Raw genomic sequence first — 67,907 nt, 5'->3', positions numbered from 1 at the left:
TTTCCCCTGGTACAGCTCTTGTTCCAGCTCAGGTGATAGCTAGGGGATTCTTCATGATGGCTTCTCTCCTCACTCTGTTCTCTTCCACCCCTTTATATATCTTTTGCATAAGGCGGGAACCCTTTGTCCCTCTGGGTTTCCACCCCCCCCCTCACTGGAAAAGCACCAGGTTAAAGATGGATTCCAGTTCAGGTGACATGATCACATGTCACTGCAAGACTTCATTGCCCACTTGCCAGCACACACTCATACAGGAAGACTAACGGGTAAACACAACCATCTGCAGACAATGGTCCTGGTTAATGGGAGTCATCAAGATTCCAAACCATCATTAATGGCCCACACTTTACATAATTACAATAGGCCCTCAGAGTTATGTTTTATATTTCTAGTTTTAGATACAAGAGTGGTACATTTCTACAAATAGGATGATCATACTCAGTAGATTATAAGCTTTGTAATGATACCTTACAAGAGACCTTTTGCATGAAGCATATCCCAGTTACGTTACATTCACTTATTACCGTATTTTCTCTAAAAATATCCCAGTTACATTATATTGACTTATTATCAAGTTTTTATAAAACCATATAGACTGCACAACGTCACAGGTGGCATAGATAAAAACGAGCTGTGTGTGTTGTTGTTTACTATGTGCATTACAGTAGATGCCTTGCCTGAGATTGGAGCCCCATTACAGTGTGTGCTTTATTAGTAGCATTATGGTAGCACTTCAAGGCTCCAATTGAGATTGGAAGGTCCCCATTGGGCTGGACACTGCACAACCTCCTCCCCAACCGAGATTGGCAGGGCCCTGTCATGCGGGGGGCCCCGTTGGGCATGTGCTGCACAGACACCCCGTGATCAAGATTGGGGGGGTCGCATTGGGCTGGGCGCTGGAGAGAGAGAGAGAGCCAGAGATGGACCCTGCTCACAAGAGCTTGGATTCAGAGATGTTTGCCTGACCTTTCAGGACCCATTGGTTCAAAGGAGGAGCAGGACTTGTTGAGGCACTGTCTCCAAAATCTTGTTTGTGACTCTTTCCCAGTCACTGCTGTCCTTGAGAAGAGCCTGGCCTGGAATCCAACAGCTTTCGGGCTAGCCGGAGGTCAGGGTTTGGCTTCTCCAGACATCTGTGGATCCCAGCATGATGTCTGGGTCTTTCACTGGCCTTAACCATTGAGGCACTAGCTGGTCTAGGAGAGACTTGATCTGGGCAGAACCAGTTCCTCCTGCTAGCAAGATTTCAGGTTAGAGGGTTCCAGTTGGTTCCCAGATGATCCCTCACGGATCCTCTCCCTTCTGTCCCCAAGGGAAGAACAAGGGAGCAGCAGCATGTGCTGTTAATAAACAAAACCGTCCCAAAACAATCCACTCCACTACATGTGCAATTCTCCCTGCCCCCAGGGAGAGAACAAACCACATGTGACACATGTCAGTCACGTGAGGCTTAATTCACAGATACTAGAGTGAGAAGGGCAGGGTAAGAACCTGTACAAAATAGAATGGAGGGGGGAGGAAAAAGCAGCTGAGGATGGAGCCGGTGGGGGAGAAGGGACCATCCCATGCATGGGACCCCCTCTTGCTAACCATCACCTCCACACTGCCCCAATCTCCTGGTGAGATCCTGAACTGGACTAGCTGCTGATCAAAGCTCCCTTTTCTAAATGGTGGAGCTAACAAGCAACCTTGTGATCAAAGCATGGGGAGGCTGGGTGCTCATGCCTTGGGGCGAGCCATTTCCCCTCTCTCTCTGCCTCTGTTGTTGAAAGAGGCTCATTCCATCCAAGGAAGGGGGGTTGGCATGGATGCCTACAAAGTGCTTTGATGGTGAAGAGCCAAGGAAAGTGGAAAGTTTTATCCAGAGGCATAGATTGGGTGTTAGTCGCTCATGGACTAGAGTCCCGGACTCCCCTCTTCCTTTCTCCAAGACTTTTGCCCCTCAGATCTCTTTCCATTCCAGTCCTAACCTATGGATAATCACCTGAACACAAGCTTCCAGTGCAATGCTGTGGCCAAAAAGGCTAATGAGAATTTGGATATGTAAACAGGGGAATCTCGTATAGGTGTAGGGAGGTTCTGTCTGTATTTGGCACTGGTGCGACCGCTGTTGGAATGCTGTGTCCAATTCTGGTGCCCACAATTCAAGAAGGTTGTTGATAAAATTGGTTCAGAGAAGAGCCACCAGAAAGATTAAAAGATCAGAAAAACATGGTTATAGTGGTAGACTCAAGGACCTCAATCTGTTTAGTTTAAAGAGAAGGTTAAGGGGTGACTTAATCACAGTCTAAAAGTACCTGCATGGGAAACTGTTGTTGTAGCCGTGTTGGTCCCAGGATATTAGAGAGATAAAGTGGGGAGATAATTTCTTTTATTAGACCAATTTGTAGCTCTCTGTAGCTCGAAAGCTTCTCTCTCTCACCAATGGAAGCTGGTCCAATAAAAGAGATTACCTCACCCACCTTATCTCTCTTCATGGGCAACCGAACTTTGATTGTGGGCTCTTTAATCCAACAGACAAAGGTCTAAAAAGACCCACTGGCTGGAGGTTGAAATTGGGATTAGAAATAAGGTGCAAATTGACTAGTGAGGGAACTTGACCATTGGAACAACTTCCCAAGGGCTGTGGTGGATTCTCCATCGCTGGGAATGTTTAAATCAAGGCTGGATGTGTTTCTAACAGTTTTGCTGTAGTTCAAACAGGAATTAATTCAAGGCCGGCCTATGTTATATAGGAGGTCAGGCTAGATGATCACTGTGGGCCCTTCTGGCCTTAGAATCTAGGACTGCACCTGGCCCCATTTGCTGCCCAAACCCTCCCCACACGGTGAGGCAGAGGGTCAGACCCTTGGCTGGCCCCAGTCAGAGGGCGAGTGGGCTGTGCTCATTTACCGCAGCTGAGGAACCAGCCCAAGGCAGCTCTCTCATGGCAGCATTCTGCTTTCTGGCATATTTATCAAATCACGCTAATTTCATTCAACTGGAAGTTCTTTGGGCCAGGGGTTGTCTCTTAGTTCAGTGTTTTGGACAGCGCCTGACCCTGCGGGGTCCTGGTCCATGTCAAGCTTGTGCCGTCCAAAATAATACTTTGTGTAACTGCGGCACATTAGCGAGGTTCTCGTCAGCATCGTGGTAAAATCCCTCTCTGTGGAATTTGCTGCACGAGGCTGTGCTAAGATAACTGCCTCTGTGTGGCCCTAGCTCAGGGAGACTCTTAAGACCAACAAAGAGCCACTGTGGTACAAAGCAGCTGCCTAAAAACACCACTCTTCCCCCCCGCCCCAACAGTCATTCATTATTATGCCCATTTTGCAGGTGGGGAATTGGAGGTGCAGAGGGAGGAAGTGACCTGCCCCAGGTCACATGGGGAGTCAGCCACAGAGGCAGGAATAGAACCCAGATCTCCCGAGCCACCAGGGCCTTACCCTGAGCCTGGGTTAGAGCTGGGTTAGAAGTTATCTGTTCACTGCCATTGGCCTGGATGATCTGCACGCACGTTGGCCTAGCCCAGGCGTGAGCAGCCACACTGCAGCACCATATCTGTGTTACTCTGTCCTCACTCGTGCTGCACTTTCCTGTGTGTGTGACTAGGACTTCTGAGGGCGTATTCCATAGTTCTTTGTGCTGCAGTATGATAAACTGCTCTGTGATTCTTTCCCAGTGAATTGTGGGAGAACTTGTCTGTCCTGGGGATACAGGGAATTGTGGGAAGGCATGGGAGGGCTATCAGCCCTCCAGTGATTTTTCCAGCATCCTCACTGCAAAGTGGGCCAGTTACCAGCCTGAGTGAAAGCAGAATCTGGGCTGTAATCCACCCCCCAGCTGGGCTACTAAATTTGGGGGAGAGGGTTTTGTATGTGGATGGGAGTGGGTTGGGATAACACCCAGGTAAAAAGCCTGGCAGTGAAGACATACTCTGAGGACAGAGTACAACCCTAGCAAGAGAGCACCAACTTCCACCTGCTTGAGCCAATTACTCTGGCAGAAAGTCTCCCAGACTGGCACATGTTCCTTGGGCTGTAGGATGGGTATTCACGGCTCTGACTGGTGGCCAGGCCACTCCCTGAATTAATCCTGCCCCTGCAGCCCCAATGGGTTCAGGGGTGTGACTGGCAACAGGGTGCCGCTTGGTACAGGCTGCAGCAAATATAACCCGGCCCCACCCTGCTCTCCAAATATTTCTGGTTCCAAGGCTTCCCTGTCCTGAGAAAGGAGCAGATCCAAGCTCACTCTCACCAGCTGGGACTGCCTTGGACATCCCTCCCTTGGCTGTGTCCTGCCCCTTTGTGTTGTGGGTTGCCCTGAAGATTGGGAGGGGGAGAGGGGAGGGGTTGTCATCTCTGGTGCAGTGTTGACATGGAGTATTGTAACCTCAGCCCTCATGAGCTCCTGGCATGTGTGTGTGTGGGGGGGGGGGGGGGGAGGGGGGGACACAGCCAGGCTTGAAATGGGAGCTCTGGCCCTGGGGGCTTCATATGGCATCCCTGGTGCACTAGATGCTGCTGAGCTTGGGTTTTATCATCCAAGCTGCTGAGCGCCCCCCAGGCAGCAGGGTTGGGACTCAGGTTGCATGTAGCCAGGTAGTTCAGCTTTCCCTGGTCAGCTTGATGTGGAAGGTACAGGCCCCAGTTTAGGAGAGGGGGGCCCTGTAGCCACACAAGTGCATCTCTTCAGACGCTCCCAGGCCTTGGGAACGGGAGAGATTCACAATCCCTTCCGTCGCGAGGGTGGAACTAAGCCCTCCAGGTCTGCGTTCGGGAAAGGAAAACAAGAAGCTTTACACCCTAACCCCACCCTTGGTGCTTGGGGGATTTCTGGTGTGTAGGTCAGCCCAGGGCTGTGGTCCCCTGCTGTACAGAGCGGAATATAGGAATAGTCATATTGGATCAGGCCCATGGGCCCGTCTAGCCTGTTATTCCATCTCTAATCAGCATGAAATGCTTCAGAGAAAAGTGCAAAAAAACCTCAAAGCAGCCGGATGTGGGATAATCTAAACCCTTGCTTGGAAGATTGTTCCCAAGCCCCACCTCCCCTAGGGCATTTCCTAAGAAGCCCCCCAAGCAATGTATTTGTGCCCACAGGTGGGGACGCCATGGGGCGAGGGAAGCCTGGGCCAGTGCAGATCGTCTTGGTGCACAAAGAAGCCCACTCCTTTGAGCTGGACGAGAAGGCGCTGAGCCGGGTGCTGCTGCAGGAATCTATCCGGGACATGGACGTGGTGGTGGTGTCGGTAGCTGGGGCCTTCCGGAAAGGGAAATCTTTCCTGCTGGACTTCATGCTGCGTTACATGTACACTCAGGTAAGCTCTGTTCCCAGGATGCCCTGCTGCTGCATTACATGTACACTTGGATGAGCACTGCCCCTTCCCACAGTGCTTTGCCTCCAGCCGACCCAGCCTTGCTCTCAGCTGAGAATCCACCCCTCTTGCTTGTTCTGCAGAAGGAAGGTGGCACGTCCAGCTGGCTGGGGCAAGAGGACGAGCCCCTGCTGGGGTTTTCATGGCGTGGGGGCTCAGACCCCGAGACCACTGGGATCCAGATCTGGAGTGAGGTGTTCACCGTGGAAAAGCGAGATGGGAAAAAGGTAAGGGTGGGGGGATGGGGGTGGGGGTGGGGAGTGTGTCTGGTCGGGTGGAGGCATGGGGTGGGGGGAGCGTGCGTAGGGGGATGTGGCACCTTTGTGAGTATGATGCACAGATGTGGCTGCACCCCCAGCTTTGCAGCATTATGGAAGAGAGTGCACAGATCGTGGCAGTCAGCCAGCCTCTGATCTGCAGCCAGACCTCTCCTCTGCCTGCTTTGCTTTGGCCCCCTGCCGTTTGCTGCAGGCCGGTGCAGCTACCCACAGAATCTGCAGGAGGGTGCAACCTGGGCCAGGATGGCATTGGGTCATCGAGCGGATCAATGTGCCATGCTAGGGGGAGGGCTAGCGTTACCGGCTGCTGGTGCGCCGGAGGTGTGGGGGTGTCAGTCTGGGTGATGCCCTCTTGATGCTAAGCCTGTGGAAGGGGCAGGCCATACCGATGGTACCCCACATGCCCTTGGATGCCGTCTCCCCACTCGGGAGGGGAGCATTATCCCCACATAATGAGCCGGAGCTGGGCACTCCCTGGGTTCCAGCATGGGCATGTCAGTGCGCTTTCTCTGGTCTCATCTGGCCCACACCCTTCCATCCCAATCTGTGCCCCTCTCCCCCAGGTGGCAGTGGTTCTGATGGACACCCAGGGTGCCTTCGACAGCCAGTCGACCGTCAAGGACTGCGCCACCATCTTTGCGCTCAGCACCATGACCAGCTCCATCCAGGTGGGCCCTGCAGAGGGGAATGCCCTGGGGTTAGACAAGGGGAACCATTCCTAGGCTGGAGGTGCCTGGCGTGTGGCCCTGCTGGCAGGGACTGTGTCTTGGTGTCATCAGGGCATGGGGCTGTGCACAAGGGCTGCCGTCTCCAAGCCCTTAGGGGAACTGCGCAGATGGTCACCTCATGGCTTGGGACCTTAAGCAGTGCAGTGGGGGTTCTGAGCATGGCGTGTGGCTGGGAGATCTCTGCTCCCACTGTGAATAGAGTGGGTGGCGTCCCACCTTGCTCCGGGTTGGTGAGCCCCAATGGGAACTTGCTGAGATTTCAGGGTGAGAGTTTGGGAGCCAGGAGCTTTAACCAGACACAATGCGCTTGGCTGGGTGATGCGGGAATAGCCTTAGGGGCGGGGGCTCGCTTACAAGAAGAGGCCAAAGAAAGTGACATGGAGATGGCTGGGAAGGGGAGAGATGTGGACACAATGCCAGGATACCAGCACCATGACTGGGGACTCAGTGGCACCATTCCCATCTGATTGTCTGGCAGGGATGGCAGGGGAGGTTTGAATCTCAGCTCTGCGGCTTCCCTGGTGGGTGCTTGACATTAACAGCATCTTCTTTCCTTGCAGATCTATAACCTGTCCCAGAACATCCAGGAGGACGACCTGCAGCAGCTGCAGGTAATGGGGGAAGGGCCTTGTAACATGAGGATGTGACAGGGAGGTTAAACCCAGAACTGAGGGCCAGGGGAGCTTCCCCAGACAGCTGGGGTGACCCAGAAACAGTTCTTTGAGCTGCAGCACCTGACTGGCTTTGGTAGGCCTGGCTGGGGTGTAGGCGAGGCAGGAGTTGCTAGGTACCTGGCCTGGAGTTGCTAGGTACATGGTGCCTGGCACTGGCTGCATCTCCATCTGGCGCGTCAAGAGGGTAATGCCAGTTCCAAGCTGGCTGGCTGGGTCAGCAGGGTAAGATCTTTCTCTGCAGCTACGGGATGCTGTGTCCAAAATGGCCACTTCAATTCATGATGTATAAACAGGGGAGCAGTGAGTCGGAGCAGGGAGGGGATATTTTACCTCTGAATACGTCATTGTTGAGACCAATACTGGAGTAGTGCGCAGTTCTGGAGTGCACTTTTTAAAAAAGCACGTTGAAAAATTGGAGAGGTTGCAGAAAAGAGCCAGAGAAATGATCAGAGGGCTGGAGAAATGCCTGACAGTGAGAGACCTAAGAAGCTCAATCTGTTTAGGTTCTCAAAAAGAAAATCAAGAGGTGACTTGATCACGGTGTACAAGTAACTTCACGGGGAGAAAATCCCAGGTACTAAATGGCTCTTTAACCTAGTGGGGAAAGGCGGAACAAGAACCGATGGCTGGAAGTTAAAGCCAGGCACATTCACATTAGAAATAAGGCACCAGTGTTTCACTGTGGGGGCGATTTTCCCAAGAACAATCTCCCAAGAAAAGTGGTGATGTCTCCAAATCCAGACTGGAGGCCTTTCAGGAAGATGCTTTAGCCCAGTGGTCACCAGCCGGTCAATCGTGATCTCCAGTGGTGTAGCGGGGCTGCCGCTAAGGCCCAGGGCGGGGCTGGGGGCAGGGGTCTTGGCGCAATGCTCCCGCCTGCAGGCACCACCCCCGCAGTGTCCACGGGGAACTGTGGCCAATGGGGGGGCGCTGTCTGCAGAGAGGGGCAGTGCGTGGAGCCACGTGCCCCTTATCCCCCTCCCAGGGGCCTCAGGGGTTCATTGGCCCCTTCCGTGAGCGGCGTGGGCCACGGGGCCAGGGCAGGCAGGAAGCCTGCTTTAACCCACCCGCAGTAAGTGCCACCCGGTGGGAGGCCGCACCCCCAACCCCCAGCCCTGAGCCCCCTCCCAGAGCCAGCACCCCAAACCCCCTCCTGCACCCCAAGCCCCTGCCCCAGCCCTGAGCCCCCTCCCAGAGCCAGCACCCCAAATCCCCTCCTGCACCCCAACACTCTGCCCCAGCCCAGAACCCCCTCCCGCACCCCAACCCCCTGCCCCAGGCTCAGCCCGGAGCCCCTTTCCATCCTGCGAACCCCTCGGCCCCAGCCCAGAGCCCGCACCGCCTCCCGAACCCCAACCCCCTGCCCCAGCCCAGTGAAAGTGAGTGAGGATGGGGGAGAGCTAGCGACTGGAGAGAGGAGGGGATGGAGTGAGCAGGACGGGGCCTCGGGGAAGGGGCAGGTTAGATCCTGGGTTGCCCTTAAATTCAAAAAGTGATCTTGGGGGTAAAAAGGTTGGAGACCACTGCTTTAGCCAAATCCAAGTTTCTGGGCTCAGTACTGGGGGGAATGGTGACATTATCTGGCCTGTGTTATACAGAAAGGCAGACTAGAAGATGATCTAATGGTTTCTTCTGACCTTAAAATCTATGACTCTGTGTTGGCCCATGGTGGCTGTTATGGGATGATGACCCATGATATGTGTGTGTGCATGCGGCTTTGTATGTCTGATGGGTCCCCAGTGATCACCCTCCCTACCCACTCCAGCTGTGACAGCCTTGTCTTGTCCTTTAACCACTGGTCTCTCTGCTTCCTCAGCTCTTCACAGAGTACGGGCGCCTAGCCATGGACGAGATCTTCCTCAAACCATTCCAGGTACGCCCTGCAGCCCACCCTGTCCCCATGTCCCGGCTCAGCATGCCCTAAGGGGTGAATGAGCACACAGGCCAGGTGGGGGAGCTCCTTGCTACGCAGGCCTGTGGGGGGAACTGGGTTAGGCCAGGGCTCCAGGTATTCAGACGTACCTGGAGTGCAGGTATCCAGGGGTTTCGCTCCTTGGGCAGAGGTTTTTGATTGTTACCCACAATCCAGCAGGGCACTGGATTGGAGCGTGACTGCTTTAGCCTTCTTGTTGTGATATGGAGCTGTTGGTAGTCCGGATACGAACACTTGACCTCTGGATTTAAGCATGAGTCTCTGCTCCCTGAATAGGTGCAGCTGCAGACTGGACACTAGAGGGCCCAGTTACTCCTGTCTGAGGCTCTCTTGTCTGTAGTTCTCCATGGTCTCTTCTCCCCAGGGAGTGTCACATCCCTCCTCTCCCAGGCTGTGGAAATTCACTTGAGTTCCTGCTTCTGGTGAGGAGCCTTCTTCATCCCAGTCTCAGGCTGAGCAGCTGGAGAAAATACAAGGCCGGGCCTACCTTCCCTCTGCTCTAGCTTCTGGCTGTGCCCCCTTTCCCGCAGCTGTCTGTCTTTATCAGCTATATCTGATTAGCGAACAGGGCTGGCTGGCTCTAGGGCCTGGGCCTGTTACAGAGGGGTTGGTGGCGCTAACCAGCCTCAAAGCCCCAGTGGCTCCAGTCCCCTCTAGCAGGTGTCTGTGGAATGAATTTGAGGGGTCTCAGCCCACTTCCCGTCACAAAAAGCTGATGGAGCATGGAGATTCAATTCCCATCTCCCCCTAGGGGGACACTACTGGGACAGGGGTGGGGAAGCTGTATCTGTGACTTAGGCTTCCCAGCAAATAAGCACATACATGAATCCCATTCTCCCCAGCTCTGTGGCCTCCCCCTCCCCACCCCTCTTTGGAGCAAAGCCCCGTGGGCTTTCTAGGTGTCCATCCCTGCTGTGAATCAGTTCTGCCCCCTATAGAGGGACCAGGAGGTGGTGCCTCCTGCTGTCACCCTCTTCTATCACTGTTGGCCAGTACAGTCCCAGGCCGGTGGCACAGAGCAAGCGTGTCCCCTAAGCCCATGGCTGACCCCCCATGCCCTCCTTCCCATCTCTCTCAGACCCTGATGTTCCTGGTCCGGGACTGGAGCTTCCCTTATGAGTACCCCTATGGCCTGGAGGGGGGAAGGAACTTCCTGGAGAAGCGGCTGGAGGTAAGGACTGGCCGGGACAGCCACATCAGCTGCAAATCCTTAAAGGGGGTTGCTGTTTGGCCTGAGTGGGTGAGCACGCTTGGGGCATCACTCAGTTGAGGGCCATTTGCAGCCCAGAGCTTTGAGCATGTGATGTAACTCATCTGCCCTCCAGCAGGTGGGGCCTGGCCTCCTGCCCTGAGACCAGCTTGTCCCATGAGTCTGTCTCAAACCATGCCCCCCTGGGGTCCTTGACTCTGTTGATTCCATCCCTTCAAATGTTGCTCCTGCTTTATCCCTTGGCTTTTGGGCCTTGGCATCATGCTTGTGGGCCCTGCAGGATGGCTGAGAGCTGAAGTCAGCAGGGTTGCATGGGGGGGAGGGGCAGGGTGGGATGAATCTGTGTCAAGTTTAGCCCTTTATTCCTGTGGACTGATCCCCCGCCCCCCAGGCTTCCATCTTCACAGCAGAGTGATTCAGCAGCACCCCCTTGGGAAGCTATTAGTGGCTGCATCAGAGGGGATGTTCTCCGGCACACCTCAGCCTTGGCATTGATCCAAACTGTCCAGCAAGGCGGGGCAGGATCTTTTAGTCTAGTTCATAATCCCCCGGGCAGCCCTTGCTGGCAACAGGGTGGGAGGACTCCTTCTCCTAGCACACGGGTGTGGCTAGCTGGGATGACTGATGGCATGTGGGAGATGTCGGTCTGCCGGTAGGTGAAGACCCATCAGCATGAGGAGATCCAGAACGTCCGCAGGCACATCCACTCCTGTTTCACCAACGTCAACTGCTTCCTCCTACCACACCCAGGCCTCAAGGTGGCCACTAGCCCCGGCTTTGATGGGCGACTAAAAGGTAGGCCGTGCGCTGAATTGACTCTGCTCCCCTTCCACTGCAATCCAGAATGGATAACGCAGCTCCCCTTGCATGGACCCAGTGTGGCCTGTTCCTAACTGGGGCACTGCGGGATTGACAGGCCACTGAGAGCTGGAGCCCCGCCTCCAGGATCTGCAGGCTCAGCGCTGGGGAATCTGCATTTAGTTAATTATGATCCCTTGGAGACTGGTTTATAAAGGGGCCTCATCATCTCAAAATTCCCCTATCTGCCTGCAAAAAATGTGCTCTGCTCAGGTTACAAGTTGAGCTGGGTAAATAATGGATTTTCCATTGGCTGTTCTGAAAAAACGGGGAAAAAAAACACAAAACTTTCTGAAAGATCAAAAAGTAAAAAAAAAAAATTCATTTGGGGTCGATCATTTTGATTTTTGTGCTCACCCCCCTTCTTAAAATTTTAAAATATCAAACGAAAAGTCATTTTGAAGTGAAAATTGTTTTTTTGTTTTTTGTTTTTTTTTTGTCTTAAACAATTTGCCACAATGGACACAAATTCATCAGCTGTTTCTATCGCCTCAGATCTGCCTTTTTTGCTGAAAGAAGTTGGGTCAGAAAATGTTGCCCACCTCTAGTTAAAAATAGCGATTATATTGAATTGTGATCGCGCCTAGAAGCCGCTAGGACCCGTGGTGCCAGGCGCTGTGCAAACAGAACAAAAACCTGGTCCCTGCCCTAAACAGCTTACAGTCTAAGGATGAGACAACAGCTGGATACAGCCAGATGGGGGAGCACAAGGAAACCATTAGACAGCCCCCGGCAGCATGATGGGCAGTGATCTTAGTGCAGTAGTGACCTAACTGTTGTCAAGGTTTTTGTAGGCCTCGCATCAGAGGAGAGTTTTGAGGAGGCATTTGAAGGTGGAAAATGAGGTAACTTTGAGGGTGTTTATGGGGAGTCTCTCACTAGTGTGACGGTCAGCATGGGAGAAAGCACAAGCGGACTTTTCTGAAAATGTAACAAGTGGGCGATGCAGGCTGAGCTCAAGCCCCTGCGCAGGCTCCCTGTAAGTCACTTAGCTGCTCTGTGCCTCAGTTTCCCCATCTGCACAATGGGAATAATAGCGCTGCCCTGTTTCACAGCACTGTTGTGAGGATAAATCATCACAGATTGGGAGATTAGCTCAGATATTAGTGATGCGGGCCAGATAATTACCTAAGAGATCTGAGCTCAGACTAGGTTTCATCTCACCGAATTTCCTTTAATTGATGGGGTGTTTTAACTTCTGTCCTGTTTGTTAGGGGCTGAGCATGGTTCAGCACTCTGCTGGAGTTAGCCACCAGCCTGGGAGACTGGGGTTCGAGTCCCAGCTCTTCCATAGACTCTGTGTGATCTCGGGGTGAGTCACATCCCCTCTCTGCACCGTCTGGGCAGTGAGGCTATTTCACAGGGGGCTTTGTAGGAGAAATTCAGGCATTCTGGTGCTCTGATGCAAGTGTATATATGCTAGTTTCTTGACATGTCTCATTCCTTCCTGCCCGAGCCAGACATTGCTACCGAGTTCAAGGAGCAACTCCAGCAGCTCATCCCAATTGTTCTGGACCCTCACCAGCTGTTGGAGAAGGAGATCAATGGTTCCAAGGTCACCTGCCGAGGCCTGCTGGAGTATTTCAAGGTAGGCAGAATCCAGGATGAATGTGAAAATGTAGCTGTTCTGATACATTGCCTTTCCCGAGCCAGCAGGTGGCAGCAACACTAAAGCCACTGGCTGGCAGCCTTTGCAAACAGCTGGTTGGGAGCCAGGATTTCCAGTCTGCAGGGAATTCCAACATATGGGCATTTTTTATTTTTTTCTGCAAATTGGAACAAAAAGCCAAAATTTGCAGCGAACTGAAAATTCTGACACATTTTAATTGGAGACCCTGGAAGTGTTTGAGAAGGTAAAACATTTCCTTTTTACTTGATCATTTGGATTCTTTTCATTTAGACTTTTACAATTAATATTTTAATATAATATCATCTCATGTTTATTGTAATTAGCATTGTATATTATTTATAATATATATTTTACATTATATTAACATACATAACTATCCATTACATATACACTTCTACCCCGATATAACGCGACCCGATATAACACAAATTCAGATATAACGCGGTAAAGCAGCGCTCGGGGGGGGGGCGGGTCTGTGCACTCTGGTGGATCAAAGCAAGTTCGATATAACGCGGTAAGATTTTTTGGCGCCTGAGGACAGCGTTATATCGGGGTAGAGGTGTATTAAATATTTCAACATAATAATTATATATAACATATATTAAATATAATATACATGTTACATTCAATTAAAACATATGTAATATCCAGTATGGAATGTATACAAATACACTATTCAAATGTGTGCCTTAATATAAAAGTCCAAACAAAATGCTCAAGTAAAAATGAAACGTGTTTATTCTATTGCATCGAAACGAGCAGTGACATAATTAGTTTTGACAACTTCCCGTCAAACTCTAGTGAAATCACCGCCCTCCTGTGAAATGTTTTTGATTTTGACAAAACTGCTTTTTTCGATGGAAGACTGTTTTGTTGCAAAATCGGTGACCAGCTCTGGTTATAAACCTTTCCTGCTTCGAGTAGCGAGGGGAGTTGGGGGAAACTTCCCCCTGGGAACAGGTTACCCTGTCACTGCAGGGATCCTGGCAAGCTTCTGGTGCTGTCCCTATCAGAGACAGGATCCCAGCGTGGATGGGCCAGTGGTCTGATCTGGGCTGACTCTGTTCCTGTGATGAAGGTTCCCGGGGAAGTGACTAAGAGATGAACGTGGGCGGTTTCCTGTTGTGAGGTATGTGAGGTTGGAGCACTTACCTAGGATTGGGGAGACCTGCATTCAAGACCCTGCTCCACCACAAATGTTCCAGGCGACCTTGAGCAAGTCACTTAGCCTCTCTGTGCCTTGTGTTCCCCACGTGTAAAATGAGAACAGCACTGCCCTGCCTTACAGGGGTGTAGTGGGAATAAATACATTAAAGATTGTGATGGGAGCCAAAGAAGTGCCTAGCCTAGATCTCCTAGCTCTATACCTTGCTTTCATTGCTGTCGCTCTCTCCCCTCCCAGGCTTATATCAAGATCTACCAAGGAGAGGACCTGCCTCACCCCAAATCCATGCTCCAGGTGAGTTTGGTTGGTTAGGGCTAGCCAGAGCCGGGGGAGGGGGCCAGTGGGTGGACCCCGAAGCCTCTTCTGACTCTGGCCATTGGGTAGGAAGGGCAGTGAGTGCTTCCCTGCAACGAGCTGAGCAGCATGCCCTGAAGGTCAGCTGCCTTCCCCTGTCTCTGAAGGCTCCAGGGCCTGCGTCCCTCTGGAGAGCTGGAAGTGACTCCCATACAGAATGTGAGCACTCCTAGCCCCTGCTGGCCCAGAGGCATCTTTCCCAGGGCAGGCAGCATAAATCCAGCCCTGCTTGCCCCTGGTGTCAGTTCTCGGCTGGAAGATGGATCCTGCTTATCAGCCCATGCTGTGGGTCAAAACTACCTGCTGGGTGCCAGAGGGTGCTGTTGATGGAGACCAAAGGGGGAAAGGGTTAAGCCTGGCTGCTAATGCAATCCAATTCCCTAGTGATAGCGGATGGAATTGCACCCTGCAGGTCTGTACCAGCCCCAGTGCCTCCCAGAGGCAGCAGGCAGTACTGCACCCAGCATGGCTGCAGCAGCTCCAGCACCCCATAGGCAGCAGGCGGTACTGCACCATGCACCGCAGTAGTGATGCTCATGGCAGTGCTGATCAGTGGCTTGCTTTTGCCCTCTCTCTGCAGGCCACCGCGGAAGCCAATAACTTAGCAGCTGTGGCCTCTGCCAAGGACATGTATTACAACAAGATGGAGCAGGTGCGTGAGTCATGGGGACTGGCGTCCATTGGGCAGCCAAGATTGGTGTCCACATGGTCAAACCGTGTATTCCGCTTCCCCCACATGCTGGATGTCGGGTCCCGCCTGAGCCCCCGGCGGGCCTGCTTATTATCAGCAGGACTTGTAAAGATATTGTTAGAGGCTGGAAAGAGAACCCCGGAGTCCTGACTCCCCGGCCCTCTGCTCTAATGCACAAGACCCCACTCCCGTCGTAGAGCTGGGGATAGAACCCAGTTGTCCTGACTCCATCCCCCTGGTCCTTGCAGTTGCAGGTGAGCTTGAGGGAGGGTGGGGGCGGGGGGCATACTGCAGTCGGGGTATTCTGAACTCTCATAGATTCCATTTGGGCACAGAGATGCAACCTCCCATATGATGCTCCCTTCCCCCCCAGATGTGTGGGGGCGATAAACCCTACATCTCCCCGGAGATCCTGGAGGAGAAGCACCAGCAGCACCGTGCGTCGGCCCTGGAGCACTTCCAGAAGATCAAGAAGATGGGGGGGAAGGAGTTCAGCCAGCGCTACGAGGCGGAGCTGGAGAAGGAGATGGGCGAGCTCTTTGAGCACTTCGCCAAGCACAACAAGAGCAAGAACATCTTCAGCACCTTCCGCACGCCGGCCGTCATCTTCAGCGCCATCGTGGCCCTCTACTTGGGCTCAGGCCTCACTGGCTTCATGGGGCTGGATGTGGCTGCCCAGCTCTGCAACTGTGTGGTAGGGCTGCTGCTAATCGCCCTGCTGGCCTGGGGCTACATCCGTTACTCAGGCCAGTACCGGGACCTGGGCGTGGTCATCGACACTACCGCCGACTTCGTGTTGGAGCAGGTGGGCAGCACTGGGGATGGGGGGGCACTGGGTAGGCATGGCAGGGGGACACAAGAAATGGGGGATGCCTGGGATGAGGCAGACTAGGCCTGGTTGGTATGGGTGGTGTGGGAGGGGGGTAGTAGCTGTTTAAAGGGAAGGTGGAATTGGCGAGCCAGGGAACAGGCTGGTCCTTAGGGACTCATAAGGCTCAGCCCCACTGATAACATGGAGACAATGCAGTGTGGCTGAGGTACTGCAGGGTGCAGTACTGCCTGCTGCCCTGGCGGGGCTGGGCTGGGCCGGAGTTGGAGATCCCTGCGGAGACCTTTCCAGCACTGGGAACGTGGCCCCTTTGACCTCCCCCAGAGCAGGTGAACTAGGAATTTGGCTCATACACGCAGCAGCCGTTTCACCCATTAGCCAAGGCGCTTTGGTGCGTATTGGGACTTTCCAACCACCCCCACCAACCAATCTCTTTCCTGCACCTTTTCTCCAGGCCACTTCCCGCATGGGCAACACCACCCGGGCCGCTGTAGCTGACACGTCTGGTGCAAGGGCTCCGCCTGACAAGAAAACCCAGTGAAGCTTTCATGCCAAGGCAGAGTTGGGGCTTTGCAAAGTCCTGTGCTCCTGCTGCAGCTGCTGCTGGCTGGGAGCGACTCCAGGCCCACAGATCTCGACTCCTCTCTTCTTTCATTCCTGTTCCTTTCCCCCTTCATCTTTCCTTCGCTTCCCCCGTTCTTTTTATTTTTTTTGCACTTTAAAAAAAAAAAAAGACCAACTGCAGCTTTAACCTCCGACCTGTGCCAGCCAGTGCCTTGTCACCGGGATGGGGCATCCTCCCCACCGGACTCACGTTCCTGCTCCTGGGAGCGGACCCCGGACTGGAGACCACGTCTGGATCCCGGCTCCTTAATGGTTATTTCTCATCGCATGGGATTGGCTCCCCTTCAGCAGGGGGCATGGGCAGGTGCTGTTGTACAATCCCAGGCTCCCCCCTCACTTCCTGCTCCGACCCAGGAGGTGCAGATGCTTTGGTGTCTTCCCTCCAGCCCAGCGGAAGGGATGGGTCCTCAAGGCCTGAGCAGAGTAACCGTCGCTGTTCCTCATTTTCCCTCCCTGCCCCTTGTGCCTTGGTAGAACTGAACCGTGTCGTTGGGTCTCATGGAGAAGAGGGGAACCTCCCTCGACCAGCTGCTGCCTTAGGGTGTGGTGGGAATGGTACCAAAAAATACAGAGACACCTCCACCCTTCCCCGTGCCAGAGAGAGCCTTCAGCCCACAGCATGCTGCCCAGCCCTAGCTAACATTGGCCAAGGGCCAGCGAGCCCCATGGCATGATTCTTGCGCTGTGCCGCCAGCCAGCCTGGGCTCCTTAGGCAGGGCCAACACTGCTTCTAGAAGTGCGACCCACCTGTGGGCCCCTGCCTGCATTGAGAGAGACTCCTAGCCTGTGTCTCTGGGGTGGACCAACGTGGTCCATTTAATCTCCAGCCACACTTTCCCCCATCCAGTGTTAACACCCCTCACCACCACCCCTGCTTTCGGCTTTGGGGCAAAACGGGTCTCTCCGCTCATGGGAGATATGCCCAGGGGCTCCTTTGTGCCGACAAATCCAGTCCTAACCGGCAGCTGTGTGCTGTGGCTCGGTCCTGTGTGGGGTACCAGTTAAAATGCAGTCCTGCCCATGTGGGGGTGGATGTCCTACTTAGCGCCACGCGGGAGCCCCCTTTGCTAACGTCTCTTGCTGAGTGACCAATCGTCTTAGCCCTTTTGAGTAGGGAACTTTTGCCATTGGGGCATCACGCTGCAAAATCCTTAGCCTCTTATTGGATTGTCTGGTTTCCCCTCGCCGGGGCCTCCGACACCATTCGTCAGCCAAGCAGGTCGTGGCCTCCCCTCTCCACTGGTATCTGGCTGGGGTCAGTTGGGCAGTGCCAGGATCTGTGATTCGAACCAGGGGACCAGATGCCACCCATTCCCTGCCCAGTCTGACCCCAGCCCCTCCACCCATCCCAACCCTGAAGCACTCACACATTCCCGCTCATGTAAAGCACAAGAATAAAGCTCATTCCATTTCGTGATCACAGTGCCTCATTTCGGGGGGGGGGGAAGAGGGAGAGAGGTACAACCTTTCCCTGGGAGGCTGAACCCTGGCTAACCCCCCCTTGCCTCCCAAGCCTTGTTCTGCTGGAGATTTCCTTGGCTCACCAAAATCCTCACCAGTGTCCTGCCTCCTTCGGTGGGCCTGGATTGGTGTTGCAGGCATCTGTTTGCGGGGGATGTAGAACTGCCCTAGTTCCCTTTGAAATCCCCCAGCCCAGGAGCCATATATGTTTCAGGTCACGTTAATGTTGCCCATTTCAAGCCTACTATCTTCCACCTTCTCCCTCTCCAGCCATTCCCTGGTGCCTCAGGCTGGTTCCAACCGGGCGTCCCCCTGAAGATGCCCTTCTAACTGGCCCCCTGTGAAAACCATTGGGTGCCTGGATTTCAAGGCTCAAGAGAAGGGGCGAGTACATGGTAGGAGTCTGTGAAATCTGCAAAGGCTCTGAAGAAGGTTGGAGTGAAACTTAGCTAAGAGGGACGAACTGGCCTCAAGATTCTTTTGGCGTGGATGGATGATTATGTGGTCAGATTTCCCCCCTTTGTGCTAGCTTTGGGAAATTCCTCTCCCAATGTAAGAATTACCTGTGGCTTTCAAACTGGTCGCATGAAAAGCTTGGGGTGGGGTGGGGGGGGAGAAGAGCCTTCTCCAGATGTTAAAAGAAAAGCCACTGTTCTCTGAGAGTGCCCCAATAAAGCCAGGCCCCTTCAATTCTCGGCTCTGCAATGTCATCTTTCAGTTTCCATTCAGCCTGTCAGGCCACCACATGACCAGCTCTGTGTTACTTCCTTCAGCAGGGGTGCAGCATGGTGAGGCCGCTGTGTCAAGCTAATGCTTGCTTCTATCCATACAATAGCAGTAGATTTTAAATTCTTGGCACCCTGTGAGGCAGAATGTCCTGTTCCCATTTTACAGATGGGGCCACTGAGGCATGGGAGCAATGTGGCCTAGTGGATAGAGTGCTGGACTGGGAGGCAGGATATCTGCTTTCTAGGCCAGGTTTTGCCACTAGCCTGCTGCGTGAGCTAGGTTAAGTCACTGTCTCCCCATTTTTCCATCTGTAAAATGGGGATAATGAGAATGACCTGAATAAAGTGCTTTGAGATCTATGGATGAAAAGTGCTTGAGATGATCTAGGGATTGGTATTATAAGCAGATCCAGAAGCTGAAGCTAGACAAATTCAGGCTAGAAATAAGGCTTTTTTAAAAAAAAGATTGGCTGTGATTAACCATTGGTGTCTTTTGGGACATGGTGGCTTTTCCATCTCATGGAGTGTTTGAATCGAGACACGAGCTCTTTAAAAGCTATGGGTAGGCTTTGATTTAGAAATCCCTGGGTGAGGTTCTTTGACCTGTGCTGTGCAGGAAGTCAGGCTAGATCTTCTGGCCTGAAAAATCCAGGAATCAAACAATGTGGGTGTCAGTTAGTCCATGAATTCAGTGTATGCAGGGGGTGGGTATGGCTGCCCATCGCCATAGTAGCTGGGCACCTTCCATGTAAAAATGAATAGTGAAGCCCAGACTGGCTTTTCGTGGAATCTCTGCTGCTTCTTTTCCCCTCAATGCCTGAAGGCCCCCATTGAAGGTGGGGGTGATTACAATAACAATTTTACCCCAGATTCCTGCTATGCCCCATCACGGGAATGGGGGGTTCCCTGGCCCCTGGGGTCCCTGTCATTTACAGCTCTGCAATGAGAGCCTGGGGTTGCATTCCTGGAATTTAAATCCAGATGGGACCATGGGAGCATCTTCTAGTCTGACCCAGGCCTGAGCCTCACCCAGGTTGCCCTGGGCTGAGCCCCATGACTTGTGTCTGACTAACGCGTCTCGTGATTGGCTCCGGGGTGGGGGGGCAGCCGGCTGCCCTGCTCCCTCCCACAGCCTGGAGCAGGGCCCAGGCGCCGGATCAGCTGGTCCCAGCGCCGTGCTGGGAGGAGCCAGTTTGACCCACGCCCTGCGCTGTTGACAAGCTTGAGCCCCGCCGCGTTCGCCCCCGTCGGCCTCATGACGCACCCGTGGAGCGGAGCGCTGGGCCCGGGACCCGCTGCCGCGCGCCCCGGAGGACAGGTTTGTTGGGGGCTTGGCTGAAAATGTGCCTGTGACCCGTCCCCTCACACCCCCCCCCGGTATCAGTCCCTGCTGCCCTGGGACCTACCTTCCCCCGGCTCCCAGCGCCTCCTCATCCCTTGGATTTGCCCCCGCCCCGGCTCCCAGCGCCCCGCTGCCCCTGGGCTCCCAGTGCTCTTCCATCCCTTGGATGTGCTTCCCCCCCCCCCAGTACCTCCTCCCCATCCTGGGCTCCCAGTGCTCTTCCATCCCTTGGATGTGTCCCCCCCCCCCAGCATCTCCCCCCCCCCCACACTCCTGGGCTCCCAGTGCTCTTCCATCCCTTGGCTATGCTCCACCCCCCCCCAGCATCCCCCCCCCCTCCTGGGCTCCCAGTGCTCTTCCATCCCTTGGATGTGTTCCCCCCCCCCCCCAGCATCTCCCCCCCCCCACTCCTGGGCTCCCAGTGCTCTTCCATCCCTTGGCTATGCTCCACCCCCCCCCAGCATCCCCCCCCCCACTCCTGGGCTCCCAGTGCTCTTCCATCCCTTGGATGTGCTCCCCCCCCCCCAGCATCTCCCCCCCCCCCCACTCCTGGGCTCCCAGTGCTCTTCCATCCCTTGGCTATGCTCCATCCCCCCCCCCTCCTGGGCTCCCAGTGCTCTTCCATCCCTTGGATGTGTTCCCCCCCCCAGCATCTCCCCCCCCCCCCACTCCTGGGCTCCCAGTGCTCTTCCATCCCTTGGCTATGCTCCACCCCCCCCCAGCATCCCCCCCCCACTCCTGGGCTCCCAGTGCTCTTCCATCCCTTGGATGTGCTCCCCCCCCCCCAGCATCTCCCCCCCCCACTCCTGGGCTCCCAGTGCTCTTCCATCCCTTGGATGTGCTTCCCCCCGCCCCAGCATCTCCCCCCCCCCCCACTCCTGGGCTCCCAGTGCTCTTCCATCCCTTGGATGTGCTCCCCCCCCCCCCCCCAGTATCTCTCCCCCACACACACACACACACTCCTGGGTTCCTAGTGCTCTTCCTGTCCCTTGGATCTACTCCCCCCAGGCTCTCAGAGACACCCCCACCCCCCGGACCAGCTCTCTCCTTGGCTCTCCGCACTCCCCTCAATAGCAGGGATTCACTCCCCCTGGGCTCCCAGTGCCCTGCACCCCCTGCCCTGGGATCCAATCCCCACTGGGCTCCCAGAGCCCCACCCCCCAGCACCTGCCCCCTGGGCTCCCAGCATCCTCCCTCCCCTGCCCCAGCACCTGCTCCTCCCAGGCCCCTGACCCATTAGTGAACTCGCTGCCTGGGGAAAGATCATTTCCATCCCCTGCAACAGGTGCTCAAGTTGGGAGTTCTCCATCCTTGCTGGGAACGGGCTGGGGCTGCTGGCTGGAAATAGGTGCCTCGTCAGGTGGTAGTGCCAGAGCTGAGCTGGTGGCTGGGCTGGCGGTTGGTTATTAGGGCCACTGTTCTCTTCTCTTTCACACCAGGCAAGGGAAAGCGTCTGGGGCTCATGGAGCCGATAGAAAGACAGATTCTCCCCAGCCCCCCGCGCACACTGGGGCAAAGCGAGCATGAAGCGCTGCCTGGAGTGTGTGTGACACAGGCACCCTTGGGTAAGTAGCAGTGGGAGGTGCAAAGGGGGGTGGGTGTAGCCTGATTCCCCACTCCCTCACTTGTGCAATCCGAAGGTTCAGTGCTGCTGGACGTGTGTGTCACATTTGTGTGACTGGTGATGTGAGGCACAAAGCAGGAGAGGGGGGGAACCAGCCAAGAGTCTCCCCACAGACTCAAAGAGCTGCACAATGAGGGCTCAGATGGCTCCCATCACCTACTCTGGCAGTGTAAATGGGGGCAGGGCCGACGAGAGGGGGGGGAAGCCGGTACAAATTACCGGGGCCTGGCAGTCCGGAAGGGGGCCCTGGGCCCGGCTTCCCCCTCCCCCCCCTCGTCGGCCCTGTTTAGCCGATCCGCCCTTGCTGGGGGACCTGAAAATTTTTTTTCACCCGGGCCCGAACCTGTTCTCGGCGGCCCTGAATGGGGGAAGTGGAAATGATCCTCCAAGAAACACCCCCCTGGCTAGCATGTGACTGCTCTCTGGACTCTTGACCAGCCCCTGCCCCCTGTTGTAGGGGGTGGATTGAGGGTGTGGCTATTCTCCAGGCTCTAGGAAGCCAGGTGTAAATTACAGCAGGCTCAAGGCTGCTCTACCTTACACTAGGAAGTGGGGGGGTAAGAATATGGGAAGTGCAGAGGGGACTTAAAGCCTCATCTGTGTCCTCCCCATTCCTGCCCCACAGCTGAGAACCAGACCATGTATGTACAGTGGGGATCATGGGAGAGACTCCCCTCATCCAAGATGAGGCTCTATCCCAGCGTGTCAGGGATCAGCTGCCTCAACCAGATAAAGGAGGGAGGGTACAGTTCCCCCCATGTTAATTCATCCCAGCTCCCATTACCAGGGGGTGATCCGCTTGGATGACTGGAGATCTGGCCGGACTGTCCTAACCCTGCTGCTAGGGGCTTCCCTGAATCTGCCCTGCAGGTGTCTTCCCCTACAGCAGTGAGATCTGGCGTAAGCCGCAGCCTGCGTGGACCATTCAGTCCCGTGACCTGCCACCAAGGTAACCCCATTGTGATGCGCTCGCCTGTCATGGCTAGGAAGCAGGCTGAGCCCCCACCCAGCTCCCTATACCCATGGGCCGCAGCCCGGCCTCAACACCCTGTCTCTGTCTCTGTAGATGCATCTGCAGTGAGCTGTGGCTCTGCGCAGTCTGCCTTCGAGACCCTAAGGCCTGCAGACGACGAGATGAAAAGAAGCCCGAAAACAGAGGCCCGCGGCTCCTTGAAAACATTCCCTGCCATTGTGAGCATTGTAGGCGCAAACGGGGCCTAGGCAAGAATGTGCTGCACCCGCCATGCTGTCACTGTGTGTCTGGGCAGAGCCCGGCACCCCGGGTCCAGCTCTGTGCCTGGGGATCCTGGATGCTACCACAGTAGGAATAAGCAGTACTACTAATCATTCATAATTACTTGGGCCCTAGCTATCTATTGAGCTTTGGGTTTTATCCTGCTGCCCAGCACTGTAGAATCTGGGTGCCTGCCTTGTAAAATCAATGGGTCTTTCTGTACTTCCCCCTGTGTCTTCTCCTCGCCTCCCCACACCTCAGGTCAGGGTCTGTTGTGCTGTACAGAACCCTGATCTCTGCTGAGGTCTGCACACTGCCTGGCACACAATGGGGGGCCTTGATCTCAGTGGCGGGTCTGTGCAGTGCCCGGCTCCTGATCTCACTCAGGACTGAGATTAGGATTAGGCTCTGCACAGGCTCCCAACTGAGAGACAGCCTCTGCCCCCAGGAGTTCACAATCAAAACAGACAAAGGAGGGGAAACAAAGTCAGAGACCTGTTCACGGCAAAGCTGGGGCTAGGAACCAAGTGTCTTGCGTCTTAGCCAGTTCACTCCCCACTAGACCACCCAGCCTCCCCTGGAAAGCGACCAGCGACTCCCTGAGTCTGGATGGCAGCCAAACCCGGAACAGGAAAGATGCGCAGTGGAAAGGTCTCAAGAAAGGTTAGATCAGTTGCTGACTTGGCCAACCCCCACCCTGCAGTTCAAGCTGGGTCTGGAATGGCCTTGCCACGTGTCATGCAGCCCGGGGCCCGCTGGCTCTCATTTTGCTGCACTTGTGCATTTTTCTCCCTTTTTCCTCTGCTTTCTGGCATTTCTCCAACCTCAGCACTTTAGCCCATTGTGTCTCTCTCCCACTGCTAGGAGGCCCTGGTTGGGGAGCCGGGCTCCAGCGGCTGGAAACGACGGCCTCTCCTGCCTGGAAGCTTTGATCCAACATGATGGAAAAGGAGATAAGGCACAATATTCCCCCCAACGAGGCTGATGTAATAATAATATAAGACCACCTAGCTCTCACACAGTGCATTTCATCCATAGCTCTCAAAGTGCTTTATAAAGGAGGTCAATGTCATCAGCCCCATTATACAGATGGGGAAACTGAGGCATCGAGCAGGGAAGTGACTCGCCCAAGGTCACCCCGCAGGCCAGCAGCCAAACTGGGAATAGAATTTAGGTCTCCTGATCCCAATCCACTGCTCTGAAGAGAACCTAGAGTGGTGGATGGGAATTGGGTGGTATCCCTTTACAGCATAAAGAAGCCTTCTTATGGGGTTCCCTGTGGCCTAACTTCTCCCTGCCCCAGTGTGCCCACATGGTGGCGTTGCTTTTTGCACTGACTGGCACGTTTTCAGACTCTGCCTGAATTTTGTCACCATTTCAACAGTCTGGCTTCACACCCACCATCCTTTGCATTGTGCGACTGTGAACCCCTGTGTGAATCATGCAGGACGTCCCTCCATATTGTGCACCTGTGCCGGGCCTGACCCTAACATCCCTCCCCTTTTTCCTCCCCTGCAGGCGGAGCTGGAACTGGGGGACTTGATTGAGATCTTCCGCTTCGGATACCAGCACTGGGTCATCTATGTGGGAGACGGCTACGTTGTTCACCTGGCCCCCCCCAGTAAGGCAGCAGACTGGCCTGATTTCACCATTGCCCAGCCCCCTTACGCCACTGTTCACACCAGTGCAAAGTGCTACCACTGTGCTCGATGGAGCAAGACGACTTGAGAAAGGAATAGAATTGGGGGGAAGGGGGCTTAATGGTTAGAGCAGCGGGGCTGGGAGTCAGGATACCTGTGCTTTATCCCCAGTTCTGGGAAGAGAGTGGGGCCTAGTGGTTAGAGCAGAGGGGGGTGGGAATTGGCATTCCTGGGTTTCATTCCCAGGTACTCTTCACAGTGTCTCTCTCTCATCCCAAGGTGAGATACCCGGGGCGGGCTTTGCCAGCCTGATGTCCACACTGACCAACAAGGCCCTGGTGAAGAAGGAGCGTCTCCTGGATGTGGTGGGGAGGCACCGCTATCGGGTCAACAACAAGCATGACAGGAAGTTCCCCCCGCTGCCGCCGGGGAAGATCGTGCGGGCCGCCGAGCAGCTGGTGGGCCAGGAGATGCTTTACAAAGTCACCAGTGAGAACTGCGAGCACTTCGTCACTGAGCTGAGATATGGCGTGGCCAGGAGTGACCAGGTGCGGGGGCTGGCTCCCTGTCATCCTGACAGGACTCCTGGGTTCTCTCCCCACCTCTGAGAGGGGTCTAGTGGCTAGAGCAGGAAGACCCGTGAGTCAGGCCTTTTGGATTCTCTGCTCATCATCCTGAGCATCCCTGGGCCACTCACTTCCCCCTCTCTCTGCCTGTTTCCACTTTTTGTAATGACCCTGACTTCGGGGGGTAAGAGGCAAAGGATGCTGGGATGCGGGGCATTTGGGATCGAGGGGCCCAGGGCTGAGATCAGGATCCCACACTGTGTAGAGCAGACACTGGTCCCTCCTTGCTCTGCACTGGGGCAATTTAGCATCCAGTATAACTTGGTGTAATTGGTCCAGACAGCTCTACAGACCCCTACTGCTCTGCAATCATCATCCCTCACTCTTCCAGGCACTTTTCGTTTGCAGAGCTCAATGTGCTTTACAAGCAGGTCAGTATCATCACCCCCATTTTACAGATGGGGAAAGTGAGGCATAGAATTAGGGGGAAGTGACTCACCCAACAGAGCTGGGAATGGAACCCTGGGGTCCTGTCTCCCAGTCCTGTGCTCTAGCCACTAGGCCCCACTGCCTCCCATTGCTATCCTTCCTCGGCCTGTCTGCACCACTTCCTGATTCACTTCCTCTCTTGTCCTACAGGTGCGGGACGTCCTGGTGGGGGTGAGCGTCGCTGGGCTGGGGCTGGCTGCTCTGGGCCTCCTTGGGGTTGCAGTCCAAAGGAGAAGACGCCAGAACCAGTAACGGACTTGAGTGGATCGGAGGGGTTTGGGGTTTTTTTGGTGTTTTTTTGATCCAAGCAGAAGAGACTTTGCAGCCGTTTTGGGGGTGTGGTGGGAACTTCGTATGTGTTGCTCTGTCCCCTCTTTTGGGTGAACACCTTTCCCCCCCCCCACCCCCACCCCCCGCCGGCACCAGCACAAGAATAAAACCAGGAGATTGGTACAAAGTCACCTTGGTCGTGGCCTGTGTGGTGATGGGGGATGTGGTGGATTCAACCAAGGGGGCAGCTGGCCTATGCTGGGGTCTTTCTGCCCGGGGAGGGGCGCTATGTGGAGCTGGATGGGTTTGCTGAGGAGAACAGGGGGCTCTAAGGGTGGGGTTAGCTGTCCATTTGGGTCACAGGGGGAGCTGCTGGGACAGAACATCTTGGTTGCTTCTTTGTGAGCCTACGTGATGTTCCGAGCCCCGGGGTGGAGGGAGGGAATCCCAGGTCCAGGGGTAGAGGCCGAGCTGGTGGGAGGAAGGATGTGAGGGAATCCCATGTCCAGGTGCAGGGGACCCCAGGTCCGAGTGTAGGAGCCGAGCCATGAGGGGTAACGGGGTGGGGGATCTGACCTTTGGACTGTCTGACCCTAAATAACATAGGTGCTTTTGAGAATTTGACCCTAAGTGAATTAGGAGCCTAAGTCCTTTTGAAAGTCAATGGGACTTAGGTGCTTTTTAAAAGGTCACCCCTTGTCATCCCAGGTTAGCCCTCCTGGTGTCCCCACAGCCATGAGATGCCCTAGGGCAGCTGGAGTCCTGGAATTAACACTGGCTGCAGCCTCAATGGTTCAGACTGCACCTGCTGTCTAGAAGCCCCCCTAAGGATTCTGGCCCCATTGCTCTGGGTGCTGCCCAGCCCCCAAATGAGATCGGGGCCCCATTATTCCAGTGTCACAGCTCTAGTTGAGCCCCCTCTTACCCACACACCAGATTGCTGTGGATCCCCAAGTGTTTTAATCCTCTGGAGTCTGGACAGAGTCAACATTGCCCCAGTCTTGGGGTCCCAGCACACACTCATCTGAGGCAGACCCTCTAATATCTCCTGCTGAGGGCTGCAGCTCCTGGAATCAGCTGACTCCTCAGACTCCCCCGTAGCGTAAACACACCATGTCCCAGCACCCCCAGAAGGCATGAGCATTGTGGGTTACAGTTCTACTCTTGCAGGGTATGTGGTGAGTGTAGCATAACACAGACAGACACTATGCCTAGGAATCTACAGCACTACGTGCCTCACTTAGCTGTATGAGAAATATACAGGAAACAACAAACACCCTAACTGCAATGCCCCCTCACTAGCTCACCCTTCCCTTGGGGCACCCTCTGAGGTCAGGTAGGCGGAGTTCCCACTTCCTCCACCTCAGCAGCCTCCTGCCACAGCTTCTCTGTGCTTGAGCTGGCAAAAAAGGCCAACACCCACTGCTAGATAAGCTTCTTTATAACCTCCGAGTCCCTCCGTCAGGTGATACCCTTGTCAGCCTGTCCATGTCATTCCAGCCCACAGCCAGGTGACGTTGTTGCCAGGCAACCTCGCCCTGATAAACCAGTTCAGCTGAGTCAGAGCTAGCCTGATGTTTAGAGCGGTTCTGTTTCAAAGGTTGCGCACTTAGCCAGTGGTGCTCCCTTACCAGCCCTTTGCCACCAGCCATGGGGGTTTCAGCCCAATGGGAGGTCACAGGACAACAGAGACGGTAAAGAACCCTGACACAGACACAGGCAGAGAATGCCCCCTGTCAAACAAGTCTTAAGCCATACATACAGATTCCCCGAATCATCACAGCCGGCCCCTATCCTGAAGAGTTTACAATCTAAATAGACAAAATGAACACAGCATGCCTGGCACAATATGGCCCTGATCCCAGTCCGGCCTGTGCAGCATTCAGCACGGTGAGGGCCCTTACCGTGGTCAGGACCTCTGGTCGTTACCATAATATAAACCATAGAAATGCTTCTTTTCAGTGTAAGTGACTTTCTCACTAGCCTCGGCGTCTGGATTCTGTATTTCTGATGTAACTAATTTTCCCTAATAACACCTGGATGGTAGGTATGCAATTTGTGTTGCATGTCGGTACCTTGGGTACATAACCGGGGGGCAGTGAGTAGGAGCGAGCTGATGGTTTTATCTCTGAATACGGCCTTGGAGAGACCCACCCTGGAAAGCTGCGTTCAGTTCTGGGTGCGTATTTTAAAAAGGACATTGAAAAATTGGAGCGAGTGCAGAAAATAGCCAGAGAAATTATTTGAGGGCTGGAGAAAATACCTAGCAGTGAGAGACTTCGGCAGCTCAATCTGTTCACCGTCTCTAAAGGCGGATCAAGTGATGACTTGATCATGGGGTGTGTGTCTCATTGTGGGGCGCAATTCAGACCAGCAAGAGGCTGTGTCACTGCTTGTAATATACCCCTGGGGGCCCCAGAAAGCTTCTGCTATTTGTGGCTGCCTGCGTAGGACACACACACACAGCCTGCAGCCAGCACTCCCTGTTCAGTAAGCCGTGCAGCTCACATTCACCCACTTTGACTCAACAGCCTGCCAGCAGTTATCACAGACACGTGCTTGTCTTACCAGCCTTGGTTGTTGTTAGCAGGTGACCCCAACAAATACCCCAGTCACAAACCTTCCCAAACCCATTTGCTCTGAAATGTCCCACCCTCTCCTGCAACATCCAGAGGAATAATAAGATTCATTTGCTTCTTTAAAGAGACCAAAGCCAACAACTTGCCACATCAACAGGAGGTGACAATCACTTAATTCAAACCCAGCACGGTTGGTTTAGATTAACAGTACAAGTTTATTAACAGAAGAAGATAAGACTTCCAGTGAATTCAAGCTTAAGAGATAAAGTTAGAAATGGCTAAAAGCCAATAAAAGTGAAAACGCATCTAAAAGTCAAAAACTTGATCTAGCATTGTTCAGGATGGCTTTTCTCACCCCCACTCTTCCAGCAGTGTGGGGGCTGACACCCCCACGGGGGAAGTTCTCCTCCAGAAGCCCCAAAGTGCTGATTCCTTTGTCTTCTTAGGTGAAAGAGAAAACTTGGGCACTACTAATAGGAACCCCAACCCTAGTACCCTAGCCATAGCAACCCTAACACTAGGGCGGGGAGCCCTACCCATAGGAGCTCTAGCCCTAGCTCCAAGTACCCTCAGGGTTCCTATGGGTAGGGTATTTGGAGCCAGGGCAGGGGTGGGCAAACTACAGCCCGGGGGCTGAATCTGGCCCTTCAGATGTTTTAATCCGGCCCTCAAGCTCCCACTGGGGAGCAGAGTCCAGGGCTTACCCCACTCCTGCACTCCAGCCAGGGAGCGGGGCCGGGGGCTTGTCTCTCTCCACACATGCCGTGGCTCTGCATGTCTCCTGGAAACAGTGGCATGTCTCCCCTCCAGCTCCTATGCGTAGGGGGAGCCAGGGCGTTCCACATGCTGCCCCTGCACCAAGCCCCGCCCCCGCAGCTCCCATTGGCCATGAACTGTGGCCAGTGGGAGCTGCAGGGGCAGCGCCTGCGGACCGGGCAGCACGCAGAGGCACCTGGCCGCGCCTCCTCATAGGAGCTGGAGAGGGAACATGCCGCTGCTTCCGGGAGCTGCTTGAGGTAAGAGCCAGCCGGAGCCTGCACCCCTGACCCAGCCCTGATCCCCCTCCCGCCCTCTGAACCTCTCAGTCCCAGCCCGGCGCACCCTCCTGCACCCCCAAACCCCTCATCCTCAGCCCCACCCAAGAGCTCGCACCCCCAGCCGGAGCTCTTTCCCCCACCCCACCTCGCACTCCAACCCTCTGCCCCAGCCCGGAGCTCCCTCCCGCACCCTGAACTCCCCATTTCTGGCCCCACCCCACAGCCCACACCCCAGCCGGAGCCCTCACCCCCTCCCGCACCCCAACCCCCAATTTTGTGAGCATTCATAGCCCGCCATACAATTTCCATACCCAGATGTGGTCCTTGGGCCAAAAAGTTTGCCCACCCCTGAGCTAGGGTAAGGGTTCCTATGGGTAGGGTACCCTGCCCTCGGGTTAGAGTTCTGCTGCGTAGGGCTCCCCCCAAACGTTAGGGTTCCTATGGGTGGGGTACTTGCAGCTAGAGTTAGCGTACCTATGGGTAGGGCTCCCAGCCTAGGGTTTGTGTTCCTATGGGTGGGATACTTGGAACGAGGGTTAGGTGTTTTCTGTCCCTTTCTTTTACAGTCTAGTGAACCTTTGAGAATGATTCTTTTAAAGTTTACACCTCAAAATAAAATGTATTGAGGCTGTGAGGAAGGCAGCATGGAGTCTGCTGGTGGTGAAGGCACCCTGCTTTTTCTTTCTCCCTGGTGCGGCTAAAATGCAGATTGTTCTCTATCTTGCGAGCTCCCCTTTGTTAGTTTGATGGCTGTTTATGGCTTATGTTTAAAGTATTAGGTTAAACCCACATTCCTTTAGTTATCAATTCCCCCTGACATGCCTGCTGTGAACACACGCAAGTCATAGTTCCAGCAATATTAGGGTTACCATATTTCCACAATCAAAAAAGAGGACACTGGGGGGGGGATCCTGCCCTAGCCCCGTGCCTGCCCCGCCCCCATCCTCTCCCTCCCACTTCCCACCCCCTGACTGCCCCCCTCAGAACTCCCAACCCCCCCCCCGCTTCTTGTCCCCTGACTGGCCCCTCCTGAGAACCCCCCACCCTAACTGCCCCCCTAGGACCCTACCTGTCCCCTGACTGCCCCGACCCTTATCCATGGGTGGCAGGTTTGTAGAAATTTTGGTGGTGCCAAGAATCCGCCCCCCCCCCACCTACCTACGGCTCTGGGAGGGGGGTTGGGTGGGGGGAGGAGGTCTGGGGTGCAGGTCCTGGGCTGGGGATTAGGGTGCAGGAGGGGTGCAGGGTGCAGGCTCTGGGATAGAGTTTGGGTGCTGGGTGCAGGCTCCGGGCTGGGGCAGGGGCTGGGTGTGCAGGAGGGGGTGAGGGGTGCAGGCTCTGGGATGGAGTTTGGGGGTGGGAGGCAGTGCAAAGGGAGGGGGTGCAGGCTTTGGGAGGGAGTTTGAGGGCAGGAGGGGGTGCGTGGGAAGGGGGAGGGGGTTTGGGAGGGAGTTTGGGGATAGGAGGGGGTGCAGGGGTGAGGGCTGTGGGTCTGAGGATGAGGGGTTCATGATGCAGGAGGGGGCTCAGGGATGGAGCAGAGGATTAGGGTGCAGGGGGATGAGGGTTGGGGCTGAGGATGAGGGGTTCATGATGCAGGAGGGGGCTCAGGGCTGGGGCAGAGGATTAGGGTGCGGGGGGGATGAGGGCTGGGGCTGGGGATGAGCGGTTTGGGGCATTGGAGAGGCTCAGGGCAAGGGTGGAAGGGGAGGGTAAGGGCAGCCTGCCTTGCCATTAGTGCAGGCCTGCACAACTCGTAAAGCGGCGAGGGCCATATTACTCCAAAGAAAATAGCCGAGGGCCGAAACCCCCCGGCCGTACTGAAACGCCCCCCCCCTGCGCCACCCAGCCCCGCCGAACCCCATCTCCCCCCCCCCAGCGCCGCCCAGCCCCCGTGTAAGCAAGCAGGACTCACCCCGGCGGCGCCTCCTGCTGGTCTTCTCGGGAATTAGCTCATCCAGCCGTTGGAGGGTCCGGGGGCATTAGCTGCCTTCCCCGCGGAGCCTCTGGCCCCCCGGCCCGCTGGAGCGCAGCCGAGCGGGAGAGGTGCGGGGCTCCCCGGCAGCGGCGGGGAAGTTTATCGGTTTGGGGGACCCTGACCGGCTCCTCGCCCCTGTACGCCGGCCGCCCCGCCTGCAACAAGTCTCGCCCCGGCAGCCCCTCTCCGCCGCGTGTCTCTGATGGGTGGCCCACACCCCCGGGCCGCGCCGCCCACCCGGGCCCTGCCCGCTCCGCGCTGCCCCCGGACGCACCGTGCTGCCCCGTGGGCTGCAGGGCTGGAGCAGCCGCCGCGCTGCACTGCAGCGCTCCCGGCCCCGGCCGGCCATGGCCCGTGTGCCCAGGCTGCTGCACAGGGGCATCTCCTCCCCAGGCCCGGCTCGGGATCCAATGGGGCAGTGAGGGGGCGGGGCTGGGGGCAGGGATTTGGGGAGGGATCCAATGGGGGAAGGAGGAGGCGGAGTGGGGCGGGGGGGGGGTGAGAGCCCCTCCGGGCTCCGCCTGTGCGCCGGAGCAGAGGGCAAAATTGTTTGTTTGTCCAGTGTCCCGACCGAACATCGTTCAGGACGCGGGACAAACAAGCAAATATCAGGACAGTCCCGATAAAATCGGGACGTCTGGTCATCCTAGCGCCGCGTCCAGGAGCAGCCCTGGACAGCGCTGCAGCGGCGCTGCTCCAGAGAGGCCTGAGCTCCTCCCGCTCAGAGCCGTGTGGTAAGAGGGCGGGGCTGCGAGCTGCAGCCGAGCAGCGGGAGCTCACGTCCCGCTGGAGCCAGGCCGCTGCAGCGCTGTCCAGGGCCGCTCCTGGACGCGGCGCGCTGAGGCTCTGGGAGGCGGGGGTTAGCAGCATGGTAAGGCTCTCTGAGCTGGGCATCCCCCCCCAGCCCTGACCCCCAGCTCCGAGCACAGCCCCTGTGAGCTGAGCAGCCCCCGACCCCATCCCCCAGCAGCCCTGACCCCCAGCTCCGAGCACAGCCCCTCTGAGCCGGACACCCCCTGACCCCAGCCCCCCCCCGGCCCTGACCCCTAGCTCCGAGCCCAGCCCCTCTGAGCTAAGCACCCCCCGACCCCATCCCCCAGCAGCCCTGACCCCCAGCTCCGAGCACAGCCCCTCTGAGCCAGACACCCCCCCCCGACCCCATCCCCCCGCAGCCCTGACCCCTAGCTCTGAGCCCAGCCCCTCTGAGCTGGACATCCCCCTGACCCGGACATCCCCCTGACCCCAGCCCCCGTGAGCTGCGGCTAGAGCCCAGGCCGGATGCCTCCCCCCTCGCTCGGACTTACCAGGTCTGCCTCGTGCCCAGCCAGCGCTTCCCGCCTCAGCAGCCCCGGAAGTGACGCTGGACGCCAGGCAGGAGGCGCGGGAGATGGCGACGCGTGTGCGGGGGGGGGGCCGACCTCACAGCCCGCGGTGGGGGGCAGTTTCCGAGTTCACCCCCTGCCCGGGGGGCCCGACCTCACAGCCCCGCGCGCCGCGCTCTGACTGTCCTGACAGTCAGAAGCGCGGCTGCCGGGTTCGCCCCCTGCCGGCGGGGGGGGGGCGGGGGGCGACCTCAGCCCCGCGCGCCGCGCTCTGACTGCCCTGACAGTCAGAAGCGCGGCTGCCGGGTTCGCCCCCTGCCCCGCGCTTCTGACCGTCAGGGCAGTCAGAGCGCGGCGCGCGGGGCTGAGGTCGCCCCCCCCCCCCCCCCCCGCGCGCCGCGCTCTGACTGCCCTGACAGTCAGAAGCGCGGCTGCCGGGTTCGCCCCCTGCCGGCGGGGGGGGGGCGACCTCAGCCCCGCGCGCCGCGCTCTGACTGCCCTGACAGTCAGAAGCGCGGGGCAGGGGGCGAACCCGGCAGCCGCGCTTCTGACTGTCAGGGCAGTCAGAGCGCGGCGCGCGGGGCTGAGGTCGCCCCCCGCCCCCCCCCCCGCCGGCAGGGGGCGAACCCGGCAGCCGCGCTTCTGACTGTCAGGACAGTCAGAGCGCGGCGCGCGGGGCTGTGAGGTCGGGCCCCCCGGGCAGGGGGTGAACCCGGAAACCGCCCCCCACCGCTTGCCCGCGGGCCGCACAGTGGGCCCACGCGGGTCGCATGCGGCCCGCGGGCCGCGTGTTGTGCAGGCCTGCATTAGTGGATGGGGGGCACTAGGACCCTGGGGCAGCAGACAGCAGTTGCTGCCAGGAGCAGGCTGTAGGAATGTGCTACTCTGGGCTGCAGGCAGCAGGGGGGGAGCAGGGGAGGGGCTCTGGCTGCTGGAGGCCAATGGGAGCGGCTCAATCAGGCCCAGCCACCCAATCACCCACGCCACACTCTGCATGGAAGGGAGGGGAGGGGGAAAAATTCCGGACCTTTTAGGACGGCTATTTAAAGACGCAAAAGCCGGACATGTCCGGGGAAATACGGACGGATGGTAACCCTAAGCAATATTCATAACTCTTACTACCCACTGCGTACATGCATCACACAAGAATATTAATGATCAGTGAGTAATTGGTTTGCAAAAGATACCTCACAAGACCCCTATTTTGTAGAAAGATTATTGCAATGGTGGGTAGGAGTGAATACAGGGGTGTTGTAGAGTCACAATAAGTAACTTAATGGGGTGAAAAGTCCAGGTACTAAAGGACTGTCTAGACTGGTGGAGAGAGACAGAATGAGAACCAAAGGCTAAGTTACAGCCAGACACATTCCAATGACAAACAAGGTATCAGTGTTTCACAGGGAGGGCGATTTCCCATTGGAACAACTTACCAGAGGAAGGGGTGGATTCTCCAGCTCTTGATGTCTTCACATAAAATCTGGATGCCTCCCTGCAAGATCCTTTAATCAAACACAATGTATTGGGCTCAGTACAGGGGGGATGTGGTGAAATTCTCCAGCCTGTGCTGTGCAGGAGGTCAGACTGGATGAGTTCATCATGGTCCCTTCTGACCTTAAACTCTATGAATCTATGAACCCACAGAACTCATTGCTGACATGAGACATACTGGCTCTCTCAAGGTGCACGTGCACCTCTTTCTTTTGATCACACACATGGGGATGGGTGGAAGAAGGGCTCAGAAGGGACAGATTCTCCCCCCACCTTATCCTGCTCCCCACTTCCCTGAACCAGCCAGTCCTGCTCTCCTCATGTTTTTAACCTCGTTAGCTTATATGCTAAAGTACAATGGCTTTGTCTTGGCTATAAAATTGAGTGAAATCTGTTTAAACATCTGTTTAACATCTCACCTTTAAATCCTAAGCAAGACAAAGGCCTTAGTGGTGTTGAAAAACACAGTAGCCCCGACTCTGAAGCAGGGGTATAATACCCTAAAAACATGTTAGCGCCTAGGTTTTGACACCCTTAAAAATGGTTTAAGTGGCTGTGGTTAACAAGGTGTTACATGTGAATTTAAATGCAGGATTTCACTGCAAACATATGATTTCCCCTAGTCTAGACATGGTGTCTGTTCACTAGGGAAGCAGGCTGTGTTCTGAACTCCTGTAAGCTAACGGGTGGTAGTTTTCACAGGAGTTGGCAGGTCCGGGCAAAGGCTATGAGAGAATCTAGGGTTTACTCTGACTGGCTAACTCATGTGAAAGCTACAAACTGCCTTGTCATCGCTACCGTGTGACAGCTAACATGAATTAGGGACACACTTTTTTTTTTAACTAGCAAAGTCACCATCTGGTTCCTTTATTGGCTCTATGCTGCTGATTAGGCACCGCGCCGCTGACATCGGTGTTCTCCAATGCCAAATGAAACCAAAAGTGAAATCACAGGGCAGAGAGGAGACAAGAGGCTAGAAGAAACTTGCTTGGCCGTCCGGACGCTATGGAGATGCCCCCGCTGTTTGTGAGTAGCCCTGTGCAGAAAGCCATGGCCAAATCGCTGCCAAGGCTCTGGGTCCCCTTGGGCAGCGGTTCTCAACCTTTCCAGACAACTGTTCTCCTTTCCGGAGTCTGATTTCAGCTCCCGGTGGCGGGGCTTGGGCTTCAGGTGGGCTTGGAGGCAGGTGGCTAGCCTGAGACACTGCTCATGCTGCAATGGCCATGTTGCTATTTCTAGCATGCTCGCTGGAGTGGAGTTAGCGTGTGTCTTTATTAATGGAGATATCCTATCTCCTAGAGCTGGAAGGGACCTTGAAAGGTCATCGAGTCCAGCCCCCTGCCTTCACTAGCAGGACCAAGTACTGATTTTGCCCCAGATCCCTAAGTGGCCCCCCTCAAGGATTGAACTCACAACCCTGGGTTTAGCAGGCCAATGCTCAAACCACTAAGCTATCCCTCCCCCCAGTTACCCCCAGGCCAGGAGGAATGCTGCCAGCTGCGGCGCAGACATCCCCTTAACGTGAGCTTGGCTCAATGCCTGGGCTGGCTGCTCTGGGCGCAGTTTCCTATAGGAGCTGCAGGGAGTTGGTCGCTAGGGGCCTCCTGCTGGACAGCGGCTCAGAGTCCCTGGGGAGCTAGTGCTGATGCCAGGTGTCTCCTGAGGGCAGAGAGAGGAGCCCATGCCCCTGGCTAGGGGGAAGCTGGCCGGTGTCAGATGGACAGCTCTCCCCAGCTCCCATGTCCTCCAATGCCTGACCTGGGTTCCTGTGGTGGGGTGGGGGCCAGTGGAGGGTGGTTGGTGGGGCACAGGGGGAACTGGTGGGAGAGATTAGCAGGGAAGAGAGGGGTGGGTTTAACAGAGGGGTGGGAGGCACCAGCGGGGTGGAGGGAAAGCGAGAGATGGGGGTGTTAGCAGGGGAGCCGGAAGATTAGCAGTGGGAGCTAGGGGTTATCGGTAGCAAGGGGAGCCAGTGGGGGTTAACGGGGGTAGGGGAAGCTGGCAGGGGGGATTAGCAGGGGGTCGGGGAGCCATTGGGGGTTAGCAGACAGCAGGGGACAAGGGGAGGCGGGGGGGGGGTTAACTGGGGGCAGGGGGAGTCAATGAGGGGGTTTTGTGAGGCATCTGCGGGGGTTAGAGGGTTCAAGGGCAGCCAGTCTGGGGGTACTATCGGGGCTTCCTCTGAGCATTCAGTTTCACTTGGCTCTCACTCCTGCAGGAGGAACCAAACCTTGGGGACCTGATAGAGATTTTTCGCATTGGATACCAGCACTGGGCCCTCTATGTAGGAAATGGTTACGTCATCCACCTGGCCCCCCCCAGTAAGGAATGGCCCTCAATGAGGGAGGAGGGGTGCTGATCCTGGGGGGCGGGGATTGGTCTGGGCAGGGCAGAGGTACTGGGCATCTCAAGTGGGGGCAGGGTGAGGAAGGGGGTACGTGTAATCTGGCCTGGATATTCATGAGTCATTGGAGGGTGCCTCTATTTACTGGGGCTGCCTGAGTTTCTGAGCCCCGGCAAGTCAGGCAGCAGGTTGAGGGGCACAGGGAGACTGGTATGAGGGCGATGGATGGGGTGTCTCAGGCTAGGGACCCCCACAAATTGAGATGCCCCTAAAAATCACTAGTTGCTCGTGAAATCCTGTGCCTCTGCCCGCTGAAGCCTGAGTGATGCTCAGATGGCCCCATCATGCCCCCCAGCCCCAGGTCTGCCCTGCATGCGTGGGTCACACTCCCAGCCACTGCCTTCAGGGACAAGGCTCTTCAATTCTGTGACATGGGAGAGGGAACCCAATGCCAGTCTGGCTCCTGCATTAGCAAGATGGGTGGAACCCAATGCCAGCTGCTAGAACTAAACAGTACTCTCACGGAGCCGTGTGCCAACCCTGTGATGGGGACTGATCCGCCTGGGTTAGGAGCTATGGGAAATCTGAGAGAGAGAGAGGGTAGGTATGTGGAAAGGTGGATGGATAGCTAGAGGGGTGTGTCTGGGGATGGATGGATAGCTAGAGGGGGTATATGTAGCTATATACATCAACAGACATGTGGCTAGATAGGAACATATAACAATGGATAGACAGGGGTGTGTGTGTGGGGATGGATGGGTGGATAAAGAGGAATGTATGAAGATTGGATGGATAGAGAGGGTGTACGGGTGGGATAGATAGATAGTGGTATATGGATGGTTAGATCAGATGGACAATTGGCACCCCCAGGTGAGTATGCAGGAGCTGGCTCCTCCAGCATCATGTCTGTGCTGACTGACCGAGCCGTGGTGAAGAAGGACCGTCTCTGGGACGTTGCTGGTGGTGACCGGTACCGAGTCAACAACAAGTATGACTGGAGGTGCTCGCCGCTGCCTGTCAGCAAGATCCTCATGGAGGCTGAGTCTCTGGTGGGCCAGAAGATGATGTACAGCGTCACCAGCGAGAACTGCGAGCACTTCGTCACCAAGCTGCGCTACGGCCACCCCATGTGTGACCAGGTACGTGCAGGTGCCCCTCTCACGCGCTTGTCACTGCCTTCCTGAAGGATGGGCTTGGTGTAAACCAGCCACACCTACTCGGTCAGGGTCTGTGCAGCGCTTGGCACAACAGGGCCCGGATCTCACTCAGGGTCTGGGCAGCGCCCGGCCCAACAGGGCCTTGATCTCAGTGTATAGCTGCTGCTGTAATCCATATAATGGGGATGTGCTCCTTGTGCTGTGCAGCAACTTTTAGAGCCCTGGCTTAGTCCTCCCTTGTGGATGACTGGTCACCAGGCAGGTGCATGGGCCCAGTCTTTGGATCCCACGTGTTTTCAAGCAGCTGCTAGTCACTGCCTCTAGTCCTGACCTTGCCAGCACATGCGCAAGGCACCCCTCCTGGAGATCATAGGACTCCTGTGCCCAGCTGCTGGGGGCCCTAAGACTAGTGCTAATCCCCCAAATCGCCCCAGTAGCTTCTCTACACACCCCAGTAGCACCACCCAGGTTTATAATTTAACCCTTTCCGGACTGTGTTGCAGATAAAGCAAGGAACCCAGGCTTTGCAAAGGAACTTAACCACACACACACACTCTCTCTCCTTTTGGGAAGCACAAGAGTGCTACAGATCTGTGGAAAACACCCCCAGCACCTGAACGCAATCCCCTTCCTCAGAGCCCTGCCCACTCCTGAGAGTCTCTTGGGTTCTGGTCAGTGTTGTTCAGGGAGGCCAGGGCCCTCCTGCTCCGCCTCCTGGTCCTGCAACGGCCTGGCCCCTTGGCTAGAGCCCACTGCTTTGAAAGGCCACTTCTGGCATCTCTTTCCCGCCTCTCTTCTTATGCTGGGCTTTTCCATGCTCTGGCCCCGCTGTGTGCTGCTGGGAACAGGGGCTGTTAAACGTCCATGACAAATAATGCCCCAGTGGTGAGGAAACTGAGGCAGGGAATGGCGTGTAGGCGTTGGGTCTACCTGGATCTGAAGTTCTCTTGTGCTGTCTGAACAGTGATGGTTGCAAAAATCCTTCTGCAAGTCTGTCTCTGCTGCCTTCCATTATCATGTGTCCCAAAGACTTAAACTATAAACCAGAGTGCCCTGCCCACAGGTGGAGTTCTGGGAAAGGGCCGGCATAAGCTACTGGGGTGTCTTGGGGGGGGGGGGGGGGGGAAGAGGGGCACACTGTGAGCCTAAGGTACGTGGGGTCCAGGGTCCCACTTCAGACAGTCTGTGCCCAGGAACTGTGCCAGAGAGCAAGGAAAGGGACAGTGACTGAAGTCTGCCCAGACAAAGGTGAGTGTAAAAACCACACACAGCAGCTTGGTGAGTGTCCAGCAGGGGGTGCTCTGTCTTGCCGAGGGCAGGCTATTTGAGGGTGATGGTGCTGTTCCAGCTTCTCTAACACAGTCTGTTTTCTGCCACCGAATGGACGGCCTGATCTGCACAGACGGTTGCTGAACACTAGCTGTCCTTGTAAACTCAGTGGGCATGGACATCGTCCCCAGACCGGGGCTCCTTGGCAGCTAGCTGACCGGCTCCCCTTTCTGTCCTGCAGGTCAGGGACACCATGCTGACTGTGGGGGTCGCAGGGCTGGGCCTGGCTACTCTGGGGATCATTGGAGCCATGGTCACAAGGTCCAGGCGTCAGAACCAATAGCAAGACTCCCCTCTGGGCCCAAGGCCTGGCGCTTCTGCAGCAGGGGCCCTCGGAGCGGGCTCCTCGTGGGGAGCAAGCTGAACTTGTCAGCATCTTCCTGTCCTTTGTATGTCATCAGGTTTTCTGGACTAGACGTCTCATTTAAAATAAACTAATCTAGTCTCAGACCTTCCTCTCTGTCTGATCCTGCCAATTTCACCCAGACATGGGGGGTGTGGGGAGCGGTACTCAGTCCCCATAAATACCCACCCTGCGGGGTGGATTGTGGTGCTGAGTCCATGTGCTGCTCTCCTGGTTTGGTGACTCTGAGTCATTTTGGCCCTAGGGCTAATCAGTAGGACTGCCAACATTTCCATTTCTCCAAACCGGACATTACAGCAGTTCTCTCCAGGGATCCTCTCCCACCCAGCAAGGGGCTAGGCCCTGCTGTCTCACCCCGGTGGCAGCTCCTCTGGGCCCGCAGCCCGCTCGCTCAGGGGCCAGGGCAAAGTGGAACCAAAGGCGCCTGCCTCTGGCTGGGGGCGGACCAGCCCCTCCCCAAGCTCCCCTTTCCTGCCTGGCAGGTGCTGCTCTGCCCTGGGATCTGGCTGATGCTGCCAGGCCTGATCCTGCTGGGGGCGGGGGAAGGGGAGAGCTGCACCACCCCATTTTTGCACCCCCCTGGCGGCTGTGCACCAATGGCAGCTGCCCCTCTCCCGCTGCCCTAGTTACAGCCCTAGAAAATTACAGTAACCGAACTTTTGGTGTCCAGTCAATACTTCAGACTGTAGATAGAACAGATCCCCTTAAAACCAGGCTTGCCGGTCAAAAACCGAACACCTGGCAACCCTACCAATCAGTCCAGGCTGTGGGGTACCCCTGGATCCACATAATGGCCCAGCCATAGGGACTTATGACTGGAAGGGGCCTCCTGATGTAGCCCCTAGAGCTAGCTTCAGCATTTATTGTATTCAGCAGTAACGCAAGGAACCTACAGGCCTGTCTCCTGTAAGACACTGACTTCAGCAGTTCCCATAAGGCTTGAGGCCTATGAACTTTGGCACAGCTAAATGACCTAACGGTCACCCCTAAGTTTGGGGAAACTGTGAATAGTGTTTAAGGGGAAGTTTGTCCATAACGACACCAGCCAACCACAGAAACCTGAGCTAACATCAGCTTTTGGGATATTTTAGGACGGGAACATCTGCAGATGTCTGACCACAAGAGGGCCATGGCAATGAATTGATGGATATGATAATAAGTTGAGATCCTTAATGTACTAACCTATAGGAGAAGGGCACCGCAACATTGGTAGGGTGAGGAAATACAAATAAGGACTAGGGGAGAAACCCCTACTGAATATGCATTAGACATAGTGGCATCAGCGCAACATATGGGCAGGAGGAGAGAGAGAGCTGTAACCCTTGGGAGGTGCCAGAATGATGGCCACTGGTGAAGAGGAGGAAGGTGACGAGGAAGATAATGGCTAACATTTCTGGTTGTTCTGCAAGGGATGGTGTGAGGAGATGGACATTCAGATGGACATTCTGTAGTATCTCGATCTACCCTGCTGGGTTAGAGGGTTTCTGACTTTGCTAAATGTCTTAATAAACTACTGTAAATACAAAAAGGTTCACAAAGTGTGAAAGTTGCAACTGTGCACATTAGGGTTCCCAACTAAACAGTCATTTTACTAATACTGGACCTGATCTTGGGACAAGAACTTTTCACACTTCAGAGGGATAACTGGGAATTTGTAAGTAATCAATATAATTAATTTACAACTCATAGATCAGGCTACACTGGGTCACTGAGTCCAGTCTCCGCTGGCACAGCAGCCAACCCCATCATAGAACCCCGGTCAGAAATTTATCCAACTCCGGCTGCCAACTAGTTGGGTTGTTTCCCCAACACCCCTCCTACTGGGAGGCAGTTCCAGAACTGGCGTTACCTCCATGGTGTATTTAGAGAGAGAGCAATCAGAGCCCTCTCAGCCTTCGCCCGGCCAGGCCAAACAAAGCCCAGCTCATTCAGTCTCCTTTCAAAAGATCAGCTCTCCAGTCCCCTCAGCAGCCTAGGAGCCCTTCTCTGCACCTGGGCCAGTTTGGATTCATCTTCTTTGAAGTGGGGTGACCACATTTGTACAAGCCAGAAGTCATGGTCCAGGAAGAGCTCTGGAGGGGTATAGTTACATTGCAATTTAAAACCTGCAGCTGGCCTGTGCCAGCTGACTAGGGTTCAGGTTAATTGTGGTGTAGGTGTCCAGCTCGGACTGCAGCCCGAGTTCTGGGACCTTTCCGCCTCGTAGAGTCCTAGAGCCTGGGCTCCAGCCCGAATATCTACACCACAGTTAAACAGCCCCTTAGCCCAAGCCCAGCAAGCAGATGTCAGCTGGCATGGTTAGGCTTAGCAGCTCAGCTTCGGTCAGTTCCACCCACAGCCTGTCAGCACAAACAACAAGCACCTCCTAGCACCTGCAACACTGCCATCTCTTCCTGCGCCATACATGGTCTAACCACTAGAGGGAGGCAGTGAGCTACAGGGCTTTAGCCAGGGTGCTGCTGTGTTACATGGGGTGAACGGATTGGGGTTTGTATCGATACATGCCAGTTCTGTGATTTTCAATCAATTAAAACAATACATAATCACCGCCTCCAATTTTACTCCTGGGGGAATTCTGTGCCAAAAAATTAAAAAGTCTGAAAAATTCTGCAAATTTTATTTATCAAAATAACACTATATAATCATGCCAGTTTCAATTTTGGTAATTTATTTCAAAATACCTGTCAGCAAGTATGTCTGTAAACAATACAGTGACACAAACAACCCCCCCTCCCCCAAGCCCAGCCATGACCCCCCCAGTCCAGACACTCGCATTCCTTTTCCCCCAGAGTCCAGCTGCAGTTCCCTCCCCGACCCCCTTCCCCCCTCATTCAGAAGGAGAAACAGGCTGATGTTGGGTCCTGGGCTTGCAAGGAGTTTCCTGTGCACTGCCACCTCCTTCCTTCAGGGCATGCTGGGAACTGCAGCTGCTGGAAACCCTCCAGTTGCCTCCCCCTCCCCCTGGTCGTGTATTCTATTTGCGAGATGGGCTCTGCTGGGTCCAGCGACCCCTAGTGGCGGCCAAAATCTCTGCAGCCCATTTCTGGGGGGGGGGGGGAGGAGGAAATTCTGCACGCCCAACATTATTTTCTGCACAATTCTGCACTGCGCAGTGGCACAGAATTCCCCCAGGAGTATCCAATGGGAATTGTACCAGCGACCATTGGGGCTAAAAGCTGCAACAGGGGATCTAAGCTGGGAACTTTGGCATCAAATACCAATCCCCCTGCTCTGCCCCCTTCCTCCACACCTGAAAAGTATGGCTGTGTGGGTAGCAGCTCCCGATCATGCTTCAAACATATTCAGGATACAACGGAACATTGTAGCTTAGCCTTGTGCTAGTTGCAGAACCTTCTTAGGTGCTGACCTAGGCCCACAATATCAGAGCATCTCATGCTCGCTAACATGCAACTTGACTTTTTTTCCTGTTTGTCTGGAATGTGATAACTAGAGAATGACACATCAGCTCAGTTCCAGCCATTCCACACAGGTCCCCAAAGAGCCAACCATTGGTAATGGCCAGGTTGGCTTTGGCTCAGTGCCGATAGAGGGCTATAATATCATGTATGGTATGGGGAAAGTGAATAGGAAGTGCTATTTACCCCTTTACAGAACACTACAACTGGGGTCACCAATGACATTAATAGGCAGCAGGTTTAAAACAAAGGAAAGTACTTCTTTACACAACGGACAGTCAACCAGTGAAACTCATTGCCTGGGGATTTTGAGAAGACCAAAACTATAACTGAGTTCAAAAGAGTATTAAATAAGTTCATGGAAGATAGGTCCACCAATGGCTATTAGCCAAGATGGTCAGGGATGCAACCCCATGCTCTGAGGGTCCTTAAACCTCCAACCACCAGAAGCTGGGACTTGATAATTGCCCAGCTTTGTTCCTTCTCTCTGAAGCATTTGGCACTGTCCACTGTCAGAGAAAGAATACTGGACTAGATGGGCCACTGGTGTGACCCAGTATGGCCGATGTTCTTATGAAGTGTAAGCATAGAGGTGGGTATTCCTGCTACTCCATGTGAAATCAGACTTGACCCAGCTATTGATTAAAATTCTGGTATCCTTCTCAAGCCTACTCACTCAGCTCAAACTTTATAGATTGGAGGGCAGAAGATATGGGTACAGTGCATTGTGGGAACGCTAGTGGAGGACTATTCAGATTTGATACCTGGTACCTGCCCCTCCAACACATCGACATTGAAGAGTGGGGCAGGTATAGGGTAGGCCTCAGCTAACCCAAGCATGTACCCATATCCCTCAGGTGAGCTAGCTTGCTCAACACCTACTTGCCCCGAGCATGCGCTTCAGGGGGTTGAGTGTGGACAATAGGTGGGTTTGGGCACAACTTCAATTTGGACACAAGTAGAGTCAGCAGCATAGTCGTACATGACCTTCCCATAGGCTGGAATCCAAGCCCTGAATATCCAACCCATGTGGTATTTGCCTTAGATAAATCCAGTGGCAGAATGAAATCTGCTGTAGAGAGTATGTCAGAACAGCCCTCGGTGCAGTGTTCCCCCTGTGGCAGGTCATGACCTGACCGGCACACCTGCCTCAGTTTCCCCCTCCAGTCACTCAATAACTTCATTTCAGGCTCTCTTGTCTCAATATGATTTCCCCTTGAGGCTGGCTTATTACAACAACCTAGTCCGAATAGTCCATAACAAGAGTCCCAGACGTAGTCCATTTCTGCCCCCAGTGCAGCTACTCATTAAAAATCAAGCTGCCCCATCCCAAGGTGCCCCACATACCAGCACCTTCAGCCCCAGACTCTGTTGGTCCTCTCCTGTCCTTGTACCAGGATGGCCACCCCAGCCCTTCCAACAGGAACACAGCCCTGCTCTTCCCAGCAGGAACCCACTCAGCCTCTCTGCTGGGACCCTCCCTCAAGCCCCTTGACTCTCTCGCTGTTCTGCCCTGCCCTGCTGCCTTCAGCCCTCTTCAGCCCTTGTCTCTGGCTCCAAGCCAGCAGGTAACACCCTCTGCAGCTGCTGCTCCAGCCCTGGCTCTCTGGCTTGGGCACACCACCCAACAAACCTCTCTTGCTGCTCGCCTACTTTCAGCCTTCTTCCACGAACCACCTTCTGCTTCCTTCCAGGAATCCTGCAGTCCGCAGGTCTCAAGCACTTCTCACCTGAGTATAGCCTCCAGGTGCTGTCCTGCCCTCTTAATTGGCTAAACAGGAGCACCTGTTTTGGCCTGGGGTGCTGGACCTGCCAGCTGTCTTGTGCCAGGGTGATACAAAGCAAACAGCCAAGGGAATGTGGCAGCAGCCCCGAGCTTGGCTCATGCATCTCAGTAAGATTGCGCAGTGCAGGAACGCCAGGCTTACACCAGGGTTAGAGTTGCCGGACTGTCTCGCCCTCGCCAGTAGCAGAGACACACAGGACTGGAAGGGATGAGTGTGTGCATGTGCACATGCAATGTGGGCTTCTTGTGGCATGCAGGGCTCAGACTGGGATTGCACGCAGCGGTGTAGTGCAATGTCACCTCTCTCCACTTGCTGTCTTACTCGCCGAAGTCTTGAGGTGTCCTGGTTGAGAAACAAACCTAAATATATGGACTGAGTGTAACTGACATGACAGCTGCCAGAGTCTGCAAAGAGCCTGAGTCAATTGCTCTGAGAGGGGGGAATTGAGTGTAGCTAGGAGTGTATGGGCTGAATGCTGGCATCGCTGAGTGACATCTCATCTGCCACTGGTCGGGTTTGTGAACATGGAGTCACTTTGTCTCTAGGTCCAATCAGCCCTGGCTATGGGATTTCACATGGTGGCCCCATCCAGAGGTCTTCACTGGAATTAAGCCAGGGATGAGGCCTGGCAAGTCAGTAATGAGGTGGCATGAAATGCGAGTATATACAAGGGCTCATCTTTTTATTAGCCTCTAAACTCCAGGGCTGCTCAGCTCCAGCCAGTCCCATGCCAGCTCTATTTGGCCTCTGGCAGGGAGTGTGAGTTTCATGGCTACAGCATCAGGACCCCTAGGTTCTACTCTTCGTCTCACAAAGGGAGTGGTGTCCAGTGCTTAGAGCGGGGGACAGCGTCAGAGCTCCTGGATTCCATTCCCAGCTCTGAATGGGGAATGGGGTCTAGTAGTTTGGGGAGGTGGGAGGAACTGAGAGTCAAAATTGCTGGGTTCCATCCCAATCTTGTGGGCTGGAGCATGGGAGACTGGGAAGCCAGAAATCCCCAAACAGCAGAATCTTAAAGCATATTCCCCTGGGGATCTGAGATGCACCGGCTCAGAGCTAAGTTTGTTCTTTTCTATGAGTCTTCTCCCTTCCCCTGCAAGTCAGCAGCAATAGTGGACCAGCCTGGGCTAGCTGCTCTTTCCTTGGCAGGGCTGGCGTCACCTGATCCCTCCCCCAGACTGTCCTGCCCACGTCAACACCCCGCTGCCCTGCAGCGTGAACTCTAGTGAGTAACGGGGCTGTCTGTGGCTCTGACACCCATCTGCAACCACTTACGCTCATTAAAGAGGAGCGTTCCTCTCTCGGCCCCCTGCCCCACAAGGCAGGCTGAGGACCCAGCCCCCCGCCACCACGCCAAGATGATCATGCCTCCTTCCTCGGTAAGTACCGGCTGCAAAAAGAGCCCCAAGAACTGTCAGTCAAACCTTTTAGCTCAGCTGATCTCTGCAGCTGTTTGTCTGTCCCAGCTGGGCCATGCCAGTCCTAGTATCACTCTCTCATTTGTGGGGTGTGTTCAAGGGGTGCAGGGTAGCATCTGGACATCCGATTACTGGGTCCCCCATGAAGGTCAGCTCTTGGCATGTGTCCTTGCGTTAAATATAGTCTTGGCCAGGCTGGCTGGCAGGAAGAGGAGGTCCTGTTACACTGCATCTGGAATCGTTTCCTCTCAATGGAGTGAAATCAGGGAAGGATATCTCCCTTCGTCAATTACAGAGCCGCACCCTTCCCTCACAAACCAGCTGCAGAGCAAGAGGGATTTGGTTGCTTAGTTGCCAGGCATCCAGACCTCTTGATCTGCGGGACCCTCTTAAATTCTGGGCTGATTTACTCAACACTGTGACAACAGATAGCAAGTGTATCCTGCAGTGGGCGGTATGAGGCAGACAGACCTTGGGAGCTCAACTGGGGTTGGCTGGAAAATGTTTGGGTTTCTTTTTCCCCTCATGGGAAGTTTTTGATGAAACATCAAGCTTTTTTTTATCAAAATCTGCTGAAAATTGAATATTTTTGGTTAGAAACTATGTATTTTTAGCCAAACACTGAATAATTTTGGCCAAAAAATGAACAGTTTTGAATAGGGTGACCATACGTCCCATTTTGGCTGGGACAGTCCCGGCTTAAAAGTTGGCAAGAGCAAACGGGACAAATGCACAGTTTTGCCAAAAAAGTGGGGTGTGACCCCTAGTAGGGTGTGGGATGGAGGGGGGGGCAAGCGGCACTGCCAGCCCTGCATGGGAGAGAGGGCTCAGGAGAGCAGCTTGGGCCGAGCCAGCCCTGGACGGGTGGGTGGCAGGCGGGGGGTGGGGGTGGGGGTGGGCTCAGGCCGGTCCCACGCGTGTGGGGGAGAGGAGGGGCTCGGGCTGGCCCCATGCAGTGTCCTGTTTTCCCTTTGGGAAAATATGATCACCCTAGTTTTGAATCAAAATTGCCAGAAACTGATTTTTTGGCCCCAAACTGACAAAATCTGAATATTGAAATCATATATTTTCAGTCAGAAACTTCCAAAAGTTGAATATTTTTGGCTGAAAACTGCATATTTTTGGCCAAAACAGAGATTTTTTTTCAGCCAAAACTGATGAAACCAAAACAGTTTCACTTTTTCACAGAAATAAAATCACTTTTTGGTCTTTTGTAGGAAATATGATTTTTAAAAATGAAAACTTGAAGATGAACATTTCTTTCCATGACCATTTACGTTATGTCAAAACCCCAATTTTCCTTTTGAAAAAAACGTTTTGATGGAAAATTTCCCCCGGTTCTTATTCCCAGCGGCAAAGGAAAATCCCGATTTTTGAACCAATCTCATACTATCTCTTGCAGCTGCACTCCTGAGTTTGAACATGCAGGGTTGTGGCAATACTGTAACATTTCTGTTTTAAAATCCATTTATATTATTTCTGGCTATTTCCCCTTGCAACACCCTAAACATTTCCTCTCTGTGATGGGGTTCCTGGGGTGCCGCCTGGCCTGTGGGACTGCTAGCAGAGCCCTCTGTCCCTCCAACCTGGGGTATCCTCACATACTGTGATGCTGTATCAAGTTACAAATCTCTGGCTGGTACTGCACCTATACAGCCATCCACAGACAGGGACACACCCAACAGAGTTACATGAATGCTTCTCCCAGCCAGTCATGTACCATCAACAGGGAGGTTGCAGCCAATTCCCACCAGCTCCCCAGCCTTGTACCCCAGAACTGTACTGTCCTGCCCTGGTCAGAAGCCTGACCAGTGTAAGTTCATTACCCAGTCCACCCCCCGTCCACCCCCTCCCCCATATGGAGAGGACACACACTAGCATAGGCGTGCGCAGCACATTTCATTAGGGTGTGCACCCAGGAAAATTTTTTTTTTTAAAGGCGAACATCATAAAGGTTGGGGTGTGGGAGGGAGTGTGGGGTGTGGGAGGGGATGCTGTGTGCAGGAAGGGGCTCAGGGAAAGAGATTGGGGCAGAGGAGGGGTGTGGGGTATATGAGGGGGCTCAGGGAAGGGGGTTGGGGTGCAGGAGGGGTGCGGGGTGTGGCAGGGGGCTCAGGGCAGGGGGCTGGGGTTCAGGAGGGGTTCAGTGTGCAGGAAGGGGCTCAGGGCAAGGGATTGGGACAGGAGGGGAGTGGGATGTATGAGGGGGCTCAGGGAAGGGGGTTGGGGTGCAGGAGGGGTGCAGAGTGCAGGAGGGGGCTCAGGGCAGGGGATTGGGGTGCAGGGTGTGGCAGGGGGCTTAGGACAGGGAGTTGGGTGCAGGAGAGGTGCGGGAGGGGGCTCAGGACAGGGAGTTGGGGTGCAGGAGGGGTACAGGGTGCAGGCAGGGGTCTCAGGGCAGGGGGTTGGGGGGCAGGAGGGGTGCGGGGTGCGGCAGAGGGCTCAGGGCAGGGGGCTGGGGTTCAGGAGGGGTGCAGTGTGCAGGTAGGGGCTCAGGGCAAGGGATTGGGACAGAGGAGGGGTGTGGGGTGTATGAGGGGGCTCAGGGAAGGGGGTTGGGGTGCAGGAGGGGTGCGGAGTGCAGGAGGGGGCTCAGGGCAGGGGATTGGGGTGCAGGGTGCAGGCAGGGGGCTCAGGACAGGGAGTTGGGGTGCAGGAGGGGTACAGGGTGCAGGCAGGGGGCTCAGGGCAGGGAGTTGGGGGGCAGGGGGTTGGGGTGCAAGGTGCAGGCAGGGGGCTCAGGGCAGGGAGTTGGGGGGCAGGAAGGGGGCTCAGGGCAGGGAGTTGGGGTGAGAGGTGCAGGCAGGGGGCTCAGGACAGGGAGTTGGGGTACAGGAGGGTAGGCTGTTTGCAGGCAGGCCCGGGGCTGGGGATCTGGGCTCCCTTGTCCCGGCAGGCAGGCTCGGGGGCCGGGCTGGGCGCTTGGGGCCAGGCTGGGCAGAGGCAGCCGGGGTGGATCGCAGAGGGGCCAGGCTGCTCCCAGGGCTGGACTCAAGGCCGAGGGTGCCGGGCCGGAGCCCCCGAACAGCGCCGGGGAGCTGAGCTCGCAGCTGGGCTGCGGGGGGGCCTGTGGGCCGGGCTCGCCCCCTGCCCCAGGCCTGCTGGCTCTCGGGCTCCACTTAAGGTGGGCTGGGCTCATAGGCGGCCTGACCCCCCCGGGTGGTGCCCGGGCCCCTGGCCAGCGCGGGGAGCCGCAGGCGGGTTTGGGGCCCTGGGTGCTGGAGGGGGGCAGCTGCCTTGGGGGGGGGGCTGTGGCAGCACCCCTGCGGGCCACCTTAAGCGGCTGTGTTGGTGCTGCCGGGTGGGAGGCTGCCAGGGAGCACATGGGGCTGTTAAAGCAGCCAGCCCAGCCCTGGGGAAGGGGAGCCCGGCTCAACAGGGTGCAGGCAGGGAGGGGGGGTGCAGGAGGGGTTCGGGCTCCGGCTCGGCGCCGCTTACCAGCAGCGTCGCACTCCCTGCCTGCCAGGGCCCCATGCCGCACCGCTCACCACATCCCCGCGCAGCCCCGGGGGAGGGGAGGGGCGGCACAGGGCTCTGAACGCTGCCCTTGCCACGCCTCCAGGTACCTCCCCTGAAGCTCCCATTGGCCACGGTTCCCCGTTCCCGGCCAATGGGAGCTTCGGGAGGCGGTGCCTGGAGCAACCCCCCGGCCCCAGAGACATGGTGCCCTCATGGCTGCTTCTGAAAGCAGCGCAGGGCCTGCGGCACCACGGGGGGCAAATCCCGCGGGCCGGATCCAAAGCCCTGAGGGGCCAGATCCAGATCCGGCCCATGGGCATTAGGGTGTGCCCGGGCACACCCAGCACACCCCATGTGCACGCCTATGCACACTAGCTTTTGTAAACTGAGCTGAGATTTCCCAAGCACTTCAACCAAAACACAGTTTTAGGTAAAATAGAAAACATATTTGTTAACTACAGAAAGATTGATTTTAAGTGCTCATAAGTAGCAAGCATAGAGATCAAAGTTGGTTACCTAAGAAATAAAATAAATTCACAATCTAAGTTCTATAAACTAAACAGGATTTGAATCAAGCAGTTTCTCACCCCGATAGATGGTACAACATATTACAGATCTTCAATACACAGGCTGGAACTCTCCGCCAGCCTGGGACCACCCTCCCCAGTTCAAAGTCTTTGTCCTCCAGACCTTTCTTCCAGGTGGTGAGTTGGGGGGTGAGTGAGGCCAAGCCATGATGTCTCTTCCCCTCTTTATAGTTTCTTCCAGCTTGCTGGAAAGATCTATGGTTGTGACATGGATGTCCGCCCCCATTGGTCAAGCATTCTCTATCCCCTACATGATTTTTCTGAGAAGTCTCCATTGTATACAGCTCCTGGGACTGTGGATTCTCTTTAATGGGCATCAGCACGTCTGGCTACTCCATTGTTGTACCTGAAAGGCTGGTTGTGGGTGTTCCCAACCTCACAACACTTTTCAGTAACACACACATAGCAAAACTTCATAACTTCACATACAATGATAACACATACAATCCAACAGGATATTAATGTTCAACAGATCAAGACCTTTAACGTGATACCTCACAAGGCATACTTTGTGCAAAACATATCAATTATATGACAGGGGTGAGTATGGGGATTCCAGGGTGTGTCTTTGAAGTACAGAGTGCCACACTCTCCTTCCTTGATGATGCTTACGGCAATGAATCTGCCTCACCTCTGGTCTAATTTTAGCTTTTCTTTTCCAGCAATGAGCTAAACAGGTTCCCCAGGAACCACAACAATCCAGTGTCCATTCATGCTACTTAGATGCGATACAAACACCTAAGTTTTTTTTATCAATTTCTGAGGATTTACATAGGTGACACATTTTAATTAGTCAAGGGGAAACTGAAATCTTAATTTCTTTAAAACATAGAAACTCTGAGAAAATAAGCCATTCTGCTTCTGAAGCTCAACGAAAATGCCACTTAAAGGGGTAAGTACTTACTGAAACCGCTTGTATATCAGTTTAACTTGTATTGGGCTTGTCCTTTATTCATAGATTCATAGAACCATAGATTCCAAGGCCAGAAGGGACCATTGTGATAATCTAGTCTGACCTCCTGTCTAACAAAGGCCAGCAAACTCCCCCTAGAGCAGAGGTTTTACAAAAAACATCCAATCTTTAGTTCAGAATTGTCAGTCATGGAGAATCCACCATGACCCTAGGTAAGTTGTTCCAATACTTAATTACTTGCACTGTTAAGAAGGAACATTTCGACTTTGACAAATTGCAAGTTGCAGATGGAAAAATGTTGCATAGAATCATAGGACTGGAAGGGACCTCAAGAGGTCATCCAGTCCAGTCCCCTGCATTCAAGGCAGGACTAAGTCTTATCTAGACCATCCCTGACAGGTGTTTGTCCAACCTGCTCTTAAAAATCCCCAATGATGGAGTTTTCACAAGCTCCCTAGGCAATTTATTCCAGTGCTTAACCACTCTGACAATTAGGAAGTTTTTCCTAATGTCCAACCTAAACCGCCCTTGCTGCAATTTACGCCCATTGCTTGATGTTCTATCCTCAGAGGTTAAGAAGAACAAATTTTCTCCCTTCTCCTTGTAACAACCTTTTATGTACTTGAAAATTATCATGTCCCCTCTCAGTCTTCTCTTCTCCAGACTAAACAAACCCAATTTTTTCAATCTTCCCTCATAGGTCATGTTTTCTAGACCTTTAATCATTTTTGTCACTCTTCTCTGGACTTTCTCCAATTTATCCACATCTTTCCTGAAATGCGGTGCCCAGAACTGGACACAATACTCCAGTTGAGGCCTAATCAGCGCAGAGTAGAGCGGAAGAATTACTTCTCGTGTCTTGCTTACAGTACTCCTGCTAATACATCCCAGAATAATGTTTGCTTTTTTTGCAACAGCGTTACACCGTTGACTCATATTTAGCTGATTTTTTGGCCCCAAACTGCTAAAATCTGAATATTTAAATCACATATTTTAAGTCAAAAACTACCAAAAGTTGAATATTTTTGGTTGAAAACTGCTGAAAACTGCATATTTTTGGCCAAAACAGAGATTTTTTTTTTTTAGCCAAAACTGATGAAACCAAAACAGTTTCACTTTTTCACTGAAATAAAATCACTTTTTGGTCTTTTGTAGGAAATATGATTTTTAAAAATGAAAACGGATCCTTTCCATGAACATTTTTATGTCATGTCAAAACCGCAATGTTCCTTTTGAAAAAAACATTTTGATAGAAAATTTCCCCTGGCTGTTATTCCCAGCGGCAAAGGAAAATCCCAACCAAATTCCCAACCCCTGCACAGCCAGAAGAGGGCGCAATCTCAGGTCTGCCCTGAGATTCCGCACCCAGTATGCCATAGACCTTAGTGATGCATGAACAAATAGCCCATCTGGAGACCCTGCCCCAGGTGCCTCCTAGTGGCAGGGAGAAGTGCCCCTCATAACCCACAAGCCTCAGCCAAATCCTTTCTCCAGCTTCTCTTAGACCCCTGGCCTCTGAACCAGTCGCCCTTCTGCCCATTTTAGTGGCTAACCCCTCTCTCTGGTTAATTGCACCATCTTCATTGTACATTACACACCTTCCCTGCATCTGAGCCAGAGTCTGCTACAGCTGCAAACTGGACCAGCTGGGTTCCTTAGCTCCAGGGGCAGAAGCTGGTGCTTTGGGCTCTGGTGTTTGCCAGGTCAATCCCCTCCAGCAGTTGGATCGGCCACCCTGCTATGTTCTCAAAGTCTCTGCGGTGAGGGATTCTGTGGCGGAGGGGTAGGTAGGTAGGTAGGTTTGCTTGCTCCTCCCCCCTCATTAGTCATGCTGATTTTGCTCCAACAGGTGGAACCGAAGCCTGGGGACCTGATTGAGATTTCCCGCTTCGGATACCGGCACTGGGCCCTCTACGTGGGCTACGGATATGTCATCCACTTAGCTCCCCCCAGTAAGCACCCTGCCTGGCTCTGCCAATGTGTGTGTGCTGATGTAAGGCTATGCCTGGGGCCAGATTGTCGGTATTGGGGATCGAGCCTGGGACCTCTGGGTCTAAGATCATTAAGCCTTCAGGGCTTGAGCTCAAATAGATGGTTTATTGCTTTAATATCCTTTCTTGTATGTTACACTTCATTCCCACTGTTAAGACTAAACACTACTTTGGTGTAAGGCAGTGTCTGGTCACTGCACACACCACAGGTCACAGGCTCCCAAAGGGAAGAACTGCAGGTGCCAATCCCAGTTGGACCTGCAGAGTAGGCAGGGCTGATCAACAGGATGCCATAGCCCAGGGCTCTGCTTAAGAGTAGGAGAATCATATGATTCCACTCCCAGAGAGATAAAGGCACAAGGCCTGACACCTGAAAGGGTGCACTGGGGACAAAGGTGCAGCCAGCCCTGTAGCTGGGACATGTGCCCTGCTTGGCTTGGTCTAAGACACATCCCAAGTGATGGAGACTCCAGGGAGGGATGGAAATCCCAAAGTCAATCCAGATCTGTTAGCACACGGTCCATGTGTCTGTCCCAGATCCCCAGGTGAGTTCACCAAAACTGGATTCTCCAGCCTGATGTCCATGGTGGCTGATAAAGCCATGGTGAGAAAGGAACCCCTCTGGGCAGTGGTGAAAGGCGATGACTACCGGGTCAACAACAAGCACGATGGGAAGCTGCCCCGTCGGAGTGTGGACCAGATTATCCAGGAAGCAGAGTCTCTGGTGGGGAAGACGATGCCATACAGTGTCACCAGTGAGAATTGCGAGAACTTCGTCACCAAGCTGCGCTACGGTGTGGCTAGGAGTGACCAGGTGGGGGCGGAGTGGGCCCTGCTGTATGTGTGTGTATGTGTGTACACACACATGCCATATGAGGCCCTGCTATGTGTGCACATGTAACCCACACACCTCTGTCCAATCTAGTGGTACTGAGCCCACTTAGAGATTAATGAGTCTGCTCTACAGCCTTAGCTAAGGGCCAGTTGGATTTTAGTTCATGCAGTAGAGGCTCATGCACTAAGATCCAGAGGTCCCAGGTTCAATCCCACCGACCGGGGGTCTGTCGGTGTTACACACAGACCCCATCCGAGATAGGGGTCCTGTTGTGCTGGGCTTTGCACAGACACACAGCGAGAGACAGTCCCTGCCCTGATGAGTTTACAATCCAGCTAGACAAAGGATGGGAAGGGAGGCCCAGAGCAGGGAAGGGACTTGCCCAGGGCCAGGAGTAGAGCCCGGAATAGAACAAAGGGGACCAGAGACTCAGTACAACTCCTGAACCACAGTTACGCTACCTCCAGTGAACTGTGGAGGCCGGATGCTCTAAAATGGACTTTAACTCAGCACGGTTCTTGTGCCATTTACTGCTGCGTTTAAACCCCCCTGGGCTATCCAGGGCCTCCTGACCAGGTCTCTTCTGTGCTTTGCAGGTCCGAGATGCCATGGTTGCAGGGGCAGTGGGAATCGTGGGCGTAGGAGCCCTTGTGGCAGTTGCTACATTCATTGGCGCATTGCTCTCTGACAACAAGCAGGAGGATGAATAATGCAAATGTTGGCCTGGGCCAAAGACCCGAGCAAGATCCATGGGAGCTGATCTCTACTGGAGCTGGCTTAGCTTCTCACCTGCTTTCTCCTTTGGGATCACTGCCCTTGGGAGTTTGTTCTAATGGTTAATCACTTGCACTGTGAAACATTGGTGCCTTATTTCTAATTGGAATGTGTCTGGCTTTAACTTCCAGCCATTAGGTCTTGTCCTGCCTTTCTCTGCTAGGTTAAAGAGCTGAGATTTTCTCCCCATGAAGATACTTATACAAAGTAATCAAGTCACCTCTCAACTGAAGCTAAACGATTGAACTCTTTAAAGCTCTCACTGGTAGGCATTTTTTCCAGCCCTCAAATAATTTTTGTGGCTCTTCTCTGCACCCTCTCCAATTTAGCAACATGAATGTTAAAGCAACTAGTGGTTTTGGACATCTGGGACATTCTTGGTGAGTGTGTGTATAAATCTAGCCAGAGAGATTCTGTGGGCAGATCTACAAGCTTGCATCAGCATTAACAGATTGCCTGGGTCATGCTGAACCACATGTTGTTAAAGAAATAAAAGCATTGCTCACATGCCTGACACTTGGGCACGACCGCTCTCTGAAGGCGTTAGACACAGGCGTGTTTAACAAACACTCCCAAGAAGCCCCAGATCAATAATATTGTCTTGTGATATTTGTTGCTTTTCTTCAAGCCCCAGCTCCTGGAGTCATGAGAGTATGAGGCAATCTCAGCTTTCAAAAGGTTTCTAGCCCTCCTTTGTGCAGAGAAGGGCTTGATCCATGAACACCATGACACCAGATGGCAAACACAAAGAACCCCAATAGTTGTACTTGTTAAAAAGAATTCACACATCTCCTGATCTTGGGTGTGGAGAGCTGACTCCATGGTTTTGAATGGGATGATTTGGGGCTGGCAATGCTAGAACTCCCATCAGCATAATTACTGCAAACTCCAGTTAGTTCCCTGATTGCTCAGCCAGGGCCATTCCTGCACATGCTCCTGAGCTCTGTCTTTACTGAAAGGGAGACCCCAGCAGGGGCACCAATCAAGCAAATTATTTCCTAGAATATCAGGGTTGGAAGGGATCTCAGGAGGTCATCTAGTCTAACCCCCTGCTCAAAGCAGGACCAATCCCCAGACAGATTTTTGCTTCAGTTCCCTAAATGGCCCCCTGAAGGATTGAACTCACAACCCTGGGTTTAGCAGGCCAATGCTCAAACCACTGAGCTATCCCTCCCCCCAACTGAACTATCCCTCAGCATCCAAGAAGTACCATTAACTAGCTGGGCATGGCTCAGACCCACTGCCTTAGCAAAGGAATACCCCATAGCCCATTTCCCAACCCACTGAGCCAGCCAGTCCCCGCACCCTCGGACTGGATTGGAGCTGCCACCCCTGAGAAAGGAAAGATCCTGTATCCCATTCCCCAAATCCCTGAGCCAACCGGTCCACCCAACTTCAGGCTGGATTGGAGCTGGCACCCCCTAGAGAAGAAAGGGCCCAGATCCCATTCTCTACCCCCCTGAGCTAGCCAGTTCCCCACCCTGGGGCCAGATTGGACCCAGCACCCACTAGCATTTGACCCACTCACAGCCTGAGCCACTCTGAAACTGGAACCCGCATCATGTAAGGTTAGTATCTCACTTTCAGTTCCCTTCGCTGATTCTTCCCTGAAACCATGTGGGTTTTTAGAATCTGAGCAGCAAATGTCAATTGGCCGAGTCATCAGATACAGAAGGAAACTACATTCCAGACCCTGGTGAGGCAGGCAGCCAGTCTCCCAGCCTCACGCTGGACTGGAGCTGGTGCACCCTAGAGGGGAAAGGGCCTGTCCTCCATTCCCTGCCCCCCCAAGCCAGCCAAGCCCCTTGATGAGGCAGGTTTGGAGCTGGTGCCCCTGTCACAGATCCAGTGGCGTTCCCCTCCCTGGCCACTCGCCAGGCTGCCCTGGGGGGAATCCCAGCCTCTGGATCCCTGGGTATTTTAATCTTCCCTGGGTCTCAGCAGGCTGCTGCTGTGTTTCCTCCCTTGGCCTCTGTGGCACATTGCCTGGGCCCCAACCCTCAGTCCGACACCCCTTCACAGAAACAGAGCCCCTCAGCTCACCTGCCTTAGGCCCCCGCCTCCAGTGCTGACCCCAAGACACCCCAATTACTTAATCACACCTCTCCCAGACTCCCACCGAAGGTGTGCGCCTTCCAGCTCCCCACGAACTCCCTCAGGGGCACATGGTAGGTGTAGCACATAACACAGACACTCTGCACACAGTTGAGGGTGAGGCCCTCAACTACTAGAAGAGGGCTTCACCCTCCCTGATTGAACTAACCTCGTTATCTCCAGACTGATTCTTGCCTGCATATTTATACCTGCCTCTGGAAATTTCCATGACATGCGTCTGACATAGTGGGTATTCACCCACGAAAGCTTATGCTCCAATACATCTGTTAGTCTATAAGGTGCCACAGGACTCTTTGTTGCACTCTGCACACAGTTCTGCGACACTGTTGCTCCTTCCTTATGCACACGAGAGAGACACAGATCCACACAAAAATAATAACCCCGCCACGCATGTCCCGTCCCTGGGGAGGGCGGGGGCCACCTGCGCTCAGGTAGGCATGGTTCCCCTGCCTCAGCCGGCTCTGCAGAGCTTCCCTCCCCTTAAACCTGTGAAAAATCAATGGGTAAAGAGCAAACAGTGCAGCTCCTGCTCTTTATAATCTTCCAGTCTCTGGTCAGGTGACTTCTGGGAAGCCTCAACGGGGACTCCCTTGCCAAGTGACCTCTCCCCTGACAACCAGTTCATTGTTTAGAGCGCTTCCTTTCTGAAAGCGGAGGGTCCAGTTTTAATGACCCTCCATTGTTAGGTCTTCCCCAGCCCCACCCCCCTTGGAATTTTGGTCCATCCTGGAGGTGAAAGGCCAGCAAGGAAGGCAAAGGGGCTGTACCTTCCCCATGGAGTTTGCCATTTGGGAAAGCTACGTGCAGAGAGATCCCAGGATCCCTCAGCCGTACAGACAGATTCCCGAAATTATCACAGCATGGCACAGACACTCAATGTAGATGCAAGTGGGGGATTGGTCCCGCTATTGTGGGCAACTTTCCTGGCTTATACACTCCCCCGGTGAAATGGGCTAGCGAAAGGATCTGAGACCTCGCTCCCGCTCCCCCAGAGGCCTGCCTGACCTCGAGGGCTCCCTGTGTGGCAGTGTCCTTGTAACCCCGGCAAGGCTGGGCCCAGAATTCCTGGGGGCTCGACCCCCAACCTTGTTGTGGTCACTTAAAGCAGGGTCTAGGGTGTCCCCACTACGGGGTGCTCTCTCTGCACTGGACTCTTCCCTGACCCACTGATCATTACATACAGTTCAAAGCTAATACAATTTAGTAAACAGCAACCAATGTAAAAAGCAAGGGAAAAATGGGAAAGGTGAAAGGAAAACTCATCCCCCAGCCCTGTGGCACGGGGACACCACAACCAGCCATCTCTGGAACGTAAGGGCTGTTCTCAGCCTGTCCCAGGCCCCTGCCCAGGCGCTGGCTGTGCTGCAGGGGTGCAGCAGGTCAGACACTTGCTCTGGCAATGGTCACACGGCCTCTGGCACTAGGTGGCAGAACCCTTCTTCCCCTGTGAATCCCCCCTCCTAGTCCGGCCTGCAAGACCTCCTGGCTGGGGGCATCTCCCTGCACTGGGCCCGCTGCCCAGAGTCCCCCTCGCTCTCCTTAGCTGCTCACCACACCTGGCTCCAGCCCCAGCACTGCTGCCACTACACCTGCGTGGCTCTGCTCCCCGGCTCTGCTCCACCCTGCTCTCTCCTTAGCTCACCCCTCTAGCCAGGCAGCTCCAGCTCACTGGGAGGACAGGACCCCTGACCTCCTGACTCCCTCATTGGACTGCCTGCCTGTCAATCAGGCTGACCTGGAGCATTGGCCTCTCCCCATTGCCCCTGGGGACTGTCAGTCTCAGGGTTCCTGATTTCCCATCGACCCTTCCCCTTTCTTTTGGTACTGGGAGCTTGCAAGCCAAAACCCGCCACTAAGTTTTAGTAAGGGGCCAACAGTCCCTTTCCACAGAGGCTGGGGGAGCAGAATGAGCAGACACAATGCATAGCACAGACACATGGAACTGAGATCAGGACCCACATCGTGCCAACTGCTACACAGATCCCCGCCTGAGGTTGGGGTCCCGTTGTGCTGCTGGGCACTGCACAGACACCAACAAAGATTGGGGTCCCTGTTGGCCAGGCACTGCACAGACGCACAGAGAGGCTGTGCTCTGAGGACCTTACAATCTAAATACACAAGACAGCCAGAGGAAGGATTATTTTTTAACGGGACCACTCAGCACAACAAAAATAAGTTTGCTCGCAGAGCTGCAAGCCAATGTTGACTACATCGTTCAAAAAAGCATGGGGAGGAAAACGCCCACCCACTCAGACAGGAGGAAGGGAGGGATGGAGCATGGCTCTAGCCCATAGGACTCTGGGTAACCCAGTTAATATAAGGTTAACTTTACTACAGATTATCCCCATTTTGCCATTGGAGACACAGGCAAGGGGGAGCCTATGATTCTCATAAGGATTCAAAGGCTTTCCAAATTAGAATGCAAGTATTCCAAGACTTTTCAAATGAGGCAACAATTCCTGTGGGATTTGGGGTGGTAACTTCTTGATGCTCCTTTGAACATCCCAGTTTAAGGCCTGCGCGCCTCACAGATGTTGTACCAGCATCACTGTGGCTGTTAGGGGGTGATATTGTTAACAATACTGGTAGAACCTCTAGTGTGCATGCAATTAGACCAGTATAAAGGTGCCTCATTCTGGTATAGATTACTGCCCTGCAGGAAGAGGACTAAGGAAGCAGGGAGGCTGTGCGGCCTAGTGGATAGTGCAGTGGCCTGGGACTCAGGTGGCCAGGATTCCTGGCTGTGCCACTAACCTGTTGGGTGACCTTGGGCAAGCCACTTCCTTGCTATGTGCCTCAGTTTCCCCACCTGTAAAATGAGGGTAATTCGGCAGACCTGCTTTGAGAGCTCTGAATGCCAAGTGTTACAGAAGAGCTAGGTAGCTCTCTGCTACAGGTCTAAGGCATCTCTGTAAATGCTGTGCAGAATAAACTGTTCACTCACCAGACCACTGGGGGAAATCCCACACAAGGGTGGGCAGCTGTTACCTGGTAACCAGAGATGGAGCAAACAACCCCCTGTGATGTCATGATAAGTCCTCCACATCCCCCTCCCCAACAGACAATGTTACATTAACCCACTACAGAGAAGGTGTGAGCGCCTCCTACAGGTACTTAGTGGTGGACAATCCAAGGATGGAAGGGGTATATAGCTGAGAAGGAGGATGGGCCAGTGGGACCTAGGTGTCCTGAGCTTTGATCCCTCTCCTGCTGTAGTGCTGGGTAAATTGCTTTGGCCCTGGGTTTTCTATGAGAGGCAGCGTGGTCTATTGGGGGCAGGGAAGTGACACAAGGAAGCACTCAAAGCCACACAGCAGAGCCAGGAATAGCTCCAGGTGTCCTGAGCCTCAGTCCAGCACCCTAGCCACAGGGCCCACCTGCTTCTGCTGTCTTGGGGGTTGTTATCAATGAGGCACATGCCTTTGTTTTAGCTATGCCAATAGGAAGCCCGCAATGCGACCAAGATGAATGATGAGACGCGAAATAATTCCACCTCCTGCATCAGGGTGAAGATCCCCTCCGTCCATGTAAGTGCAGCCACACGCCCAGCCACACTCATGACTTTTGCTCATGATCTGGATAACGGTGAGCCCTGAAGTCAGTGGCACTTTCTGGGTCCTCTGCCCTCTAGTGCCTTCTGCAATGTCTGAGCCACAAAAAGTCACCCAGGGAGAGCCAACCCTCCCCCCACCTAGCTCCACTGGGATGAAATAAATAAACAGGGTTATGGTTCCCTTGAGCTTAGGTTTCATGGGGTCAAATCCAACCTGCCAGCACCCCATTAAAGAGCATGGGATGCTGCCTTAATATGTCACCTAGCAATGTCTGCAGGGATGGTGCTCTTCATGACCCCCCCCCCCCCAATATTATCTGGCCCTATCAAGGAAACCCAAGTTACAAGACAACAACAAGATCTGCAGGGATGAGAATGGAAGCGGTGGGGAAATTAGGGACATGGGCCAGATATTGATATCAGAGAATCGTGGAGTGACTCTGCTTAAGTCAATGGAGTTAGGGTCAGATTCTCCTCTCAGTGCCGCTGGGGTAGATCCAGAGTCACCTACTGACTGCAATGGGGGTCCAGGCTGGATTCTGATCTCAGCTCCCCCTGGGTCCATCTGGAGTTACCCACTCACTGCAATGGAGTCAGTCCCGGATTCTGATCTCACTTATGTGTGGTGTAAATCCAGAGTAACTCCAGTGAATTTAACAGGGCTAGGGCCAGCTTCTGATCTCCTGCACTCTAATTCAATGTAGCGAAATCCCACTGAAATCAATGAGGTTAGGGCTAGATCTTGCTTTCGTTTAACCTGGTCTAAAACTGGAGTAACTGCAGATTGATAGCAATGGAGGAAAAGTCAGCATCTTATCCCACTGGAAACCCATGGCATCCAGATTGACAGCACATTCCAGCCCTCCTTGTTCATGTGTTCTTGATGATGCGCCTTTCCCCTTTGGAGAGCCCTTTCCTATGTGGCCACGATTCACCAGGACTCCCTAATGGGATCCGCATATCTCCTCTCCCAGGTGGAACTCAAACCCGGTGACCTGATTGAGATCTTCCGCTCATGCTATCAGCACTGGGCCATCTATGTCGGTGATGGCAAAGTCGTCCACCTGGCTCCTCCTTGTAAGTGCCCCCCTTCCCTAAAGGGGGAGGTGTGTTCTGCTGGAGACTGAAGGTGGGTCCCTGCCATGCGAGTGCCACTGCATGGGAACCTCTCTTAGGGGTTTCTACCTGCAGAGGAGCCAGTGCTCTGTGCAGGATTTGGGGATCCCATGCCATGGGAGCTGCAGCCCTTGTGTGCCTGCCTGCCTTGGAGGCCAGCTGCATGGACGTTCAGCAGTAGTGACTACCATACAGCAGAGTGTAGTACTGGCTGCTGGCACTGGGGGAAGCTGGAACTGCTACAGCCCTGAAGAGTGCGGTAGGGCCTGCTGCCATTGGGGGACTCAGTGCTCCAGCCTCTGGAGGTTGCACTACCCCTGGCTGTCACCTGCTGGGGGGGAAGGGGACTGCAGGCGGCACAAGGTGGAGGTGCAGCACAGAGATTGGCTGTATGCAAAGCTTCCTGCTGCCTCTGCTCCTGCAGCCACTGGAAGGTGTGGTTGGGTGGGGGATGCCCACGTATCAGCCACTGTCCCCAGCCTCTAGGGATGCAAGGAGAGCTTTGGGGAGATGCAATTTTCCCCAGGCACCGTGGAATCTCCCTGCGTCATACCCAGCTCAGTGCCGAATCAATGGATCTCGCTCTCCCCAACCCAAGGTGAGCACCCCATGGACGGCGTTGCCAGCGTCCTTGCGGCCCTGTCCGACAGAGCCTATGTGAAGAAGGACTGGCTGGAGGACGTGGTGCGCAAGGACCGCTACCGGGTGAACAACAAGCACGACGAGACGCACCCCCCGCTGCCGGTCTCCAAGATCGTCCGGTGGGCCGAGGAGCTGGTGGGGCGTGAGATGCCCTACAACCTGACCAGCCACAACTGTGAGCACTTCGTCATGGAGCTGCGCTACCGCGTGGCCATGAGCGACCAGGTGGGTGTGAGGGGGAAGGACAGGGCCTCATGCCAGCATGGTGACCGTGACCCATGCATCGAACCTGGCACCCCCCAAAGCTACGCGCTGAGCCTCCTGGGACAGCAGCTGGTGAATGAGACTCAGCCCCCCCAGGAATGTCATTGCCTTGCAGCGTGGCTGATGTACTGCAGGGTGCAGTTCCACCTGCTGCCCCAGGATCTCCTCAAGTAGCTGCAGCACCACGTGTTACTACTGTCATCAATTCCCCACCCTCCCCCAGTGCTAATTACTATTTGGGATTTGTTTTGTGGTGGCGCTTAGGAACCCCGCTCACTGACCAGGACCCCATTGCAATAGACGCTGTACAAACCCAGTCAAACCCAGCGTCGGTCCCCCTGCAAAATGAATCCAGCAAGTTCCTTCCCCCCGAATCGATTCCACACTGGAGCATCTCAGCGGCTACCTCTGTTCCCCTGCCTTGGCGCCTCTTCACAGCCCCAGTTGGCTGCTGCTGCCTCCTTTCCTTTCCGTATTGCAGCTCTGTGTTAGTAACGAGAGGCTGTGAGGGCGGGCGGGGGAGAGCAGGATTCATGCCCCTAGGACGGAAGATCTTGACCTATCCTGTGGCTTCCCTGGATTGGGCTTTTGCAGCAAGTGCTGCTTGATGTCTCATGGGCTGGCCGGACGTCTCAGCTCCTACCTTCCTTTCCACCTAGGGTGACCAGATGTCCTGATAAAATCGGGACTGTCCCGATATTTAGTTGTTTGTCCCCATTTGTCCCGATATTTTGGCCCGGCCTTTTTTTGTTGTTGTTGCTTCGGTGGCGGCACTCTGGCTTTTTTTTTTTTCTTCCATGTGTCCCGATATTTTGTTCTTGTCATCTGGTCACCCTATTTCCACCTTGCTTGCCCCAAGCCTGTAACTGACCCCACATGGGAACCCCCGTGTCTGACCGGCACTTCGTTCTGTTCTGCAGGTCACGGAAGCTATAGCCATGGGCACTGTGGGGGTGATGGGCGTGGCGGCGGCTGTGATCAGATCCATGGCTCAGAGACGCAAGCATCGGAAGGAGTAGCGGCAGATGGAGGGAGGGGGGTTCGTACCCGCACTGGCTTGGGGCGATTAACCTGGCTCTCATCCTTTATCATCAGATTTTCAGTGCAAGATGAAAGCTACATGAGATTTCGCGAACAAAGCTGCCCCATAGATGATGCCCAGTTGTATCCCAATAAACTCATCTTGAGACCCTTGCGTCTTGTTGTCTGGGCTGAAAACATACAGAAATGTGGCTCATAGCTTGGTTGCTTTGTGCTGTGGTTCCCATCTTCTCTCCCAAGCTAAGCCGGGTTGGGCTGGCTCAGTGCTTTCACAGATGATCTCCTGGGAAATTGCACTGATTCAAGAGGAGATGTTCTGAGTGAGGTGATCCCTTTCTGATGAGGTGTAAAAACCAAGATCATAATCATGAAAGATCCCAAGGCACTTTTTTGAAAGAAGCTCTAGGGTTTTAACTCTGGTGCCTGGTCAAATTCCCACAGGGATCATTTCATTCTGTCTTCTTAAATTCCTCCCTGTAGTTTCAAATGGATACAGAACTCACTCGGCTTCCTTAGCTGGCAGGTAGTATTGCTGTTAAACCCTTGTAGTGTTCCACTCCAGAAGCAGCTGCATCTCAGTGCCGGATGAGGGATCTCTATAAATAACCCCCATGCCTCACCCCAGAGACGGCTTCATCTCAGCTTTGGGTGGATAAACAGCACCTGCACCCTACCAGAGATAGCTGCATCCCAGCATCGGACAAACAATCCCCGTGTCAACAGCAGTCATGTTGCATCCCAGAGGGGGCTGGATCTCAGCACTGAGAGATCCCTGTATAACCAGCTGCAACACAAAGCAATGCCATTGAGCTGAGTGTAAGAACTCACTTTGCTCATCTGAAAATGTATTATTTAAAAAATAAATCCTGATTTTTGAGCCAATCTCTTGCAGCTGCACTCCTGAGGTTGAGCATGCAGGGTTGTGGCAATACTGTAACATTTCTGTTTTAAAATTCATTTATATTATTTCTGGCTATTTCCCTGTAGTGAGGCGGTGTGGTCCCCCGCCACCCCGGAGAGGGACGAGCCCCTTCGGACACCAAAGTGTGCAGAGCCAGTGAGTCCTGCGCCTGCCCCCTAGAGGTCAAGGTGTGGGACAGGAAGTATAAAAGCCCATCCCCAGAGCTCACTCGAGGAGCAGCCACCAGAGAGGCCACGCCTCTAGCTTAGCTCCTGGTTGGGTGACCCCGGTGACCTACAGCGGACCCGAGGACTGGCCTGACCTGACCTGCCGACGCCCGATGCTGACCAGAACCCGGAGAAGCTGCCCAGCCTGCCCCTCACCAGCTATCCAGAGGACCCCGTGGTGCTTGAACCCCCCTGGAGGATACCGTCTGGACCCAGATACCTCCAGAGGGGGAGTTAGGAAGTAGCCCGGGGGCAGCTGACCAGAGTCTGGCTTCAGCACTGCCAGAGCCTGTGTCAGTGTGTTGCGGCCAGGATCCCCACTGACGCAGCAGCGGGTCTTCTACCACTGCTAGGGCCCTGGGCTGGGACGCAGATGAGTGGGTGGGCCTGCGTCCCCCTTGCTACCCAACTTGTGGGTGGGAGTCTCCCCCTTCCCCCAGGCCTCTCTGAGCTGAGAGCCTGGGCTGGTTGTTTACCTGCTTTGCTCAGCCCCTGCCTGAGGGCCTGAGCCATTGACTCTCTGTTGCCCCACCCTGACCAGGGCCTGGGCCTGGGCCTGGGCCTGCTAGTTAAATACTGTTGCTCAGCCCCTGCCTAAGGGCCTGGCCTTTACCTCGCTATTGCCTGCTGACCACAGGCCGGGTGCGAATAACTGTCTGTGTTTGCCTCTATTGCTGCCGCGGCGAGAGACTCCCGTGGCCAGGCTAATTCCCTGTCAGCAACTGGATGGAAGTAGCCAGGCAGTGTGGTCCACCGCCACCCCGGAGAGGGATGAGCCCCAGCCACCCCTCTACATTCCCCTTACAGCACCCTGAACATTTCCTCTCTGTGATGGGGTTCCTGGGGTGCAGCCTGGCCTGTGGGACTCTGTCCCTCCAACCTGGGGTATCCTCACACACTGTGATGCTGTATCAAGTGTGACTGACCCAGACCAGTGGGGTACAGGAGTCTGGTAGAGGGCAAATATACTGGTCACTGGATGAGTAGTTTTCTGTTCCCTGAGTGACCAGAGCAGGGGCTGCACTAGAGTAATCAGGAACCTGCTAGAACCAGTTAAGGCAGGCAGGCTAATTAGGACACTTGGAGCCAATTAAGAAGAAGCTGCTAGAATCAATTAAGACAGGCTAATCAGGGCACCTGGGTTTTAAAAGGAGCTCACTTCAGTTTGTGGTGTGAGCGTGAGGAGCTGGGAGCAAGAGGCGTGAGGAGCTGAGAGTGAGAGGGAGTGCTGCTGGAGGACTGAGGAGCACAAGCGTTATCAGACACCAGGAGGAAGGTCCTGTGGTGAGAATAAGGAAGGTGTTTGGAGGAGGCCATGGGGAAGTAGCCCAGGGAGTTGTAGCTGTCATGCAGCTGTTACAGGAGGCACTATAGACAGCTGCAGTCCACAGGGCCCTGGGCTGGAACCCAGAGTAGAGGGTGGGCCTGGGTTCCCCCCCAAACCTCCCAATTGACCTGGACTGTGGGTTCTTCCAGAGGGGAAGGTCTCTGGGCTGTTCCCCAACCCACATGGTGAATCTCTGAGGAAAGAAAATCCGCCAATAAGCGCAGGACCCACCAAGATAGAGGAGGAACTTTGTCACACAAGTTACAAATCTCTAGCAGGTACTGCACCTATACAGCCATCCACAGACAGGGACACACCCAACAGAGTTACATGAATACTTCTCCCAGCCACTCATATACCATCGATAGGGACATAGGCGCCGACTCCATGGGTGCTCTGGGGCTGGAGCACCCATGGGAAAAAATTAGCGGGTGCTCTGCACCCACCGCCAGCCAAGCTCCCCCCACCACCTCCTTTCTCCCCCAAGTGTGCTGCATCCCCACTCCTCCCCCTCCCTCCCAACGCTTCCCATCCCCCTGCCACCTAGCAGCTGTTTGGCAGTGCTTAGGACTTTCCGGGATAGAGGGGAAGGAGCAGGGATGCAGCACGTTCAAGGGAGTAGGCGGAGAAGGGGCAGGGACGGGGACTTGGGGGAAGAGGGTGGAATGGAGCAGTGTCTCACCCTGATAGATTTAAAAATTTTATTAACATGTTAAAAAAAAATAGTGAACAGAGTTTGAGCATAGAAGTTTCTGGTTATCAGGGAATAACATACAGATTATAGAGGGTGCAAAGTTTGGTTTAAGATAAGGTGGCATGAGGAATACATAATCTGCAATATCCCCGATTGGGGGTAAAAGGTTGATGGGTCAAAGTACAGACATTGAGATATGAGGGTATGAAGTTCATAAAGTGGCTATGTTCGGGTGTGGATTATAATGAGTGGATATGATGATGAGGATGGATTGACCCTCATTTGGTGAGATTTAATGTTTAGGGAGTTTATGGTTCCAGTTCATATGATCCAACGGGGTACAAGCAGGTCTCAGCTCTTCAATGCACAGGCTGGAACTCTCCCTCCCTTTGAACACCCTCCCCAGGTCAAAGTCTTTGTCCTCCAAACCTTTCTTGCAGATGATGAGTTGTGGGGGGTGGGGTGAGGGCAAGCCATGATGTCACTTCCCCTCTTTATAGTTTCTTCCAGTTTACTGGAAAGATCTGTGGTTGTGACATGGGTGTCTGCCCCCATTGGTCAAGCATTCTCTGTCCTCTATGTGATCTCTCTGAGAAATCTCAGCTCCTGTATACAGCTCCTGGGATAGTGAATTCTCTTTAATGGGCCATCAGCGTGTCTGGCTACTCCATTGTTGTACTTGAAAGGCTGGTTGTGGGTGTTCCCAACCTCACAACACATTTCAGTAACACATACATAGCAAAACTTCATAACTTCACATACAATGACAACACATACAATCCAACAGGCTATTAATGTTCAACAGATCAAGACCTTTAACATGATACCTCACAAGGCATACTTTGTGCAAAATATATCAATTATATGACGGGGTGAGTATGGGGATTCCAGGGTGTGACTTTGAGCTACAGAGTGCCACACTCTCCTTCCTTGATGATGCTTATGGCAATGAATCTGCTTCACCTCTGGTCTAATTTTAGCTTTTCTTTTCCAGCAATGAGCTAAACAGGTTCCCCAGGAACCACAACAGTCCAGTGTCCATTCATGCTACTTAGATGCGATGCAACCACCCAAGGGGATGCCTTCACTAGCAACGTTAAAGCACTGTTGTGGCTGCGCTTTAACATGGCTGTGTAGTTCTCTCAGCACTGTAAAAAACCACTCCCACTGTCTAAACTGCCATTTTACAGCACTGAAACTTGCAGTGCTCAGGGGCTGTTTTTTCACATCCCAAGCGAGAAAGTTGCAGTGCTATAGTGTGGCAGTGCAAACAAGGCTTATGTCTCTTTTAGCAATTTACGTAGGATTTACGTAGGTGACACGTTTGAATTGGTCAAGGGGAAACTGAAACTGAAATCTTAATTTCTTTAAAACACAGAAACTCTGAGACAATAAGTCATTCTGATGCTGAAGCTGAACAAAAATGCCACTTGAAGGGGTAAGTACTTACTGAAATGGCTTGTATGTCAGAATAACTTGCATTAGGTTTGTCCTTTATGCATAGATTCATAGAACCATAGATTCAGGGCCATCCCTAGACATTGTGGTACCCAGGGGCGGCTCTA

General features: G+C 54.3%; 4 protein-coding genes and 2 pseudogenes across 8 annotated transcripts in view; all 6 read left to right on the top strand.

Moving 5' to 3' along the window:
• ATL3 (atlastin GTPase 3) overlaps positions 1-17,747 on the top strand; it is a 22,283-nt gene extending 4,536 nt beyond the window's left edge. Inside the window, exons 2-13 of one of the 2 annotated variants that reach the window (XM_065407215.1) lie at positions 5,082-5,299; positions 5,440-5,583; positions 6,198-6,302; positions 6,923-6,973; positions 8,853-8,909; positions 10,048-10,140; positions 10,836-10,974; positions 12,498-12,625; positions 14,070-14,126; positions 14,767-14,838; positions 15,251-15,682; positions 16,161-17,747. In XM_065407215.1, coding sequence (XP_065263287.1) covers positions 5,093-5,299; positions 5,440-5,583; positions 6,198-6,302; positions 6,923-6,973; positions 8,853-8,909; positions 10,048-10,140; positions 10,836-10,974; positions 12,498-12,625; positions 14,070-14,126; positions 14,767-14,838; positions 15,251-15,682; positions 16,161-16,247 — 1,572 coding nt within the window. In that variant the 5' untranslated portion in view covers positions 5,082-5,092 and the 3' untranslated portion in view covers positions 16,248-17,747. Of the gene's footprint in view, positions 1-5,081; positions 5,300-5,439; positions 5,584-6,197; positions 6,303-6,922; positions 6,974-8,852; positions 8,910-10,047; positions 10,141-10,835; positions 10,975-12,497; positions 12,626-14,069; positions 14,127-14,766; positions 14,839-15,212; positions 15,683-16,160 lie in introns of those variants that run through there. The other variant, XM_065407214.1, reaches the window with a different exon arrangement.
• Positions 17,748-19,749: 2,002 nt separating this feature from the next.
• On the top strand, positions 19,750-25,867 carry LOC135881115 (phospholipase A and acyltransferase 3-like). 3 transcript variants are annotated; one of them, XM_065407626.1, is made up of 6 exons: positions 19,750-19,837; positions 21,301-21,426; positions 22,552-22,676; positions 24,238-24,340; positions 24,639-24,907; positions 25,565-25,867. In XM_065407626.1, the coding sequence occupies exons 2-6, from the start codon at positions 21,324-21,326 to the stop codon at positions 25,664-25,666; spliced, it is 702 nt and encodes a 233-aa protein (XP_065263698.1). In that variant the 5' UTR covers positions 19,750-19,837; positions 21,301-21,323; the 3' UTR covers positions 25,667-25,867. The 3 variants fall into 3 exon arrangements, with proteins under 3 accessions (XP_065263698.1, XP_065263699.1, XP_065263700.1); XM_065407627.1 differs by lacking the exon at positions 19,750-19,837 and adding an exon at positions 22,273-22,434 and having other exon boundaries at positions 21,339-21,426; XM_065407628.1 differs by lacking the exon at positions 19,750-19,837 and adding an exon at positions 22,260-22,434 and having other exon boundaries at positions 21,372-21,426.
• Positions 25,868-34,966: 9,099 nt separating this feature from the next.
• LOC135881308 (phospholipase A and acyltransferase 3-like) lies at positions 34,967-39,368 on the top strand (annotated as a pseudogene).
• Positions 39,369-50,826: 11,458 nt separating this feature from the next.
• LOC135881636 (phospholipase A and acyltransferase 3-like) lies at positions 50,827-54,398 on the top strand. 2 transcript variants are annotated; one of them, XM_065408297.1, is made up of 4 exons: positions 50,827-50,841; positions 52,712-52,814; positions 53,399-53,667; positions 54,285-54,398. In XM_065408297.1, the coding sequence occupies exons 1-4, from the start codon at positions 50,827-50,829 to the stop codon at positions 54,396-54,398; spliced, it is 501 nt and encodes a 166-aa protein (XP_065264369.1). The 2 variants fall into 2 exon arrangements, with proteins under 2 accessions (XP_065264369.1, XP_065264368.1); XM_065408296.1 differs by lacking the exon at positions 50,827-50,841 and having other exon boundaries at positions 52,691-52,814.
• A 5,643-nt stretch (positions 54,399-60,041) lies between these two features.
• Positions 60,042-63,171, top strand: LOC135881586 (phospholipase A and acyltransferase 3-like). The gene is made up of 4 exons (XM_065408243.1): positions 60,042-60,162; positions 61,040-61,207; positions 61,845-62,113; positions 63,073-63,171. The coding sequence occupies exons 1-4, from the start codon at positions 60,042-60,044 to the stop codon at positions 63,169-63,171; spliced, it is 657 nt and encodes a 218-aa protein (XP_065264315.1).
• A 4,594-nt stretch (positions 63,172-67,765) lies between these two features.
• LOC135881747 (phospholipase A and acyltransferase 3-like) overlaps positions 67,766-67,907 on the top strand; it is a 13,547-nt pseudogene continuing 13,405 nt past the window's right edge.

Source organism: Emys orbicularis, chromosome 7 (genome assembly GCF_028017835.1).
Source record: "Emys orbicularis isolate rEmyOrb1 chromosome 7, rEmyOrb1.hap1, whole genome shotgun sequence".
NCBI classification, from domain to species: Eukaryota; Metazoa; Chordata; order Testudines; family Emydidae; genus Emys; species Emys orbicularis.
Note: the sequence above shows the minus strand (reverse complement) of the source record. Positions and strands in the feature narration are given on the sequence as shown.

Bases quoted from the DNA above. Each gene is read 5' to 3' on its own strand.
- LOC135881115 (XM_065407626.1), top strand. From the start codon at position 21,324: ATGGAGCCGATAGAAAGACAGATTCTCCCCAGCCCCCCGCGCACACTG. The intron at 21,427-22,551 runs GTAAGTAGCAGT...CTGTCTCTGTAG, and splicing joins TGTGACACAGGCACCCTTGG to ATGCATCTGCAGTGAGCTGT. The intron at 24,908-25,564 runs GTGCGGGGGCTG...CTTGTCCTACAG, and splicing joins GCGTGGCCAGGAGTGACCAG to GTGCGGGACGTCCTGGTGGG.
- LOC135881636 (XM_065408296.1), top strand. From the start codon at position 52,691: ATGCTGATTTTGCTCCAACAGGTGGAACCGAAGCCTGGGGACCTGATT. The intron at 52,815-53,398 runs GTAAGCACCCTG...CCAGATCCCCAG, and splicing joins CATCCACTTAGCTCCCCCCA to GTGAGTTCACCAAAACTGGA. The intron at 53,668-54,284 runs GTGGGGGCGGAG...TGTGCTTTGCAG, and splicing joins GTGTGGCTAGGAGTGACCAG to GTCCGAGATGCCATGGTTGC.
- LOC135881586 (XM_065408243.1), top strand. From the start codon at position 60,042: ATGAATGATGAGACGCGAAATAATTCCACCTCCTGCATCAGGGTGAAG. The intron at 60,163-61,039 runs GTGAGCCCTGAA...CCCTTTGGAGAG, and splicing joins TGCTCATGATCTGGATAACG to CCCTTTCCTATGTGGCCACG. The intron at 62,114-63,072 runs GTGGGTGTGAGG...TCTGTTCTGCAG, and splicing joins GCGTGGCCATGAGCGACCAG to GTCACGGAAGCTATAGCCAT.